Genomic DNA, 72,089 nt, shown 5'->3' on the forward strand with positions numbered 1-72,089 from the left:
TCTCTTAGATACATGGACTCCCGGTTCAGTTATAATATTAATAAATGGCCTTATAAAGGAGTTTTTGTGCTCATTGTGCTTTTAACAAATACACAGAGGAAAACTTACAGCAGACTACCCAGATGTCTCCCGACAAAATGATCATGTCTTGGCTGGTCTCAGGATGTGAAGACTTGATAGAAGGAGCTCAGTGGCATGAAGCCCAAATGTGTCCTCGATTACATGTCAGCTGCACTTAAAAAGCAGCCTTCAGAGCAGCCCTAAGCTAGGAGTCCTTCGTATTTGTCCCATTCTCCACCCAGCTTCCCCTGTATGTATGGCTCACCATGACTGCTCAGGCACAATCTGAGCTTCCCAGACACTGTGCTCTCCTCCGCTCGAGCTTACAGATTTGGCATACAGAGTCTAGTTTTAGGGCCGTATTACAAGGCAGTATAGACATATTCTTTGGCTTTAAGTCCCACAGAAGTATTTCCAGTGGGTTTCAGCAGGGTCTGGATGAGAATACTAATCCCTTCCGTAACAGGTTACATTGCAAGCAGCAAAGAAGAGCACATCTACATCTATATTTTATTATCTTTTGCCTTGCAGGGATGATAGGAAGTGTAGAATCTGCACTACTGGAAGGAAGAAGAAAGAAGGGGTTAGGCAACCATGCTAAGATTTAAAAATGGAGACAGCTTGCTTCCTGAAGTCTCCTAACTTGCAAAACATACACTACTCATGAAGCCATTGGTTTTCCAAGTGATAATTCAAATCTGCAGGTAAGTGCCAAGGCTTCTGATGAGGAATTGTATTCAATCCTTAGGGTGCTGACCACACAGTAAGTAACATTTTGTCAGAGTGGAGCTTCTATTTCTGTTGAAGGTCTAACTATACCTGACAATATATGGGCTCAATATCCATAACAAATTAAACTCTGTGCAAGCTAAAGGCTGAATAGAGAAGTCATGTTCTATTACGCTGGTTTTACATAGTCAAGTGTCAAATGTCAAGTAATGACTGATACTCCTGTGCAGAAAACAACAGTGTAATGGAGATGTTCTCAATTTTCCTGTGGGACCTTGCAATGTCTTCCCAAGGAGAGCAGCTAAAACCAAGAGACATCATTTTATGCGTTGAACAGAGAAAGGAAGCTGAGCTATCCAAGAGAAGAACCTAGGTTTCCTTTTAATAAAGATCTGCCTGCCACAGCAGTGAAGCTATGATAATCTTGTTTCATGTAGATGTGGTAAGGTAGTTAAGTTTCGCAGAAAAACCATCCTAGATAGATCTTCCACTTGCCTGCATTTCTGATGGAAGGAATAAGATTCCTTCAGAATCAGCATATGTGAATGCTTCCTGCAGCTATTTTGTTTGCTTACGTTATGACCAAGGCTTGGCCTGGCCATTATGAATAATAACTTAGGAAGAAAAAAGCACCAAAATATATTAAGGTGTATATCTTAAAGCTTGTTGCTCTTTACAGGATGAATATTGGATCAGCCCCATGGAAAAATGCCGAACTTTACATCATGTATCAGGATCTACACTCAAACCACTAACTTAGTCTTTTAAAAATATTAGCATTGTATGGATGTGAAGAAGACCTCATATACATACGTGAATGGCTTATGCTAATATGGAAAAAAATCATACCTTCCCAAATTCATACCACATGGATTTAGAACCATCCATTATTATAGCCAAAGGGACAATTTTCATGATCTAAACTGACCACTGTCCTAACAGCGGAGAAAAAAACAATCTCATAATCCTTTTTTGGAAGTTACTTATTATCTTTTGTTATTATTTTGTTATCACTGTTATTTGTGTTATGTGTTTGAAAGGCATGCAACTTAGACTTCAATATATCAAATACATTAAGACCTATCACAACCCTAAATAAATTATGTGAATAGTTAATTGGGCTGACACTTAGGCTTTTGGTGTCTCATTAGGAGAGTGACCTGATCCAGTTTCAGTTTCCAACAACTGGCTCCCAACATGCCATTCCAAAAGGCTGCCTGCCACTTCTCTGGGTAGACCTTTGTATACTGTGATCAAGCAAACTTTTAATTTCAGGTAGAGGTAAAGTGAATGTATCTTGGGTCTCTTGGAGGGATTAAGGATATTACATAGACAGATATTTCTAAGTTTTAAGTACTCCTGGAGATCTTTTCTGGCTCTTTTTCAATTTTTCAACTTATTTTGTAAAATGTGGAAAACAGGATGGACCTAAATATTCCAAAAAGGACCTCACAAGAGCCATTAGCAGAACTGAAGTTTTCTCTTTACTCTTCTATGAAATCCTATTGCTTGCCCATAGCACATCTGTATTTAAACTAATAGCCACAGCATTGCACTTGCAGTACCTCTAAGTGTCTAGCACTGCTCCTGAATTGGTGTGAGGCAATGTATATGTGCAGCATACATGACCTGCAGCCCACAGAGCAAGTGGAAGACTGGCAGAGGTATTGTGTTAGCTTGATGGTAGTAGATCCTATGTATTTTCACATTATCATTGGACAGCACGTTGGTTTTTTGTTTGTTTTATTTTATTTTATTGCACAAACATGTTTCACAGTTCTTTTCAACCCTTGGTAAGGGAAAGTTTCTCCTCCCTTAAGCTAAATCTTTGTGAGGATCATCATTCTCTCCACCATTGATTTGAGGTCTCTGTAATATGGAGACCATCACAGGGATTTTTTTGGATGCTCTGCTCTTCATCTGGACAAGACTGACATCCTTAGTGCTATATGCATTCTTTTCAGCCATTCTAATAACTAGGAAAGACAGGAAACTAAGCATTCATTATGATGTAATTTACGTGCTGACTTCTGTCATGGCAAATCTTTTTAGTTGTAAGCAAAGTAATAACTACTTTAAATAAAGAGTCTTTTGCCCCAAAGAAAAAGATTAATCTTTCACAGTTTGCTGTATGAGTAGCTAAGAGTGTTCCCCGCGCAAGTTCTCTGTCTATACACACACTATGGGATATTGCTATGCAAAGAATTCCTCGTTCAGCAAAATACTCCAACACACTCAGCTTTGACCATGCTTGAGGAAGATTTTGCTGTAGCAACAGAAAAAAATATTTGTTCATTGAAGCAACAGTTAGCAAAAGCAGGATAAAGGAAGATGAGCTGCGTGAAGAGTGACAAAGTGAAATCAAACAAAAATATTTATCGGCTGGAATGGGAGCAGACTTCTATGGACTGATGCGTAGATACTGGATTAAGCACCTGCTCCAGAGGAACCATGTGATGAGAGGCAGTAAGTAACAGATCTGATATCTCTTATCTGACAGCCCCCTAGATTTACATACAGAAAATCCTGTTAGTAGCAGCATATGGTCCCCTGAGGCTCTATTGCTCCTCACAGTTGCAGCTATTGCTAGTTGAACAGCACAGGGCAAAGAAAGGGAAAATGTTCCTTAGAAATGTTACTCCCAAGTGGCTGTTGCTTTTGAAAGGTGTTTCTGTTAATCAAACTGAAAGCATGCTTGGGAAAGCCTTTAGAAAGCATTTTTACAAAGCAAAGAATATCTGTGTAAACATGTAGTGCAAGTTTAAATCTCATCTAAAGATGGAAACAATGCAGAATTATACCAAATACATTTAAAATGCAGGGAAAATACATCTTTTGGTAACATTCTTCTCTAGTTTGCCTGTAGAAGGATGATCTTCCTTGTTTGTGATATGAGCAGCTGCTAGCATTTCATCTTAAGGCTTCTCAAATCTTCAAAGTCCTGGAACATACTTTGTCATACATCCATAATGACCCACAGCTTACACAGAAAATAACAGAGCTGCCTCTAGCCCATTGGCCATGAAATCATTCTCTAGTGATTCCAATCTCATATGGCCTTGTTAAATTGCCCAGGCTAAATCATTTGTCAGGCTTACCCAGGAATAAAATTATTTTATGCTCTTGTCAAGTGTCATCCAGCTCTGACAGCAGCATTCAGTGTTCTGTATTTCTCCAAACCCAAATTGGAAAACAAAGCCACCATCACCTTTAGAGACAGGAAATTACTGTAGTGAATTTTACAAGGGCTAAAATTCACATGTGCTGGCTCATTAGTTCTGTGCAGTGTTTCCTTCCAATGTCCTCTGGATCCAGATATCTAGATCAAGAATTTTTTATGTATTTTGAATAGGAGTCCGCTACAGAAGATGGACTTGAACTTTTCCTAATTACATCTGCATTTGACTATCAAAGATTTGTAGCTATGCCACTGCTGTTTCTCTTTATTTACTTTTTTTCAACTTGGAGTGTAAATAAATGGGAAAACAACCTAAACACCAGAACATATTTCTTCCGTAGTTAAAGCACTGAAAATCAGTATGTGCTGTATGGCATGACAGCAATTGGATTTGAGACAGCTAACCATTGCACTACATGGTGTCAAAATCTGTTGGGCAATAAAGATACTTTGCTGCCACTGCTCCTTCAGAAGCAGCTTCCAGTTTCTGGTACCAGAATCAGCCATCATAAGGAAACACTAGAGATGTCAAATGATTTCACATCAGATGTTGTCTAATACTTCACCTGGAAACCTGCTTCCCTCTTCTTTGTTAAGGGTCATAGAGACTTGTGCACATTCTTATTTTTAAACAAGGCTCATCTAATGAAAATGCCAAATGGATAGAGTGAAATGTACGTGTAAGCATTCCTGAGATGAAATTGTAGCCTGGCCCACAGTCAGTCTCCTACTGACTACTGGACTTAGAACAGCAGCTGAGTGTGTTAAGTCGCAGGTTTAAAAATATTTTAAATGCTTTCTCTAAAGTCCTTTTGCCTGGAAAAAAGAGTCAATGGTAGAAGTAAAACCCTAACCACACACATCTGCAGCAAATCTGTATTACCCAGCAGCCAGGGCAGGTGCATGGTGCTACACAGTGAGCTGTGCATAACAGTCTCTCTCCATATGCCACGTTCCACAGCCACCACAACTTACATAGACGCTTACTAGAAAAAGACCAAGAAACGCAAATGAGCACAAACAAGCTGAGTGCAAACTCTTCAGCTGCTGTGTCATGTATTCCCACCATCAAATAGTTCTTTCCTGTATTTAGGAAACATCTCCCAGCTCATGATCTCCAAGCAACAAAAAAGCACTCATGAATTCAAGATTACAAAACTCCCTTGGTGCAGTTAAGTATAATTATTCTGCTGCTGTCTTTTCCTCTTTCTTTTTCAACTAAAGAAACAAAGGAGACAAATTAATCACCAAGTTTTGCCACCTTTATTTTAGTTGAACAGCTCTTTTGTCCCTGAGTAGTCATCTGGATTCCTCCTGGCTGAATACTGTACTGCTTAATTGGGGAAAGAGGAATAGATGCAGGTGTGAGATGATTTGTATCAAGACTTGATAAAGGAAACAGAGACCAAATCTACTGGCCCTCAATTTGCTAGTCTGAAATTGTTGTTAGAGCAAGTAATCTATCCAATGGGACTTTTCCACTGGGCATTGGCAGCAGTGTGCTCTGCAGAATTTATCATCTTTCACAAATTCACCACGTGAACCCAATCCAGAGCAAATCTAGGCTTTTTTTGGTAGATCGGTATCTCTTTTCTAAACTTATGATGATGAAAATAAGTTTGTATGTATGACTTAAAGAAAGGAAAGAAATGGTACTCTTGAATTCTCTGTGGTTTATCACCATTTCCAAAATAGGAACTATCTTTCTCCTGGTGCCGTCTCCACCTTCCCAGTCAGTGCTGGAAGTGGTGCAAAGGAAAGCTAGGATTTTGCCTGTGATGAGTTGATAGCATTGACATGTAAGTTGATGACAGTTTTGGTGGTTTTGAGGGATTTTGTCCTCCTCAAATCTGTAAGACATTACTAATAATTTCCCATCAAATGTTTAACCCATAAGTAACATTTTTCTACTGAAAGTGTTCTCTGGAAGAGCTATGCCTTTTCACAGATTTTCATGGATTATGCATTCACCTTGATCAACTTCCCCATTCCTCCCTCAAAATGCATTACAAAACAGGAGAAAAAATGTTCCCAGATAATTTGCGGGAGCGCATTATACTTGCTCAGTGCAGCCTAACAATTAGTGTCACTTGGCATGTTACTGTCTTTTTCTTTCTAGAAGCAAATTCAATAGCTGTTTCAACAGAAAGGGGGTGGTTTTGGCAGCTATGTGACCCAGATACAAGCCTCAGTTTGAGTATATTTTCAGCATTGCTGTCTTGGTTTATCTCAGGGTTGGGAATCTGAAGCTCTCTGTAAGCATCCAGCTGCAGTGGAGTTCGGCAGCTGGAGTCCTGGCTGCTTGCTTAGGGCAAAACATTAAGGGCCAAGCTGCATAGAAAATGCCCTTGGCAACTGCTCAATGGAGGGAGGAGAGAAGGCAGTAAGAGTGGGTAAAACAGATCCTGGAAATAAGGAAGACAAGAAGGCTTTGCTGCACCTGAGCAGGGGACATACTTGTATTATGGGGGCAGGGTTATCGGAATACAAAGGTTTGGGTCTGGTTTCCAGCTTTCCTTTGAGATCCCCCTCAGGTCAAGAGTGCAGGGCAAACAGGGATAGTTTAAAGCTCCTTTCTGCTCTCAGTCCCAGACCAGGGAGCTCTGCAAAACCTAGCATGGATTAAGGGGGTTGTTAACAGGGGGATTCACACCATCCTGCTTTCATCACCTCCTAGCCTGGGGAACGGCAGTGTCCTGTCAGAAGGTGATTTAGAGCAGGACTGGGTGCTGCTCTGAATGTCTGTGCTCTGCTCTGCCCACAAAGGATTCCACAGGAATATGAGCCAGCAAGTCAAGTGCCTCTAATGGGACAGTGTGTTCATTTTCCTGCCTCCAACTGCTGCCTCTGCCAAGGATGTGCCAGCATGCTACACAGTCTGCCTTATCCTCTCCCTGGCTTGCTCATTGTACTGAATTTTGTAGGCTGGCAGTAAGGTGGCTGTGCCAGCTTGTTGTCACCTAAGAAAGCTTGTGTATCATGGGGAGTCTTTGACAGCTTCATTTGGGCAGCTTTGTTTGTTCTCTACGCCGTATTAGCAGCACAAATGGGTGGAAACTGGATGAGCTATCCAACCTCCAACATATGATCTGGGATAAGCCAGTTACAGTAATATTTCCCCTGCATTTTGTGACCACCGCAGGAGGTGGGGGTTGGCATGGCTCAGCATCACCTGCATGTTCCTTATTGTGCTGCAAATTGTGTCCAGCAAAGCTGGGGAGGAAACCTAGCAGGTGACAACAGTGCAAACAGATTGAGAGGATGACTGTGGAGCTGGAAAAGATGCCAGGTATTTCCAAATGTCTGCCCTTAAACACATCAGTCACAATGACTGGACCAAGAGGGCCTGTTGGTTGCTGGCTGGTGGTTCTCAAACACTGTTCTTACTGTCCCTCCGTGGGCCACTTTGGGCAACCTTTGCGATGAACACAGAGGCTCAGTATGAAGAATGCACACAGCTATCTAACACACACAACTGATGGCTAAGAATAACAAACTGCTCTAGGTGAAGCATTCATATGGTCACTACCATGTAGCACCCATAGAGAAAGGTGGTCTTGCACTGACCTTAGGTTCCCTGCTGGCCAGCATGCCAGTGGTTGGTTGAGGCCCCACAGGAGCACTCAGCACCTTGAGCCTGTTCTTAGGCGCTCTGGTATGTTTTGGTTTTGTCCTATCTGATGTGGATTGCTCCCTCCCCATACACGTTTCTGACAGTCTCTGGTAATGGACATGCTTGAGCAGGAGTGTGAACAGCCACCCCTTAGCCTGGACTGGAGACTTAAAACTGTAGGGCACAGCAGACTGATGACCTTGGGTTTTGTCTGCCTTTGTAGACACTTACTGGGCTACAGGGGCTCATGTCTTTTAGTTGCCTTGCAGGTCCCAGCCAGAACATTTCCTATATTTGTTTTCTGCCTTCTGGAGCAGTCTGCCACAGACAATATCCTAAAGAAGACTTCTGTGGACGTTTGACCTCACTAGTCTTTGAGGGACCCCAAATAACCCCAGTAAGTCACAGTGGACTCCATAGATTTCCTGCTGGCATTTCTACGCACTGTTTCTGGTAGGAGAGACAAACCTATATGTGTTCATGCTCTTTTCTGATAGAGTGATAGAAGGTGAGAGCAGTCTTGTGGCTAAGTCTCTGCCAGCCACTCTGCTAAGTGAGGCAATGTAGGATTTTTATTGACAGCAGGGTAAGCATACATCTTCGCTGGCCTGAAAGCTCCCTTCTAGCTCTGTGACTCAAGATCCCCAAGGATGATCACAAGGCTGGGCAGCTGGCATTTAATGCTGGAGTCAGAGGAGCTAGTGGTAAGGCACAGGGAATGAATGGATGGTTGCAAAGTATGTGTGAGATTTTAGGATCTGAGGGCTGTGCAGGGTAGTTGCACTGCTTCTTCCTCCCTCTTCTACCCATCTGCAATCACATCAGGCAAAGAGCAGCAACTGTTCTAAGACAAACGAGAGGTGTGTGGATAGAATGCATATGTAAGAATAAGGACTTGCAATAGTGCATCCTATCCAGCATGGACCTTAAACAGGAAAGCCCTACCTGAGGCATGGCTTAATTTATGTGTGTGTTGCCTCTGAATGGTGTATTGTCAGGTACACCTTTACAGGAAAGTGGAGTCTTGATCCATAGGTAACTAACAAGCTGCCTACAACCTGTTAAAATTTCACCACCTTGATTACTGGAGTTCACAGAAGGTGAGGAGTTAGCCAGTTAGGAAATGTGCATATCATGCAAGCCATAAATAATTATTTGTACTTATCCCTTAACTGATGCCTTGAAGCCATAGAATGAATGAATGGAGCTTCCAAAATCCTTAGGCAGAAACTTACTGTGTGTGCTTCTCTTCTTGCTTTTTCTTGTTTAAACAAATGGGGAGAAACAAGCCATAACCAGAAATGGAGGATATTTTAAAGAGAACATGGTCCTATCAGTTCAAAGAAAATATCAGTTACATATACGGTTGATACAGATGACACTTATGCATATATATGCACACTAGGCACTCTTTCCTAGCTGCAGGTTCTCACTAGATTTCCCCAACCCTGTGATACCAGCTTCCATGCTCTCCTTTTTACCTGTGTCAAGCACATTAGTAGGTTTATTCACTTAAGGTGAAGAATACTTAAGATGCTTAAAGTGAAGCATATCCTTCAGGGTTTTGCTGGACAAAGGCCAAAGATGTGTAGTGTTGCTCCTGTCTTAACACATACATGAGACATCCACTAATAAACAAATTAAACAAGTTCTGTCATGTGCTAATGGCATCCTCCCCCACCTCCCCCACCCATTTGGTAGCCTGTATGTTTTCCAGTGCAGATGTTTTTGAATGCAAACAAGGAGAAAACGGTACTGAAGTGGTCAACATTTTGGTTTTCCCTTCATTCCAAAATTACAATTTTAAGAATGATTTCCCCTCAACCCTCTCATTTGTGTGTGCCTTGGCATCTAAAATGGCACCATTTGTTGTGGAGCCCTGAAAGGAGCAGAAGTGCTGACATGTAGCTTCACTCCAGCTATGGGAAAGTGCCATTATAATTAACTACAGGGATTCTCTTCATTGCCAGTAAAATTATGATGTATTTCCCCCCTGTAACCTGAAAAACAGCTCCAGGGTTGAATTTTTGTCCCAACGCTTACTTTTAATCTTGCATGTATTAAAAAATAAATACATTTTTTTGAACTTTGATCCTCTGCCAAAACTTGTATAAGCAGCAGTTCATGAAATAATATGTTTCTCCTAATTTATGCAAAGAATGGAAAAGCATTTGCACTAACACTACAGATGGCTGTGCCCTGTCTGTAGAAGCCATGTAAACACATTAGTGGAGACATGAAACTTCTGTGCTCTTATAACACAGCTATAGCACCAAACAGCTCTATTGGTCTAAAACCAATGCCTCTGCCACTCTGAGAAAAACTGATGGACAAACTATTTCTTTTACACTACTGTTATGTTTTCCAAAGCACTTTAGAAGTCAGTGATGCATGAGCCTTGGCTAATGCTAAGAAAAGCTGCTGAAAATCTATATGGGTTGTATGTTGAATAACCCTGTTTTCTGAGCATGCCTCCCAGGCTGCCCGTGTCAGGCACATCCTGCACTACAAAAGATCACTAGTATTAGTTCCTGCACCTAGCTAAAAATGATCAGCTGTGAAGCTAGACAAGAGGCTCTGGCCATGTTGAGGTTGAGGGATGGCTGTGCAAGCAACAGCGATGTTTCCCCTGGGGTCAGCAAGCTTGGCATAAAGCCTTCAGCTATCAGGAGCTGCCTGTGGCCATTGATTACACCTCTGGAGCATGCAGGGCTCCCTCAAAGGCTGTCTCAATGGAGAGCACAGTGGACCATTCAAGTCCACAGACAACAGTGTTGCAATGTGACAGCCATAACACAACAGACATCCAAAATGCAGTAGGCTGAGCAGGTTAGCCAGCTCTTCTGTGAAATGGCTCTTCATGCTATTTATTCCTCAGCAGCAGCAGCTCTAACAGTATGCTTAAACAGATATGTAATAAAAAGATCAGTGGAAAATGACCACTGCAGCCCAATGAGTTGAAAAGGCTCCATTATCATGCAGTATTTGAACATCCCTCTTCCACACCTCTGAAACATCCGTGATTGCATTCAGTGTCACAGCATCTTGGGGTGTGTGCACGTGTCTTCAGTAGGCTCAGCATCTAAGCAGTGTCTTTCATGAGCAGATACCTGCTGCTTGCTTGAAAATATTTCACTGGGTGATAAAGCACAGTGTTGCACGAAGGCTTGCATAAAACATCTGCAGAGCAACTCTGGATAAGTTGCTGATAACCTGTGTTTCATCCCATTCCTCCTGCTGTTTGGAGCACATCTGCTGCATACGTTGTAAATAAGGAGCCTACTTATGCACAGAAAACAAGAGGTCTGATGAATGACAAAGAAATATAATTTGTGGGGAAGTAACCTGAGAAATTGCACTGGAATCTTTTCTCCCATAAATAGTGTGCCTTTTAAGCTGACATTCAACATCCAAGTCTTGTTACTGAACATGCTGAAGCATGTTACAGTGAAATCCTTGACTGTGATACCTTAGTGGACTTCACACAGCAGGGGCAGTCCAGGCTGTGTAATGGCTTTGGATGGAAATGCAGAGCTGAAGCACTGAAGAACCCTCCTTCGTTGAAAACCGCTGTTCAGGAAAGGGCCATAAAAGCTTGGGCTAAAGCAGAAACCCTGTGGGACTTTCTGCTCTGGGCCTGCTGTTTGTCAGAGTTCATGGCAACAGTCTGGGTGCATGAACTGCTCAGATCTCATGCCCTCCCAAGCCCTTTCCCCCACTGTTCATTAATCTTTTTTTGTAAGACTCCTTCCAGTTATAAGCTCCAGCTCTGGCTTCTCATTAATTGCCACTTAATAACTGGGCTGGTGGTTTGGACAATTAATAGCCTAATAATTGAAGAAGTCTTTTGCCTCTGGGTTGGAAATTCAGACGCAACATACAGCAGTAGTCTGGGGAAGTCATTAACATCAGATGGCTCACTGGCAGTCAGCTGAAATGTGGCAGGTACCCTCATTCCCCTCCTCTCTGCACAAGGGACCATGTCACCAGCTAGCACATCCACCGTGCTCCCACGGCCACAGGGGAACAGATGGATCCAGGCAATGAAATGGGTCCTCAGCCCTCATAGACTCCATGGCACCGTGCTGCCCAATGCTGGGAGAGACATCAGCTTGTTCCTGTCCTACACTTGAGACAAACCCCGTGAGTCCTATGGGCATCTGCAGGCCAGACAGACTGACCTGGGCTCATGCCCAGCACGGACTGAACTCGAGGTGGATGGATGAGGTCAAGGTTTCAGCTGCCCAGTTAAAAAACATTTGCCTGGCCCACTTATATTCAGACTGAAGCCTCATTTCTTATGCAGCTGAAGTTACATTCTAGCTTGTCATTACTTATTCTCTGTGACCCATATTAATGTCTCTGTTTTAATTATCTGTGTCAGACTGAGTGCACAGAGAATTCAGTGCTGGTGGATTCACAGCAGTGGAAATGGAGACCCCCTGCCCTGTACAACAGCTGCTTGAAGGTCCTCTTCAGAGCCATGCACCCCCCATCTGCCCCTAGCCAGGGCCATGGACCCTGCTCGTGCCACCCCACAAACCAATTCATGTGTGCACTGTCTACTGTCTATCTGCAGACAATTTTATTTATTCCTGCACCTACAATGCTAGACACGTGCAGATGCAATGAAAAATTCAATCATTGTCTCAAAGTCCAATTTGTATTTAAAATGCATTTCCACTCTGCCCTTTGCACAGCTTACTGCAGGTGGCTGGGGGAAACATGCACCTGTATCTCACAGGGAACCACTCCCCCTGGTACTCAAGTCTGCTGACTGCAGAGATCCAAAAAAAGGCCTAGAAAGGTCCTGGTAAACCCTACTTTTTCAGTGTGGGCAACTCTGTGCAGATGTGAGTCAAACTGGCAGATTCCCAAGTGCCCTCTGCACGTCTCTAATTTAGGGGCCTTGCAGCATTAAAATATGCAAGTCTGCCTCAATTCACAGAGCAGTTTTTTAGAGCAAACCTGCCATCATCAGTGTCCTAAGCTGGTACTGTGGACAGTGATGGGGATGTGGAGGTTAAGTTGAGGACATCAGTTTCATTCTGTTTCTGGTACAAGGACAGTAACTGCTGGTCAAAGGGGAGTGGCGGCAGTTCAGCATGGTGGCATCTCTAAACGCTGCAGCTAAATCCAACTGGGTTCATGAGTCAGATGTCTTTCTAGCATGGCATCAGACAAGTACCTGAAGACTACAAGGAGTTCGTTCTTTCTATTTTAAGAGCTGTGTGAACAGAACTAGAATACTGCAGCTATTTTCCATAACTACACACTTACAGTCCACCCAGATCATGCAACAAAATCCCAGGCTTGGAAAAATCGTCTTCTCATGATCAGTGATTTCTGGTGAGAAATCACAAAGCAAGGAAAAAGTGTGAAAAGAGAACAGAAGCTGGTGATGCAGGCAGAGAGAGAAAAAAAAAAAAAAGAGAGAGAGAAGGCAGGCACAGAAATCAGTGCAGGAGAAGTTATGCCCAAATTCATCATTGAAAGGAAAGAAGATATTAAGTGCAATTGTAGATGTGGAAAGAAAACAAGATTGCCTCTTTGAGCCATCTGAAAATATAGAAAATGTCATACAGCCCTATAAAAGAGGTTGGGAACAAATGACAATGTGACTTCAAAAAAGCTCATGGTGCTCTTTAGATCAGCTAGACCTGACATGGCACAGCCTCAATGACAGGGTACCTCTGGCCCCGAAGAAAAAGGAGCTCCAAGTTACACCCAAACGTCTGTCATGAAACCTTCCTCACAGGGCAGTGGCTCTGCTCCCTCAGTGTCAAATGTCTCCTCGCTCCACCAGAAATTCAACTAACCTGCAAGAAATTAGGTCTTCTCCACTGGCAGTCTGCCTGACTCCAGACCTTCTCCTCTGATTCCATTACAGAAACAAGCTTTTTCCTCAGGTCAGGCTGAAAACGGACAGGTCTTTTCCTAACCTCGGAATTTTATGAAGTCACTTAAGTTCAGTCTCTAACACTGTTTCCTGAGGCAGGGCATTTAATTCTGCAGTACAATAGTCTTTTGAAGAAGATACAGTTTGCTGAAAAATGACCCATTCAGCCTTAAAGGAAGGAAATAAAACTTCAGGTGTCAAATCACGGTACTTTGATTCACTGAAACCAGACAGCACATTTCAAAAGATTAACAATAAAGTCCAGCAAATAACTTCTTATCAGAATTTGCCCATAATTGACTGAATTCCAGCAGAGACAAGAGATAATGAGAGGCTGCTCATCTCTTGGCCCAGGCCAGCAGCAGTGCTGTAGGTTGTATCTAGTGAGCAAATCGCACCAGCCCTGTCCCTCTAGGGCTGGATTTTAAGTGTTAAATTCTTGCAGCTCTGCCACTGCTGGAACACGCCCATGGGGCCTTGTTCCAAATTTTTGCAGCATGTCATTTGGCCCTGAGAGGGTATTTCTTGTTTATGTTTCAGAGAAAAAGTTACGCTTTTTTCCCCTCCCAATCAATTCACTAACGTAAACGTCCTCAGTGCAGAATTTCTAACATCGACAATACTGTACATCTTTACCTCTCCAGAGTATTGCTCTCTTCTTTGCAGTAAAATAGGTCTGCCGCAGTGGGAAAATTCTCAACCTTAACTTATACACAGCTGCTCTCTTTTTTCTTGGGAAGTGATAGAGAAATACACTAGCAATTGTTCCCATTCTCTGTATTTATTTTATTATTCACACAAATGTGAATCACTAATCAGCATCTGTCTTAAATCACCTTAAACTTCCTGACTAGCTTGCTTTGTCTTTTCTCTAGGCAGCCAGCCCAGCTGGTTCCCATAGGTACTAGCAAAATAAAACCCTGAGAGAGAGGTCTAACGTTTGATTCTTGCAAGCAAAAGCTTCTAGTATTACAGCCCAATAAAGCATCAGTCAGCGCCTGGCAATGTTCCTTTCTTCTGCTGCATTAGCCCAGCCCCTCCCTGATTTGCATTCCCGTCAGTGGGCAGGAACCTCATTGAAGTATTGACCAAAACAAAACCCATTCCCATCAATATGTACTGTTACCATTAGCCATAATTTTGTTCATTCATTGTTATACACAGTGACAGCCTAAGCCCAGTGTGAGTAAAGGGCTGTAGTGGCAGTCTTCAAGGCTGGTCTGTCCCTTTACGTAGTTTCTGTACTCGGGCAGCATGTAAAGGGAGGGCCACATCAGCTGGAAGAGCTCTGCTGTCAGTAATGGCACTGCATCGATTTTGACTCATTCAGCTTCCAGTTCCTAATGCTCAAAGGGAGGTTGTTGACATCTGTATTGCATACCTGGGGCTTTCCCTCTTTAGGTCATACTTAGAGACAGTGTTTGTCCCCAAATCAGAAATGGTGCGCAAGCCTCCGAAATGCATTCACTGGCTTGTCCCAGAGGGTGAAGGATTGTTCTAAGGGGAGGAATCAGAATGTGACCAGTCTCACCAAGCCCATCACCATCCCACTTGTTTTGTATGTGAAAGAGAAAAAACGTGGCCTGGGATGGTACTTTCTAGTAGAATAAAGTATTTGAGGTATTAGTTGTTCATCTCAGGGACCAAACAAGCCTTTGAGATAAAAGATGGACCATGGGCCAAATTACATATGATCTGCTTCTGCTTCTCTCGGTTTGCCTCCTGAGACAGCCTCGACTCAGTGTCCGAAAAGTGATTGACACCAAGCCTAGATGAGAAACAGAAAATGGGATCCAGAATAGCTTGCTGCCACATCTGACATCTAGGGAGTGCTGTGCCACACTCTGCAGGCTGTGTCAGCTCCAGATGAGTAGCTATGCCTTAGTGAAACAGCAACCTTTAGCCTGCATCCCTTGACAAGAGATATGAATATCAATAAATGCAAGAAGGCGTAGCAGCCCCTCAGACTCCTGGTTGGAGCCTGACAAGCCGCTAAGTGCCAAGTTTGGTTTCCTTTTGGCCTTTGCCAGATGGGAGGAACTGAGCATGTTAAGACACCGAAGAAGAAGGGCATATCATGCTCACTGGGAGCGAGGTGGAGGTTTGACTGTGCCTGGACCCAGGAGAGGAGGTTGCAGTGAAGAGGAGAGTTACTTGAGAACTGCTGTGAGTTTTATTTATCTGGCCAGCAACATCAGGTAGCCACAGACTGAGTCAATCTGTGCATGGCAGAGCATATAAAAAGTTGGAGGTTACGGGAGTCTATGATATAAAAACATCAGAGGAAAGAAAGGAGGGCCAGAGCTACACGTTTTGTGCAGTGAGCACAGACTAGCAAAAGGAATGACCCAGAGTGGCCCTGCAAGCTGCTACACTTCAGCTCGAGCTCCACAGGACCAGGAAACCAGAACAATGCAGCTCAGGTGGCATGAAGAAGCATGTCAATGTCTTCTGGGAGAGACTTGTGGTGATGGCAGGGGGTGGTCTCCCAGCAGATGTAGCTCACAGCAGAGTATGCAGTGCAGGCTGCTGTACTATGGTTCCCTCCGACCTGTGTATAATTTCTACCTTCAACCATTTTAAAGCCAGGAACAAGTGAGAAGCCTAACCCATCTGGCTTCTGTCCTATTTTCTTATACTTCTGTTTCAACAGTGCTAATATTCTGAATGTTCTGGATGTTTCCCGCAGTCTTTGTTTGGCCAGAATGTGCCATTAGTTACTTTTGCTACTATCTTAATGAAATGGGGTTTTGCCATTCATTTTAAAGTGTGAAGGACAAATGCAGGAAGAAAGAAATACAAATGGAAGAATAAAAGGGCAATCATGTGCTTATGAATAGGAGCTCTGATATTTTACAAGTACTGTTAGAGACATGTATAATGCAATTTATGTCACTGAATACAAATAACTTTGCTTTTGAATGCCAAACAGGTGAAGTTAAAGTGAGACTGTAGATGCCACAGTTGGAGCACTGAACTGGGAGTCAGGAGACTTGCATACTCTGCAGGGCTGCCACTGACCTGCTGCATGAGTGCAGGGACATGCTGCGTGTGTCTTACAGCTCAGAGCTGCAATGGTGTCAGAGCATTGCTGTGCTGAGCCCTGCAATGCCAAAATTCCATAGTGCTCTCACAGATGAGTCCTGATGGTTTTAGCAGAGGCAGGTCCTTGACCTCAGCATCTGTACCCCACCTCTGCCAGTGGTCTTTGTCTCTGGCAGGGGTGGTGGAGATTGCACTGCTGATGAAAACCCAGAGGTAACTGAGATGTGGATGCACATCCCAACCTACCACCCCAGCTTTGCGACCAGCACAGTCAGCAGCCAGGGGAAGCAAGTGGCAAAAGCTAGTAACATCTTGATGGGCTGCAACTTCATTTGCAAGAGCTCATCTGTGAAAACCGTAAGTAGGGACATCAAAAGTGATAGAAAGAGCCAAGACTCCCTGACCTGCCTGCAGGACACAGGCCTCTGGGGACCAGTGTTTGAAAGGCATTTAAGATCCTAACAAAAAAATTCAGCTACTTCCAAAGTATCTTTCTCAAAAAGCTCCTGAAACTGGAAGAACCTGTAAATCATGTAAAATTTAAGCAGCATGAGGTATTACAAGGCCTAAGCACCTTCCAAAAGATGTAATCTGTTCATTCATATTTGTTGCAGGTCCTCTCAGAGTAAGCAGCACGATGCCACAAGCACAGCTCACACTGATGGTGCCCTGATCCTATCTGTGCACTGCTGTAATAGCAGGTTGTGCAGAATTATCATAAGAGCCCAGGTTTACCTTCTCCCATTCCCAAAATCTCATCAAGAACATTTTAAAAGGAGTATGCAGGTTTTTTTGGTGTGGGACACTGGGAAACACTGTCTTTCCAAGCCATATCATAAAAAAACATTTTTCTTCTCACAGTCATTGAGACATTTGGGAAAACACTTTGACATTCACCTTCTAGAATGCAGATGTCTGATCATCTATTTAATTTACAAGCCTGTTTATTATAAACTTATAAAAGATTTTTCAACAAGGAAAGGAGCAAAATTGTTAGATGTTTCAATAATCACTTCACTAGAGAAAAAACAAAAGTGCCATAAAGACTCTCTCTGTGACTGAAGAAGAAAGATGTAAAAAAAAAAAAAAAGGTTGGTAGTTCTTGAAGAGTTGAAGCAATCTCCAGGAATCTAATTAGCAGAAAAATATGCTCTTTCATTGACTTCTCAGTCAGAAGAAATGCAAAAAGTAGATCTGTCTATTCAAGCTCACAAATGGAACAGAAATAATGTTATGCATATATTCCTTGGAGCATTCTGGATTATGCATGGTTCTTCAAGACTTTACCAAATCTGCATATTTTTGGCCTTTAGCAAGATAAATTATGAGATGATGAAAACTGTACTTTCTATCCTGATGTAAAATATCTACTATGTCTCTTAAGAGTGACTTAATTTTACAACTAAAATGAAGACTGCAGGTTCAATCTGCACAGACAGATTTTGCAGCTGGAACCAATGCTGAAAGAATATTTACATTTTTCATCTGATTATGGAAAATACCTAGAAAACCTGCTGTTTGATAACAGCATCAGGTTTCAGCACAAACCATGACACAGCTATAAAAATTCCTCCTTACTTGTTTGGGGTTTTTTTTGCCACACAGCACACAAGGAGTACTTTATAACCCCAACAAGCTGTGCAGAATTAACATGATGCTAAAGCTTCATTTGTTCCAGGAACAGGCACAGGACTGAGGACCCAGAATTGGCAAATTTGACTTCCATGGTTAATTGTATTGTCACTTTATGTTATCACAGCAATTTGAAAGCACTGGCTAATTGGTTCCTACAATGCAACTGTTACAGAAGTAAATACAGCCTTCCTGATGAACTGCTTTTGCTACCCAGGTTGCACACCTGTGCGTGGCTGTTTTAACCTGCTCCAAGCACTGAATGCCCCTGAAAAGAGCAGCTCCCCATCTCCATCCCTGCTTGCTCATCCCCAGCTGCTCTCTCGGGTGGATGCAAAGGTCCGTGCAGCTGCATGGTGGGAGCAGAGCCAGACTCTCCCTGTCTGCGTTCTCTCTGGTACACCCTGCAGCTCCTGAGAGATGGGGCCAGTGGACCAAGCACAAGGGTCCCCTCATCCACCCCCTGCAGCACCTCCTTTTCTGCAGTGCTGGCTGGCACAGATGAGGAAGGCGCTGGACAGTAAATGCTTTAAGAAACACAGTTCGTCCCTGCTGGATTGGGGTACAGCCAGGGCTGTACCCAGGGATCCAGCAAGCCACCAAGTTGGTGTGGCCCTGCAGCTTGCAGTGGCTGCAGGCAGGGTTTGCTTTCAAGGTCAGTGGAGACCTCAGGCTCTGGATGCCACCCGGGAGCAGGCTCAGTCTGGGCACACATGCATTTGTGTGCTTGCTGTTCTTCCTGGTACCCTGCAGCCCATGGACTTTCACTAGCTCCTAGAAGCGGGCAATATCAACTCCAGCAGACTTGGAAATGAAACAGAAGTTGCTCTTGGATAAATTATTCAAATTTTGTTTCTATTTAAAGCAACTTCATGGACTTCCCAGTTAAATAAAATATGAAAGTGGCATGATAAAGCATGTAATCAACCTTACGCAAGCTGGGCAGGAGCCGGGGAACAGGGCTGAGTTTAACTTCCTCGCCTTGTTTACGGTTACAGGCCAGACACCAAACCCCATACTCTTGCCATAGGCAAAATGCTATGTTTTATCTTTTTTCCTGAGCAAAGGCAGCAGGATGGGAGTCTTTTGGGGAATATCAGCAGTTTTCTGCTAGATGTTGATTTGGGGCCTAGCCTGTTGTGAAATGTTTCAAATACTGATAAAGGTATCAGTGTGCACTAAGATGCTGGTGATGGAGCTCTTCAAACAACAGGTGCTCACCTCCTTCCTGGCACAGTCCAGCCTGCCCCAGGGAGCATCTCCCAGCACCTGCACAGCAACAGTTTGGGGCTCCAAACTGGGAAAAATCCCATGCTCAAACACTACCGGGCACTGCGTTTTGCAGAGAAAAGAAATTAAAAGCATCAGCTTGAGCTGTGCCATTTTCTCAAAGCCATGGAAGGGACTTCAGCCTGATTTATTTCCTGTTATAGAAATAGCCATCACCTCTTCACCCATCAAATTCTCACACGTAAAAGGGGAATAAAAGTGTTTCTTCTTTCCACATTCTGCTGTGAGTAGGAAGACCACCTTATCTGGTCTCTTACCAGTGAAGATCCAGCATCTTGTACACCTCCCAGTTTCTCTCACAGCTGGTAGATATTTCTGCAATTTTATCAGCAATGTATCTAATTCCACATGGCCCAGTTTTCACAAATGTGGCTGGCTTGGCTCTGGTTTATTCTTTGTACAAAAGCATTAGCTGAAATGCTGGTGGTTTTCTTTCAAATCCTATTTATTCTTCTCTCTCACTAACTCTCTAAGCAGAATGTGTTGGGTTGGTTTGTGTTTTTTTTGTGGTTTTTTTTTTTTTTTCAGAGGAATTTATATCAACACCCCACCTTCCCATAAATATTGTTATTATCGTGATTAAGAGCATATGTCTCTGTTTGGTACATCCAATGCTATTGCAGAGTTATGTCCTAATTGTTCTTTTGCAGTAGAGCAGAGAATTGGATTTTAAATATGAGCTTTGTTTTATAGGTCATGTGGTGAACTTGGTTAGCAAACCTGGGTAAACAAAAATAACGAAAAATATTATTGTTTTGAAGGAGACAGATTTATTCATTTATCTTACAGAACAAGTCTTTCATCTTCTGGAATGTGTGGCTACTTGGATCAATGCAATATATCAGCTCTTCTGCATAACTAAAGCTTGCTCCTTAGACACATTAATAAGTGCAGATATTCTTATGTGGCATCATGCTGGAGCTTTATGTTCCTCACCCTTTCCCCATTCAAACATTTTAAAAGCTGCAGGTTGGCTGTCCATATTACTGCTAAAAATCAGAACTGAAAAAATTCTAATAAAAATGCAATGTTCTCTCCCCTGTAGATGAAACTACAAAATCTCAGAGTCTTTGACACCAGGAATTCATATGGGAGAAGGATTTGCAAAGGTCTGAGAGCTATCGCTTCCATAGCTGAGATCCCAGGAAGAAGGAAGATAATGTTGCCTGTGGCCAGAGATCTGTCCCTGCCTATGAATGTGGCAATTTCTGTCCAATTTTGCATTCACGGCCACCCTCTGAGAGGCTTTTAAAAGACACACAAAATCCAAATCCCAAATTTCTGGCTATACCTTAATTAGTGTGCCCTTATCCATCAAATTCCTTACCCTGTAATTGGCTGTGCTACTCCTGGCTGATTAATTTGCCCTACAGCCAGTTTTATCCATTGTTACGGACATTTTTGTGTTGTTGCACCCATTGGCTTTGTGCAGAAGGGGCAAGGAACGAACCCTAAATGTGAAATTGCAGTGTTTGCTCCCCCTTTTTTGATGTTTCTCCTCTGCTATCGGCACAAAACTGAATTTTAATTCAGAGCACCTCAGCGTGGAGGACTAAATCCTTATATATAGTTAGGGAGATGGGCATTTTTTGCTGGAAGTTGAGTCAGGGCCTCAACAATTGCCCAAAGCTGTGTGTGTCTCCCATAAAACTGCTGCATATCTCAGCTCTCCAAATGGAGACAGCAGCCAGGAGCAGAGCTGTGTTCCTGAGCTACTAAAGGCTCTAAGATCATGGTAGCAAGTCTCATGTTTTCTGCAGCAAGAGGGTTAAAGGATGCCAGGGAAAGCACTTCTCAGGAGCCAGAGGGACTTGGCTGAGTGCAAGCCGGGAAGGAAGGATGCAGTGGGCAGAGAGAGAGATGAGGCTATAAATCCTCCTTATTTCTGCTCTGCTTTACTGAGTGTCTTTGTACTTTTTCTATTTCAGAAGCCAAGCATTTAATGTTCAGTAAAATGTGGCTTTCCTGAGCTGAAAAGCCTTATCTCATCTTGAGTCTCTATGTAAGGGAAGGTCTGGGTGTGTTCAGCGTGAGACTCTGGCCAGTTTGGGGTCCTGTCATGCATGCAGGCCCCAGCCACCCCAGCAATCTACTTTGCAGAGGGAAAGGCCTTGATTTTTATCCTGCATCAGGCTGAGCCAAACCTCCCTGCCCAGGGGTGAATCTCCATGCATGCAGGAGATCACAGCCATAGTGGGGGTTTTGCTTGAGGGAGGACTGCAGGAGCAAACCTTAACCGGATGACAAGCATGCAAATTCAATAGTAAGCACGGTGGTCCTGCGGTACAAATGTTTCAGCTGGAAAGCTCCTGGAGCCAGGCAGCCATGCTGGCAGTTTGCATGGGCCTTACAGGGAAAAACATGGGTATGCCTGGGAAATTGGTAGCCACCAGTGAGAAATGTATGAGGTTGGGAAAAAGACAAGCAGGAGCTTCATGCTTTCCAGCCAAGACACAGGAAAGAGCCACCTTCCCTCTCCTCACAGGTAGCTGAAATGAAATTGAAGATTTTTTTTTAAATTGGAAAAAAATTGGAGAGCTTTTACTGGCTCCTCTCTGAAGGCAGCAGTAGAGCTGCTTTCTGTCTTCACGTGGCGAAGGAGTGAGAGAGAATGCAGGGAAGGAACATCACCATCTCCTTGGTCATTTATCCCTCATGTACAGCTTAGGGGTTAGAATACATATCCAGGTGCCAAGGAAAAGGAACAAGATGTAAGAAGGGTGTCAGATTAAGCAAGGCAGGGACTGGGGAATGAAAGAAAGAAGGAGCATCAAAAATACACATCAGAAATCTGCATATAATGATGAGGAACTTATTACATGGCTGTTGAGAGTCTTGCAAGCTCATTAAACTCTTACCTCTCTGCTTCTTCCCAAAAGCCTTTTGAATCCCCTTCCCTGTGGTGGCAATCATCTTAGGCTCTCTAAGGAAACAGGTGAACTCCATCTGATTGCAGCCTGGTGCTTTTTTAGCCCACTTGGCCCCTGTCACACCTCATGGAAGGAGGTCATGTGAATTCAGAAAGGGAAAAACATGCCAAGGTGCTGCAAATTATTTTGGTGCCGTCTCTCAGCTCTGCTTTGATGTGCCTCTGTTTTCTCTTCTGTGCAAAACCGTTCTGGATTTTGCCAGACGTGCCACACAGTAGCAGTATTATACTGTTATTCAGGACCATGCACCCTATAAACAAACAGCATTGTATTAGGATCTTAAAAAAACCAGAAATCCCCCAGACTCTCAGATTAAAGCTTGCAGCATTTGGCCCTGGGAAGAAAACAACTGCACCCAAAATACTATCCATAACTGTTGTTGCTGTAAGGAGTAACGTATGTATGTGTCTTAATTTTTTTTCAGACACTCATAACTCAGCAGTGGGAGCTTATTTTTCATAGATCTTGCCCAAGTAGGGTGTCAAGCTTATTTTATTGTGTTTCTGAGGATGAGAATGTGTAAATAAAAGAAGGGGAAAAAGCTGCCACTATTGAGGCCATTTGGCCTTTTGGGTTTTAAATAACTGTTAGAGTGGTATCTGAAATTTTCTGCTGAGTATATGCAGCATTACTTTCACCAGAGCCCCCTAAGAGTTTGTGCTACATCCAATTTTTTGGGGCAGGGAGGCATGAGAAAAATTTCTGCTCTACCATATGTATTTTGGGAAACCGGAATGAGAAATGAGAGAGAAAAGAAGGGAAATTCATACGGATATTTTTTCTCTTTTTTTTCTCATCAGCAAATTATGGAATTTTGACCAGGTCATTTAATGCCTTAAAAAGGCCTTTTTAAACTTTAAAGTATCCAAGATACTGTAATAATACTAAAAACACTCATACAATAGTAGACAGAAAAATGGATAAGAGCTTTTAATATGTAATCATACAAAGCCAATGGACTGTGCATAAAAAGGCGTTTTAGCACGAAGGCACTCTGTCCATCACTGGGGCGATCAGCCCTCCAGCTATTTGTTCTGATGATGGCTCCAATGAAACAGGGGCTTTCTGGGAGTATGTGATTTTTGCCATTGACTCCAGCAGAGCCATGATTCAGGTACTGAAGTTTTCAGGCTCATAGGAATGAGAGGTGAGCAGCTGAAGTGGGAAGGTGTCAGTCTGCTGGGCAGATTAAAGCAGCCAGAAGAAGGAGTCAAAGCATCTCTCTGCCAGCACTGACGATTTGGAATGTCAGAAGCAGAGGACCTTCTGGGTGGTGCAGGGTGTAGGGCTGACCAGTGCCAAGGGGAGCCCAGCTGACGGTCAGCAGTACCTAAGAGACCAGCAGAGAGCTGTTCCTGGCCCTGACACAGCATCTGTCCTGCAGGAGCAAGGAACAGACTTCATGGCAGTGAGCGTTGCAACTAGATGATCTTTAAGGTCCTTTCCCATCCAAACCATTCTAGGATTCATTTCCTGCCCTACTAATTAATAGAGTTCAGCCCATTTTGGACAAGTCCCCAACCACTCTGCTGACACCGAGCATCAGCAGTGAACTTAAACTTGCATGCTGATTCCTCAGGTATGGCTGTTCTCACACACTTTGTTCTGCAATGACCTCTGCATCTCTAATGAGACTACACGCAAGCATAAATGCTTTGCTCAAAGAGCCATGGCTTTTTTAGCAGTGTGAGATACATGTGAAGGTTTGAAAAAGCCAGAAGTTCCCCTTGCAGAGTCAGGCTTGGCTCAGCTTCATCTCATGTTGTCCTTTATGTCACATGACCAGCTTGTTCTCTGAGCTCTGCAAACTCATCACAAATGTGCATGTGGACTTGCTCAGCTACAGCAGGAAAATAAGGGCTTTGGGTTGAGTGACAAAAATGGTGAGTTCACAGGAGGCTTCAGTGATCAGATTCACGTAGTCAGTCAAAAGTTGGACTTGGAAAGCCTTATGGGAAGGATGCATTGATAAAAATGGCGAAGGAGGCAGTGGGAGTGCAAGAGTGGAGGAAAGAATTGATTTATGATGAAGCCAAGGCAGCTGATCTGAAAGAGATAATTATTCTTCTATAACTGGCCAGGGAATGGGGGAGCCATTATGTGGATGAATGGAGACAGCAGAAGCAATTTGTCAGCCTGACTTGTTTGAGTGAGTAACTTCAATTCCTCCTTGTCTTCTTCTAAGTGATTTTTCTTTCACTGTCACATAGGAATGTGTTTTACATTTCAAACTCTCTTGATGCTTGCCTGAGTGAGGGAAGAGAAAAAGGACTTTTGCATGAATATCAGCCATGATTTTTTGCAATGTGTGCAATGTGTGCCCACTGGCACTGCTGAAACTACATGCACATTGTGGCAGTTGTTCCCAGTTTGGGGGATTTCATACTTGGCTAGAAAAGATTCCTTCCCAAGGAAAATTTGGAATTCAAAAGACACAGCTCAGGAGCAGAATATTTTATGACTTGTTTTCTGTGGGTATTATTTATTTGTAGTTTTGATTGAAGTGAACAAAAGTTGTTTCTAAAGCTTTCACTTTATAAACCTAAAGCTGCATGGCATGTGCTTGTTGTGCATTACTCTCATGCACTCAAAAATGGCTGGGTTTTTTTCTGAGGTTCATTTTGTGGGGACAGGTCATCCATGTTCTACACTGCTAAATTCTTCCACTTTCCTTTAGGAAGTGAATGCCATCTCCAGGACTGAGAATAAAAGCCAGACATGGGGCTGGATGGATATGAAGCATAGGGATGGAGGTGAAACATAGGAAGAAGTCCCATGGCTCTGCAACTGAACACATTTGTCCCTGTGCACTACACCTGATGGCAACCAATCCCAAAGGTGCCCCTTTTAAAAATTTTTAAATTGGCTGAATGTCATGAAGAAGATCCTTCAAGGAAAATGTTGGCAGAGCTCATCAGCATGGTGTCTTTTGTATGCCAAAGGCCCATGTGGATACAAACCCAGTTTCTTCCTTATACCCCTGCAGGGCTGGTGGACATTTGCTGGGCAGGCCTGGCATCGTGGACAGCTTGGGCTTCAGATGTTGGCTGCTCCCTTCATGACATAGGCTTGTGGTTAGACCACTCTCTAGGTGAGAGATCTCCACTTAATTCAGCCTTCTTCCCCAGTAGGTATGGACCAACATCCCTGACTTACAGAAGACTCCTTGGGAAGAAATATCAGAAAAAAATGATGCAAGAATTTGTCTCTCACCTTCTTTCTCTTAGGTACCGTACCCAGGAGGCAGGGCAAAGGAACAGCAAAGGAGTGTGTGTGATATACTTGCTTCCCTGGCTGTCATTTAGGTAAGTCACGTTTCTTGTATCTTTTGCCTGGATGAGCTCATAAGTGCAAATACTTGTAGTTTCAAATGTGTTCATTCATTATTGATCAGGAAAGGGTAGTGGAGCACTTCTGTCAGAGGCTGGAAATTATAGAAGAACCCATAAGTGACGCTCGTAAAAAAAAAAAAAAAAAAAAAAAAAAAAGCTGTTATCACAGAAAGACAGGGAGGGCCCGGGGAGGAAGGCAAACCCCCTGCATTTATGCATTTATTCCTCTGAGACACAATTAAAACCTTGAATGAAGATTTTTGGGAAGGACCATGTTATTCCCTCTGTTTCAGGTGCCACACTCAAAATGAATGATAAATTTGCAACAGAAGGAATTCTTTCTTCCCAGCTTTAGCTACTTGACTCAAAGTTTAAGCGTAATGAACCCATGGGCCCACATTCTGCTTGTGCACCTGTGCAGACCAGAGGCATCTTGGCTAGTGTTGGAATGGTGACTGTGGTGTGCAGCCTAGCATGAGGGGAGAGAGAGAGCATCACAACAGCATAGGGCATATATGTGCAGATTCAGAGTTGAGGTAGTTCAGAGTGAGAGCATCCATCTGGGGATTAGCTGGTAAGGTTCAGAGTTGTAAACTACACGCCCAGAGGGAATGCCCTTCTTTCAAAGACAGCTAGTTCATTTTTTATGATCATTTGGACTTGACTCTTGACTTCCCATGCACAAACATGCCCCAAAACTCTTGGACATGTTGCGGAACAAAGCTATCAGAGGTGACTCATGATTTATAAAGGATAAGCATCTCTCTCAGTTTGGGATATGAAATAAGATACTTGGAAATTAAAAGCCACATTTATATGGCAGATTCTTTTCATTCCTCTTCCTCAAATGTAAAATAAAAAAAATGTAGGCCCAAAGCTTCTAAAGATTCAGATAACCCATGAAAAACTGAAAGTGCCTTTCTTCAGCTGAAAGAGTTCCTCTTTGTCAACCTAAATGCACTTTTATTTAATGTATTTAACCAGATCAGCACCCAGGGCAGCCTACAAATTAAAACACCAACCACAGAGGTTATGCTTGGAAGCCCTAAAACATCTTTCTCTCTGTTTGGTAAGATTGACACATCCCATCCTTGGCTTAAAATAATCGTCATTATGTTTCTAGACAGTCAAGGGTTGAAGAATTTAAAATTCCCTGGGTGGAGATGAAGTTTTCTTTTCATTGCAGGAGTTATTTTTTTTTACTAGGGAAGTTAATGTGATATTGATTTTGTGCAGGGGAAAAATATGCTGCCATATTGCGATAGATGCAAAGGGTGAAAAGGGTTGTCAAAAGGAGATTAATATTTTTTATTCATTTTAATAACATTCCCAGAAAATCTGTAATTGCCCAACATGTGATTTTTTTTTTTCTGTGAGGTTAAACATTTTACACTGTTCTTCTTGCAGCTACAAGTCTCCTTCTTTCCTTTTCCAAACACATACGTAAGAGAAGAGTAATGTTATTCCTAGCTATGAAGTGTTACAGTTAGGTAGCAGCTGTGATGGTATCAGCCAATATGTTGCTTTTAATGATCTCACTCATACATTATGAATGAGGAATTTGCAAGGCAGGAAAACATAGCGAACATAATCTTTAACTGTTCAGCTACTAAAGAGCTTTCTACACAAAAATTACAGTCCCTCTGACTTCCCTGTTTGCAACAACAACTTGGCATTATGCTTGGCTTTAGATCAGTGTAAAACAGAGATGTGGTCAAAGCGCAAGCATGTCAATAGGTTTTCATGAGTGAAAAAAAATAATCCAGCCCTTAGATGCAGTTCACTTTGTTACACCCCAATAAAATTAACCCGTTAATTTCAAAGCAACATTTTTGCTTACCAGATCTCAGCTTGGCAGGAGATATGTCATGAGTGGTTCTTTGCATTGTGCTAGTTAAGTTTGCAACCCCTTTTTGAGATGGTGGCAGAAAAAGAGCATGCTCCATGGCTCCTCCATCAGTCAATAGCCCATTGTTATTCAGGGCTGGAGTAGCCATGCCAGGAACATTGAACACCCAGCCTGAACCAGCAATGCCAGGTGGACACTGGTGGATAGGGCCCCGCCCACACCATGAGGGGCCAACAGCCCCAGAGGGACTCCTTGGCCCCACATCTCTGCTCAGCTGGGTGACACTTTCCCTGGCAGACAGGTACTGTCCTTTCTCACTGCTGAGGGCTTTGCCTTCATTCCCCTTTTCCTCTCAATCAGTTATTTCTCTCCTTGCCCTGGAGAATCAGGAGCTGACTGTAAAGGCATCCCATAAGATGCTCCAGACAAGTGCATAATTTGTTCTTTCTTCTTAGACCAAAAAGGCTGATATTTTAGACCTGATCCCCCAGAGACAAGAATCAGCTGCAAACTTCTCTAATGCCGCAGGAAAGTGCTATGACTTACACCCTGCCCTTCCTGCCTTTTTGCTGCCAGACGTGAAGAAGAGATTATTGCTTTCCACCTTACAGCAGCCTTTTGGGTCCTTGAAAACTGTAACATTCTCACCCCCTCCAGCCAGGCTTCTGGTCCTTAGGCTCTTGGAGTGGTTATTGCTGGCTGACCTACACCATGTCCCACCGCAACTACCCATGTGCAGGAGCCCACCACGAGGACCGAGGACTGTCAGTAAATTACTAACTGACATCTTCTTGACTCCAGAGCAAGCTGGCACCTCTTGCCTACTACAACGTAAAGGACATTACCAATTTCTTTAATGGAAATAAGTCTCTTTCCATCCTTCCACTGTAAGAGTTCGCTGAATACACTGGGATATACCCCCTTCATACAGGTTTGCAACACTTTCTTTGCTCACTGAAGGATTTGGAAGATTTTTACTTGTTTGTGTTGACTAGATAACAGAGGCATTTCCCCATCCTCCAATTTGGGGGCTGCCGAGCTCAGAGAGCAGAGGACACAGAGCATGTTCACATGTTCCTCTCACACCGTTCAGCGAAGGGCAGCGGAGGTGGACACAGGCAGAGGAGGAAGAATGAAAAAATTACTCCACTGAGGAAAGGAGATACTTGCAAGACACTTCTGCAGCCTTTGAGTCTGATTTTTTTTTCTGTGACCTCACCTAAAATTAAAGCAGGAATCACAGGGAGAAATTGTGCAGCTAGTGTTTTGCAGGAAATGAAATTAGATCATTATTTCTCTTATTAATTTTAGGAAACCAAACTCTAGATGCATTTCTGGATTATATTTACATGCAAATATTTTAATATGGATGATATATTGGAAGACAAATATTCACTGCCCTACTAAAAGAAAAAATTATGAATATTTACATCTGCTTCAGGAGACGATTTGTGTATGGAGGGCAGCCAGAAGGAGAATCTCAGAAATGTTGATTTTATCCCTTGTAGGCAGGTACGCTGAGGCACTCCTGTCTTCACAGCATGGCACATGCTCAAGAAGAAAAAGAAAAAAAATAATGTAATCACCTCCCGCCAGGGATGCCTTGTTCTTGGCATAAGGATTCCTGAAGACAGGATAGGAAACACAATGTGCAAAGGCAGAAGAAGGGCAGAAAAGCAGCCCACTGTTCTTCCTGGCACTGCACACACCTGCAGAGCATTCTCACATACATCATGTGAGCACCTGGAATAATATACGGTATGGCTGGCTGCTTGCAAATGACTGAGAAGACTGCTTCATGGCAGATTTGTGCCAGCTGCATCTATGTCTGTATCCTTTCTGACCTTGTCCCTGTTGAGGACATGTTGTGTTAGACCACGTCCTCCCTCCCCACTGGCCATTCATACCAAGCCAGGCAGCAATCCTGCAGGGATGTCCTCACCGTGTCTCTACCCCTTTGGGCACCCCATCTGCTGCAGTCCATATCAGGTGGACCTGGCAGTTATGACGTTCTCTGCTGGTGGCCCTGATGCCAGGTGTGCTGAGACAGGGGCAACTGAGCTGGGTTTGCTTAGAGGGGTGGCTCCATGTCACGCTGGGGCCACAGCATGGGCAGGCTTTGGGAGGGTGAGGAGGTCCCTGCATCAAGTGGGTTCAGTCCCTTCCATTGAGGCTGAGGAGCACATAGAGGTTACTACAGGGGAGCATCTGCCATTCAAAGTTTCTGTTGAGGTCACCTCTGAAAGTCAGAGGATGCAAGTTTAGAGCCACGCCTTAAAGAAATCCCCTCTCGGCCACAATACCCGCTCTGTCCTCCAGACTCCTTGCAGACATGTCACCTTACAGCCAGTGGCAGCAATCCAAGGCTAGATGTGACAAACTGTTACTACCCTCCTTCCTATTCCTCTTCACTCTTCTTTCCTTTTTTTATTAAATCCTTCTGCTTCCCACTTGCCATTTTGAGTGAGAGAATATTAATTTGTTTATAAATTAATTTACTTCTATTTTTGTGGTGATGCAAGTCAGAGCGGACTTAAAAGAAACACTATGTCTGCATGGCTGGTTTTGGACAAAATGGCCTTTATTGTTTATACAAACTATTTATATATCTTAGACAGCACAGGTGTTAGACCCTGATAGGTTTTTGTGTCCTTCTTCTTGCTTGCTATTTGCTGTTGCTGTAGGTGCCCGTATGCTGTGGTTCTAAGTTCCAGTTCTTCACACACTGTTTACATACCTGACAATTTGTGGCCGTCTTAAAGGTACACGGCTAACCCTTTGAAGTCAACTAACTTGTCTGCAGACCCGCTGCAGACCCCAACATATTTTGCTTTCTCATTCTCTGCTTCTGTATATTTTGTCTCTACAACCTCCACTTCTTCTAATCCAAACTTTTGATGCCTGAATTTGCATGTTTTTCACCCTTCACTCTTATAGTTAGATGCCTTCAAGAAGAGGCAGTTGCCTACTTTTACACACTATGCTAATATTTACATATCAGGAAAATGGCAGTGTTTAATTCCTCTTGAGAAAAAATATCTTAAGATCTCTAAATGAAAGACACAGGACCTGTAAAGATGACTCTGTGTACCACTGCATACCATCCCACCTACTGTCTCCCATGAGGCTGTGCAGTGTGGACCTCTTGGCACTGTTGTGCAGACCTCTTATAGTGTGATGACCCAAAAACTCAATTAAAAAGAAAAAAGAAAAAAGAAAAAAAAAATCTACTGAAGTTTTCTCATTACCAATAGATGTCTTTGGACTCTTTGGAAGGCTGCAGCACATTGCAGTTCATCTAACTGCACTCTCTCTGCCATTTACTTATGGCATTATCTTACATTTGCTTCTCCTTCACAGGGAAAATAAAATATTTTCTCAGGCTGACAGACAAGGATTCATGTTCTGCTCTTCTAGTAATTTGGAAAATGAAAATATACTGCTCACAGGTTGTGGGTTTTTTTTAACAGATCTATATTTCATCCTTTCATGTCAGAAGTGAGACAGATTAATGGCTTCTGGAATTTATTTCCAATGCTGATTTTGTTTCCAAAGTTTCGGGAGTGATGAGATGGATCTGTAGTCCTCTCTCCACTGGGAAAAGGAAGTGGCATCTGTTCCTGCTTTGTCTTCAGAGCTGCCAGCAAGGGTGTCTGGATCAACCATCCATCCTCTGCCAGTGCATGTATTCAGCCGGCAACACAGGCCAGAGAGCCTTTTTCTGCTGATGTAAATGAGAGTTGCCCTGGTAGTGCTCTAATAAATGGTAAGGAGCCAGTAGTCCCTCAGTTTGCTGAGGGAACAAAAGAGTTTTAAATCATCTTTACTTTGCTTGTCCTTGGGACTCGTGCTAAGCAAAGCTTAACTGGACTTAAAGACCTTGGCTTACTGCTCTGGCTGTTACTCTGTTGAGCTGACTGTCCCCGTGCAGACATACACAGCAGGTATGCACAGCTTGTGATTTTCTGTTCTAAACGGTATTGATATGCTAAACTTGTGGCCGTACTTCCTTACAAGTGAGCTACTACTTCTGCCTGGTCCTGCTGCGAATGGGAAGATCCGTACCGCTATTGCTCAGTCCTTCTACCAACGTTTTGATCAGACCCAGGATTCTGGATGGCATTGTACAAAGCTTTCTGGAGATTGCTAATCCAGAATGGTAATCTTCCAGTTACAGACAGCACAAACTGGTCATAAGCCAAACAGAGCCAGAGGTATTGAGGGTACAGCCAGGGCAGCTCTCCCAGAGTCCTCAACCAGGGACAAACCAGAACAGGAGGCTGCATGGAGGGATGAGGGCAGGAACAAAGGCTGCTGCTGGCTGCATTGGAGATGTTTCACCCACGTCTCCCTGCTAATTGCAATATGTCACTGAAGCCAAATCAGATCAGTGTGGTGTTTACTCTAATGTGGCTTTCTGTGTGAACTGGAGCAGGAAGAATAGAACACCTGAGCTCCAGAAGAAATGGTTTGCACTGACTTTCTGACATAACAGATGCCAAAGCCTCCCTTGCTCCCACAGCACTTTCTGCATTTCCAAAGTTTGTAGCTGAGCAGGAGCATGTTTTATAATCCAGGCTTGATTTAAGCTCTTCAGGTGATGGTGAATTCACAATGCCCTGAACTAAACTGTTCTAATTAACTCCATGGTTCTGCCTTATCCTTTATCTGAATTCATCTGTCTTCAGCATCCAGCTGCAAAACATTATTATGCTATTGTCAGTGAGATTAAGTTTTCCCTCCACACAGGTACACAGGGTAGCATTAATCTGCCCAGTTTCAGACATCTGCAGAGCACATCTATACCTGCATTAATCATTAGTGATCCTTGTATGGGTCAAAGGAGAGAAATGGAGTCTAGCATGATGCAAATTACCTCCCTTAAAATAGATATCTAGTACAGATCAGATGAACTACTCTGCAGAAGTCCCTCTTCCTTTCAGACTGAATGGCCAGCTCAATCAAAACTTAAGCGAGGTGAATCTTCACAAACTAGAAGTTGTCACCACTTAATCTAGCAAAGCTATTTGGACTGAGTTATCGTTTAACATACAGAAGAAAAAAACCACTATGAAACTGATAGAAATACTAGGCATCAAAAGTACTTCTCGGGAAGATTCAGCCCTATTCTTCATTCTCTATCTGCAAATGGTAGCTGGTGGCTGGAAATTACTTTCATCTCACTGCAGAGAGTCAGTGCCATGTCTATTTGTCACTTTGGTCCCATATCATCTTTCAGGTTTATGCATGTGCAAGTTATACCTGTTTTCAGTTTTCGGTGTTCCAGGGTTACCTGGAATTTATCTTGCTTTGCCTCAAGTAGATTACATGGCAGAAAGAGTGTTGATTTTTAAAACTGAGGAAACTAATATGCTAATATTACCTTTCTTTTATCTGATCTGATTTAGAAATTACTTCTGCCTCAGCCATGGAAGACAATAGACTATTGGGGTTACATCCAAAGAGAATTCAAAGCCTTTTTTTTTTACTGTTTGGAGAAATGGGTTAAAATCAATAACATTCAACTTTAATTATTTCCTATAGGGAAGTTTGTCTTACAATATCTGAAAGTCATAAGTCAATGTCTCTTTGAAATATTAAATTTATTATGAAAACCCTGAAGATATTATATTTTAAATACATGGAGGCTTATGTTTTTACTGGATTATAACTGTTTATTAAATATAACACTTTCCATCTAATGGATCACAGCAACATTTTCACACTATTATCATTATCCTGAATCTTGACTTGCTCCTGCACAGTCACAAAAAAGGTACCTATAAAATGTCTATCTGGCATTATGCCCACTTAATTATCATCTCAAGGATTATTACAGTGGGAACATGGGGATCTCCTTTGAGAGTACAAGGCCTATATAATAGTATCTCTTTATCCTTTAATATTTAGGACCTTCCTTTGGATGCTCCAGGTGTCTGGCAAAGGGTTTTGAGTTTGGGATGTTGTGGTAGGTGGGTTTGCGCTTGTCTGTGTTTGTTCTAGCCATGGGATTTTCCATCCCTGTGTTATGCTTGTGTTTCTATTTACTGTGCCTCACACAACAAACCTTTTGGTAGCTCTTCTTGGGCATGTAGTTAGTTTCTAAGGAGAGAAATGGTGTCACCACGCCCCGACTTTTTAGGTCCAGCAGTGCTTGGACTTTGTCATGCCCAGCTCCACACTGAAGCTGCTACAACCTGCAAGGAAGACAAAAGCATGACTCAGTGAATGCCCCTCACCTATGTTTTGCTGTAGCACAAAGCAAATAGCATCCCAGTTTGCGCCTGCAGGCTACACCTACTGATTAAACTCACTGGTGTAAGTAGTCCTGACAGCTCTATCAGTGGGATGTTTTATTGGGGCTTCAGCCAACCTAGCACAGAAGATAACTGCTGGGATTTCTGCCTGATGCTTATGCACCACTCCAGGCAGGGGATCATAGTCAGCACGTGCAAAGGCATGGTCAGGTGGCAGTGTGGAGGCTGATGGACAGGGCGGGGAGGAGCTGATGCTGAAATTGTACCTTATGAGTGGGAAGGCAGAAGGCAACAAGTTAATGGGACCTGAGCCTGCAGGGCAGGAAAGGAAAAGGGATCAAGACATCTTCTCAAGCACAATGGTACTAGTTGTCAAAAATGGCATTGGCACCATGGGACCTGGGACACAGTTGTGGTCCCTGGCTGTGCACCCTGGCCACATACTGGCTGTACTGGGTGGGAGATATTCTCCGTTGCTCTTTGACAGAAAACCTGGGACAAATGATCCAGTAAAAACAAGGCTCAGATATTACCTTATTTCATCACATCTTCAGTCGGGATTTCTCCTGAAAGTAGAGGAGAAACTTTGGTAGTAAATAAAACCACTGCATTTCAAAAGCTCCTACAGGGTAAATCTGCAAATATTTGTTTTACTGCTGATGAAATATGCCCAGGTCCATTAACAGAGAAAACAATTTACTCCCAAGAAATAAAACTACTGAATGATGAAATATTAATTTAGATCATGGGCTTTGTGTCAAACAGATTGCCTTTCTGCTTATAAACTAGAAACAATGGGGTTTTCTCTTTATCCTTTTAAAACTTCTTTAGCAATGTTATGAATTGTTAGAGATGGAGCTTTGACAGTTCTAATTCATAAGCTGGGGACTTAGTTTTGAATTCCTTTTCTTGCCTCAATATCTTTAACAAATCAAAGATTTGTCTCCTATTTTTTTTTTTTTTTGGAGGGGAGGTGAATGAAGTTATAGGGAGTGTTCATAGCTATGCAAGAGTCTCAACATGGAATGAGCAGGGCATGCTCAGGCACACATCCAAGAAACAAATTTGCTCTAATTTCCTTCCAATTTTTGCCCTGTGGATCATTTGAGCTGGAAGAAGTTTCTGTCAAAGTTTTAGAAATAGGGCATTTCCCAGGTGAGTGTAAACTCCTGAGCACAATTTGCTTCTCACCTCTGTGAGAGTGGAGCTTGCTCAGCACCATGGGGAACTGAGCCTGCCTGTGCATGCACAGCAGCATTGTATAGTACTGGAGCTGTAAAGAACATGATGCTCTCCAACAGGACACAGTTTGGGCTACTAAATCCAAAGCTATTATCTCTGAAGATGCAAACCCTGAAAATTTCTCACCTCTAGTCTTGCACCTCCTTTTCCGGGGCATTTTCTACCAATGTTTTTAAACTACGGTGGAACTGAAGATATGCTGATGCTACTCCAGTGCCTGGAAAGGCAATGTGGCTGTATTAAGAGCATGAAGCTGCAGAGTGGCATTAGCAGAGGATGAAGCTGAAGACTTGTATCCTCAGTCAGATACAGAAGAAGAAATCCCAGTGAAGGGATGCACCGCTTCATTTGTGCCATGGAGAACCAAGCTGCTTGATCTGGAAAAAAATGTTTGCGGCTATTTCTCCCATGCCCAAAGCCTCTTCAAATTGGTTTTGCTCATGTACCTCATATTTATTCTTAATGAACATAGAGCAGAAATGGTTGTTCTTCAGGAATAAAATCTGTTCCACAGAGAGCCCAGAAACCTTGCACACTTCTGTATGGACCACTCCATCCATTTCTGAGCTCACAACTGCCACCTAAGGGGAGTATGGCTCTGAGGGAAGCTCAGGGGAGGGATGCGAAGGAATTTCACCAAACAGGATAGGTTTGCTGTTCGTTACTCACTCTCATTTAAAAGATTGCAGTTGTCCAATCAGGACTGAAGCAGCAGCACCCTTGAGAAATCTCTGTAGCAATCACATCTTGGTGAAAAGTACTTAGAAAATCATAAAATGAAGAAAAATTTGAACAAGTTCTAAAGCCTGGAGGTCTCATTCCTCCTCTTGGTTTGCTGTTTGAAGGAAGTTTGGAAATCTTTTCAGAACAAAGTGATAATTTTCATTTTGGGAGTAATTCTTTTGAAATAAAATTCAGGCATATATTGGACTGAACTAATACTTCAAAATGTAAAAGTCAACTTGTTTCATTTTAAACACATTGAAACAAACCTCTACGTTTATTTTCCTCTTTTGTTTGGGTCAAAGGGGCTCATTCTTGTATGTAAAATTATTTTTCATATTCCAAACATACACAAGCTATTCTTAGTGATACAGTGTTTGACTGCAAAAAATTCTCTGGTGCTTAAATAAAAGCTTTTAAATAGTGAGTAGAAGATAGGACAATTCCCTACAGCCTAAATAATTTTACATACGGATATAGGCAGTGGCTGACTAAGGCAAACAACTAATTTTAATTTGCTTTGTAATTGCTTAGGAAAGAGCAACTATCTTAGACTTTTGAAGTAAGTCACATGATGAAATTAACAGGTTTCATCCTATTATATAGAGTGCTTTAAAAATTGGTTTGCTGACTTAGCAAATGTTTCTCCTTCTTTGCAAACTGAACCAGAGTATTTCCAAAAACCATTCAGACTATGTAAAGGTTTCCTAAACACTATTAAAGGTTTCTGACCTTACCATTTGTGAAGGCTTTGGTGGGAATGGAAAAGTCTGGAAATGATAACATCTGGTGCTCATAACAAAACAGAGGAATAGAGAAGAAGTGCTTAGTGGTACTCAGCAAATGAGAGACTTGTTGCTGGGTATGTGTTTCTGACTCAAAAATACAGAATTGCAAAAATGTAGATGCCTGTCCAAAAAGAAGAGACTTGATGTGGCAGGGAACTGAAAATCTCTTCCACGGGAAAAATCGACTTTCTCCATGCTTGGATGCTGTGGCAAGAGGGCATATATAAATATAATGCAAGAAAATAATGTATTGATTTTACCACTAAATGTTATAATACATGCTCTGTTGTTCCAGGAAAGGTTAATTGTGTTGCCCAAAAAAGGAACATACTATTATGTTCTGAAAGTAATAAAAGTACATTTTAAAGTTATTACCCTAGGCTGTAACAGAGCATAGGAGAAGCTAACTATTAACTTAACATACAACATGATGAGAAACAGGCGACAGTGCTTATTGGAGGGCCAGACTTTGCCAAATAGGGTTCAAAAGAATGTTTATTTGTTAATGTGCCAAAGGCACCACCAACTTGTCACCCACCTCTGGTTTCTAGAATACCAGTGAGCTTCCTTCATTTCTCCCCCTACTTGGAGTGGTAATAGCAGTTAATATGGAATAAAGCAGAGACTTCCAAGTAAACGAGGAATTTTGCAGTTCATCTTGCCATGGTGTGTGGCATATGAAGGCATGGACCCCAGGTGAGATCCTCCATTGTATACATAAATACTGGTTACATACAATCTCTAATCCACCCAAGTTCTGCCCTGGAATATGCCTACGTACAACTAAGCACCTTTGCAGCCAGGTCACACTCCACCAAGCTGTTTACTTCCTCCATGCTTACCTGAGGAGATCTTTTCTTCCCCAGTACTTAAGCTGTGGGAGGCTTTTGGCATGTCCCTCATTGTAGAGAGGTGTGCAGACAATTAATTTGCAGGTGAGTTCAGAGAGCCAGATTTAGTGTTAGTTGTTTCCTCACTACATTTTAAGACATAATCACTCTGCAACCTGGCACCCAGACAATGAACAATCTTACAGTGGTGAATCACTGTTGCATGTCCCTCTGTGCACTTGATAAACCTCCACTGCATCCTGTGTTTGGCTGGTGCCACCACTCTATGGTCATCCATTAGGCAAGACATCTAGTCAAATAAATCCACTATTTGTACCTCACGAAGAGAGACAGGTACTTGTAGAAGGGAATTCATCTCAGCTTAGGTGCCTGGTTTAGGATCGGATGAATGACTCTCTAGCAAAATCTCCTCTTGACTACAGTCTCAGCAGCAAGTTTAGAACAATTAGCTTATTTTCAGATAGCTAAAAGTTTATGGCTTAGCTTAAGACTAAGATACCTAAATATAGGTGTTTGTGTACACACTATCTGCCTAAACTGCTTTTATGGTCAGGGCAGCTGGGGTCAATGCCATCAGTAGAGCCAAGGGAGGTGAACATGCTCTGCCTCTACTGTGGGGTGGGTTGAATCCTTCTCCAGGTTTCTCTTATTGTAAAGATAAGGATTGGAAGGAAGAACTGATCAGTTCATGCATTTTAAACCAAAATTGAGATCACAGTGGTTTATTGGTTTGCTAAAAACATATAATCAGCAATCAATGAACTATACATTCAGGGTCAATATTAGCAATGTTACAAATAAACCATAACACCACAATAGGAGACACTTACACAAATTTAATATACCACTACAGACTTCTAAACACCCCTGTATAACCAGTCCCCCAAATTCCAGTTTTTCAGCCCCATCCCCACTGAATCTTATGCAATCCTCAGGCCACGAGGGCCACAAACACAAACCTCATGGAAAGATGGGTTCCCCTGCTTCATAGCACTTCTGATGGAGGTGTAGGTGCTCCAACTTCATGTGTACCTGTGCTGCAAGCCCACAATCCACTAACAGACACAAAAGATGAGAAAGCCCCCATGAGTTCCCCTTTACATGCACCCCAGGTGAAGGTCCCTTACCCTTAGGGCTCGCTTCCGAGGTGTCTAAAAGACATACATACATCCTGGGGTACCTGAAACATACTGGGAAGGCTAGTGGATATGACATGGGACCTATGTGACGTTCACACCATTCTGGGATAGCAGCTGGATGTCAGATAAGGTATCTCAAAATATCTCAGGTGACACTGGATGCAGATATCGAGACAGCTGAAACCAAGCTACATGTTCTTCTGTTCACTTCATACATGCATCAGCATCTGCTTTCCAATGGACTGTGATCAGTCTTAGAGGCTGAGTCTTGTGATCCCATGGAAATGTTCAGATTTCATGCTCTGCAGTCTGTGTCTACAGGCTTTCTGCTCTTGGAGATGTTTAATAGCTTTTTTTCCCTTCAGCTAGAGTTCCTTCTTCAATGAAGTAAAAAGGTAGCTTTGTAGGATCCATGCTCCAGTCCCTCCATCACCTTTGCCATTAAGTACAACTTTCCTAAGAGCTGAGGAGGGAGTGATGGAGAGGCTGGAGATATATCCAAGAGTGCAGGAAGCCTCTGAGTGCTGAGGCATGCTCTATTTTTGAGAAATTGTCAGGATGTTAATTGATTTGTATTTCAAGGAGATCAAAGCTGGCCAGCAATTAACCATTTCCAGGAATTACTGGCTGACCCCTGCAGTGTAATGCATAGGGAAGACATTTTCACTGCCAAGCCTGCTGTTTCATTCAGCATTTTGGGTAAGGAGTGCTGATTAACTAGACAGGGTCATATCCTGGCATCGGTACAACCGGTCTAACCATCACCTGCCTCTTCCTCTTGGGGTTCCCGTGTTAAGGAAAGCAGCATATGGGAAAGGGCATGTCACTATCACAAGGCTCTGCCAGGGTGGGATGGCGCAGTGCTGCAAGAAAGCAGCATGCCCTGTCCTCCCTAAAGCAAAACCCGGTATGTCCTTCCAGTCACTGAGATGGATATTTTGTAAGAGCATCCACGTTGTGTGCTCATTCTTCACTTCCCCTCTTGCCTCCATCCCTTTGGCTTTCATTCCTCCCCTGCCTCAGAGCCACCCATTTCTTCTGCATCTTTTCATCCATACTTCTTCAGGAACATTTACAGTTGCTTGGGGATTAGTGGTTGTCACTCAAGTGGGTACATGCTTATTGCAGATCCCTGCTGATATGGCTGGCAGAGGAACACTGCGGGTTTCTCAGGAGAAGAAGGGAGGAAGAAAGTCTCCTGCTTAAATAGATATGACCCCAAAGCGGGAATCTGGCTGTGTTTTACATTGATACTGAATGCTGTGGAATGGCTAAAACAGCCTCTTTTTTCCTGTTCCTTTCCAGATGGGTTTGTTTCTGTAATGATCCTAGTAAAAAATACCATTTAAATCTTTTTCAACTAAAAAAAGACTTTTTAATGACATGGGAGTTTTGATGGAACTGTTTCCATTTTCATTCTGTCTAAAAAAAGAGCTAAAGCAAACTTCTAAAATTTGTGAACAGAAATTTAAACATATGACAAAAGCACAATATTTTCAATGACATTTTTCTTTCTTGTCATGTAAAAAATTTTTATATATGTATATGTATATACATATTTATATCTTCCCAAAGCTGCTCTCACAAAGAAATACAGAAGAAGCTTTCAGAAACACTGCCACTGATTTTTCTTTTTTCAAAACCGGAATGAGATAGTGCTCATGGGGACAGCTGATGCTGATCCTTCTGTCTCTGGGTCCCCAACAGGAGAGGAAGGATGGTTGCAAAATTTACTGCATTAACCTATGAGGTCCGTGTGGAACATGTCCTGTCACTTAGTGCTGGAGTTTCCTAGGAACTCATGTGTTCTGGCATGCACTGGTAGTGAATGGAAGAGGTAAACTAAGAAGAGGTCTTTTAGGAAGACAAGCAGTTCAAGGGCTGGTAGAATGCAGTGCTCAGCATTGGTACTTACAACATCTGCAACTAGTCTGCTGGTGGCATTGGAGCAAAAGTAAGGATTCGTCATGAACTGGCCTGTCTGGTACTTCTTTCATGTCCTGAACAACCCTGTCTCCATCCTTCTTCCTTCTCTTCTGCTCTCCCCATCTCTCCTCCAGAGCATCTCCCATGTACAGCCTTGCCTTTCCAGCTACAGAGTTCAGCCTCTTGGCTGAGTCCCCATAATCACAACTCAGAAATTGCAGTGTCCTTTTTTGTGCTCTTTACAAATTTCTTTCTTGATTAGTTACTCTTAAAGTTGCTGCAAATTGTGATTTCCCTGGCCCTTCACTTTGAGATGGATCTCTCTCCACCTTCCCTGGTTCCATCTTCTCCACTGTTTTAAAATCTTGCCTTTTTTTTTTTTTTTTTTTTTTTTTTTTTTTTTTTCTGGTGACACTTCATGCTTTTCCTTGGTTTCATCAGCCATTTTTCTGATTGATCAGTCTCCTTTGCTGCTGTGTTATGTCCTCACCTGAATGCTTTTGGAGGTTTTCTGGAACTACTTCTTCCCATTATAAGGAATTGTGGGTTGCCATCTGCATAGCTATCATATTGTCCTCCTCCAAATGCCATCTTTTCTGACTGCCCACAGATGCTACAAACTCAAACATTAAGCCCATGCGCAACCACCAAATCCTATTGTCTTACTTCCCACTAATACCTCAGGGCATTCCATTTCATCTGTTCATCTGTTTAACCCACTTCTCTAGTGACCTGTGTTTTCTCTCCAGTAGCATATTTACATACTGCAATCAAGACCGCTCTCATGCTTCTCTCTAACAATTTAAATTGATCCAGCTCTTCAGAACATGGAGACAAAGGCGTTTTCAGGAGTCATCCCATCTCTTCATATGTAACTTCTACAGTCTCCTCAAATTCTAAGCAGCTGTAACACCAAAAAAGTGCATGTTACACTCCAGCACTGCAGTTTGCATCACATCCTGGATTTCAGTGTCCTGCATGAAGAAGAAACATCTTCCCCACTTCTTCTCACCACTCTTCTGGTTTGGCAGCTAAAGATTGAATTAGCAAGCTTACAGTCATGGCATCATTTGGAGTACAGGGTGTGATTCCACTTGTACTTGAGCAGTTTCTTCATTATGAACGTGACAATCTTGCCAGAATTAGTGCTTTACAGCGTATAGTTTCTGCATGTTCCATAGAAGTCTAATCTGCTTTCTGTGTTCCCAGATTTTGCACCTTTCTGTGTTAAGACTCAATTATTTTTTTGTAAGCCCAGGTTAAAAAGTAAACCAGATTCCTTTGATGACTGACTGGTACTTTAATTTACGACTTTAACACTTTTTGCGCAATTTAAATACTTGGTAGTTTTGTGGTATTTTAATAATTCATTTGATAATTTAATTGACTGACTGAATACTGCTTGGCCCAGAACAGAAGGAAATTTGTGAAACATGTGTGATAAAGCTGCATCTTCCTGTTCCCTCCGATAACACAACAAAATTACTTAGGAGACGTTTATGTCTGTTCCGGACCATTATTGCCCATCTCCCAACCTCCTTCTGAAAACTGGCCTATCTTGGTTCTTGCTTTTCTCTTCTTCCTGACAGTCCTTCTTTAAAACCTCTTCATACAGTTCTTAGGGATGGATTTTTCTCTGGTGCCTTTATATACATATATAATTTTTCTGTACCTCATTAACTTCTCATTTATATTGATTGCTATGTACTTTTCTTTTCCCCCCTCCATTTATTATGTAGGGCTATTTTATTTCCAGTTGCTGCCTTCCTTCCACTGCTGAACTAGGATGGCCTTGTGCCAAAGTTCTTAGCTTGACATCAGTCAGTCTGCCTAGATGCTGAGACTATTAGCCGCCATCCTGACCAATATTGCCTCCTTGTTTCTTGCTTTCTCCCTTTCCTCCCAGTCAGTCTGTCTGCCTCCAGCTGTCTCTTGTTTCCTACTTAGATGAAAAGCTCTTTAGTTGGAGATTTCTGTCTTTCTGTCTTTGTATAGTATCTACCAGGGCTTCATCCATTGCAAGAACTCAATAACCCTCAGCTATAGGTGGATGTTCACCAGTGGAAAAGCTGTAACTGCGTCAGAAAGTACCACGCTTCAGCTCCAACACACGAAGTGACCGTGCAACCATGCCTAGATCATTTCAGCTGAGAGGAGAGCAGAGTAGCTGAAACCCCTGCTAAGGTGCTTTCAGTAACCCTGTTTCACTTTGCACTGAAATAGATCAGGACTGCTCACCTGGCCAGCTGACTTGCATCAGTCAAGCAGTGTGGTGAAGAACATTTTTATGGGCAATAATTTCACAAAATTTCTTTAAATATTGTATGAGCAAATGATTGGCTGCACACAATATTGGTCCAACAAAGGAAATTAGTTAAACCTGGATACAGGATACTGCTCCCTTTGGCCCAGGCTTTCTTTTATTGTTTTTCCTATGGAGAAAATGGGAGAAAGGAGGGTAAAAACACCTTCACACTCTGGTTGCTTTAGAAGCCACTCTGGTGACATGAATACCTGTTTCCCTTTCTCTAAGTAACATACTCCCACATGTCATGATCAGTGTCTTTGACTAATGTAATTATTAAATACTCAAAAGTTGTACTTGTTTTTGTCAAAACAGATCAAAGTTAAGCTTTTATTAGTCTCCATGCAATCAGTGTGGCTTTGATAATACACCAGTTACTACTTATTATTCAATTGGTGTGAAGGGAATGAAACAAGAAGAAGGTTTGTGTGTGTGTAATGCTATTTTTCAATTAGGTTGCTTGTGTTTTCAGCATTAAATTGGATAAGTGAAAGATGGTGGATAGGACCCATCTGCCACGAAACTGCTAACATGTGGCCTTCTGTTGCTATACTGCACTTGATCAGTGGTACAGAGTGTGTGCTGATTAATTCATTCAGGTCCCTCTGAGGTACACAGCCTGCCTAAGAACATATACCCTAACAAATAAAAACTCAATTGGTGAAAAGCACTTTGTGAAAATATTGAGTAATGTCACTAATTGCATAGAACAAACAAGAGTGGGATTCTTCCCCTCTCTCTTTCTGCTCCCCCCACTAGCATGGCTAGGATCCCATCTGAAAGAAAACCAACTCGCGTGCTCAGGCAGAGCCCTTCCCACACGTATCACTGAGGCTGAATGTGTAGACGTCGTGGAGACAACAGACCAAATGTTTGGCAGTTTTAAGCTAAGTACTTGTGACCAAGACCCAGTTCAGCTCATCTGAGGTGACCTGCAGCTGCCCTTTCTTTGGGGGCCTTCAGGCTCAACTCTACTCTTAGGGCACCTGCTGAATGAAAGCAAATCCCAGCATACCCTCATATCAGAGGCACAGCCGAGGCTGGCCAAGAAAAGCAGTTTCAACCTGGAGACCCTATAGTCACCTGCATGGGGAGCCAAGCCTGAATGTGTGTATGCTGCCCCCAGCTCATGAAAAGGATCTGCACTTGTTAAATGTCCTGTCTCTGAGCTTTCCAAAGGAAAAAAAACTTTTTTTTAAAAAAAAATTATTTATTTTAGAGGAAAATTTTGTCTCCTTTTGAAATGGAAAATGATAAAATGTTCCAGGTGACCAAAGTCCATTTCTCTCTAGTTTAAGATAAATAACTTAGATCTTTTCTTCTTTTTCAGGATGGTTATATTTTCAAAGGCTCATACACTGTTTCCCTTCCAGCCCTAATCTGCAACATCTTCTTATGCCTCCTCTGTTTCAGTCCCAGTCTCACCTCACAGAGCCTCTCCAGCTCATGCAGGCTTTTCCATGTCTAGCAGAAGGGGATAGTCAGGGCATCCTAATACCAGTCCACAGACCATCTAGAGAGTCAGAGAGTTTGGGATTGCAACAAAGTAGATGCAGGTGAGCTCCAAGATTCCTCCAAGTTGTCAAATGCAGGTAGAAGGCTAATAGTGGAGATGGATGCATTTAAAACAGCTAGTAGGCTCACTGGAAGTTGTAGCAACTATTCTGAACTACTTGTCCTTCAGACATCAGACAAAAATATTAGCAGGTATTCAAATTTCTGCGATGTTCCCATTCTCCAGTATTTTATCAAGGCACAACATCCACTTGCAAGGTGATGAAGACCAGGCTTCTAAATCCTACAGGACTGAGTATATCACAGTATTTACTCTCTAGAGTGCAGAGAACAAATATTTCCACTTGCCAAAGTACTGTTCTAAATCATCTTTCTCATTTTGTGGCTGTTTGGGTAGCACATCACAGCTTGTTTCTCTAGACTCATCATTGCTTTCATAGCCTTGATGAGACTTATGATTGTTTAATACACCAGATCTTTGGGTAAACCCAGTAGTACTATCTGAGGCTTTCATTAGGGATGTTACAACTAAAAATAGCAGACATGCTCAGAAGGAGTGGTGATCAACTGTATCCCTTGCTACACTGAATAATCCTTTTGTTTTACGGTTTTCTCAAAACGTGTTTTAAATGTGGTGGTTTGTTACAGCATTTTACTCTAATGGAACATTCATAGCATTTGTCTCTCCTTTTGTCATGCTTAAATTTAAAGGAGCAACAGAAGCATTGAGCAGCAGCAAGACCTGAGTTAAGAATGCCATCCTCTACAAAGAAAAATCACAGATTAAGTTGCTTCCAGGGAGAACTATTTACTATTCAGCCTTCAAATAAAAAAAGGCAATGGATAGTATCCCTTAGCAACCCTGAGAAAAACCTTGATTTATACCAAGAAATAAGCAGTTAAGTTTTATTAGATACAATCACATAAGTCCTCAAATCAGAGGTAATTCAAAGCTGCTAAGGCCCAGAATAGTGTATTTGAGCCCTCCTTAAAGCTCTGTGGTTCTATTTAGGCATCTTTGCAAAATGAGCTGTGTCAAAACTTGTAAAATGTGAAATTTACCCAAGGTGACAGCAGTCCTCTGCAGCAATCTGGCTCTTGGGAATCTGCTGGGCCCTTTCCCTTTCTCCTCTTCTCCCCAGGCACTTGCAGGAGTTACTCTGCTGCAGAGGTGAGCAAACCCAGAGTTTGGGCCATTTAAGAGTAGGACTGCACATGCCTGAAAGAGACAGGGACTTTGAGGTCTCATCCACTCCTCAGTTGCTGTATCACAGCCTTGTTCTCTACCCTGAGAATATTAGAGGTTTAGGGACCAGTACCACTGTTTCCTCCCAAACCAGCTCACCTTTCAGCACAGCCGGACTGAAAATTTATGCACAGAAAATCACCAGGTCTGACCCTTTCTCCTGCAAACTTATTTCTGCTCTCAGGATATTCTTCATAGTAGAAAGAAATGGCATTATTATTATCCTTATACATTTGTTTTGGCTTTCTCTTGACATTTCAAAGTTGGGTAATTGGGTCTGCAGAAGGTACCATGGGAGCTAGTGGAATAGCCCTGTGAATGTATTTTGGTTATCTGTGATCATTGTGAAATTGCTTTCTATCAGCACCTGCAATACAACACGTAGGATGGATAGAATGGAACAAATTAATTGGAGTTTATTTTTATATTAAACAGGAAATGCTTGTGAGTGGAATCGCAGAGAAAAATGTCAAAGTTTAATTGCTTTCTGCATTTTTGCACACACACATCCCCCTACACAGAAACAGCTGGCACAGATTTCCTTCGTATCTTCAGGGTTCCAGTGCTCTTCCTATGCTCTTCCCATTTCTGGAAACCTTGGCTGGTGGCCTGCAGTCTTCCAACCCCTCCCAGCACAGCAAGCTCTCACACCAGCATTGCAGGCAGATGAATAAATGCCCTGTTACCTTCTGGACACCCAAGAGCAAGGCTTTACATGACTAAGCCAGAAGTTTATTTATAGGTGTAACTAAACCGAGAGGAATGGTTTCCTTGTGTGTGTGGCAGTCACCATAATATTTCTCTTTATCAAAATATAGATATATGTAAAAGCAAATGTAGTTTTTAAAAAAACAAAGTAGATTGCATTTTTATACACTCTTTAAAACCAGAAATGAAGAGAGTTTGAACAGTTCCCATCCTTGCTCTTACCTTGCTCACATAAGCCAACAAGCTTCCAGACCAAGGAGCTCTATATAGCCCTGACTGTGTCTGGAAAAACTGCTTTTCATATTGACCCTGTCCTCAATTAACATATGAAATCATCTTGGGTAGCGAAAGACTTTCCATACCAATGACCCAAGTGGTTTTATGAGTGTTTAGCAGGCACCAGCCTTCCAATTCTAATGTAGGACTGTTTGCTTCCAGTACTGACTTACGCTGTTCCCTGAATGCCTGTTTATTAGAGGATGTGAGAATGATGGGACATACAGACATCTGTGTTAACCTCACTGTGTTCCTATCTGAGGCTGCCTTAATTAAATTTGGGAGCCTGATAATTTCTCCATGGACCAGTTTGCAGCACAGACAGCAAGTTCTCTGCTGAGATAATGAAACTGTTATAATCTGTAGGATACATTTTCCTGGGCAGTAGATTTTATACTCAGGGTTATAAAAAAAGCAGAAAAGGCTTGAGTTTTTACCATTTTTCAGTCTAGATGGTAACCAGAATTTTTTCAGCTCCCTGGGAATTCCCTCCATGCCATTGACAACATGGTGAATCATGGTGCTCTGCCACATCTCCGATGCTCGAACATGTTGAAGTTCACAGTAATTTGTAACAGATTGCACTGTAGAGCCCTCTAAAAGTCAACATGATATATTTGTTATCAGTAGCCGGTGCTTTTGTTTTTCTCAGTGAGAACAATGAGCAGCCAGCAATCCTGCTGCGCTGAGATGGGGCTGGAGAATAACATGCCTCAGCCTCCATCCTCATAGCCCAGTTTGAAGAGCAGGCTAATGCTGTTCGCAGCATTCATCTGATATTTGCTGGGAGGTGCTAAGGGACGTATTATCTTTATTTATTGAGGCCCTCATCATGACTTGGATCACTCCTTAACAAGGTCACCATAATCACATTGCAATCAGGCTGCCCTTTCCCTTCTCAGTCCTGTAATTAGTGTTTGCCCTTGTAACTGGAAGATTAACCACATGACCTATTATTAACTTCTCTTCACCTATTATGGTCTTAGGTGTTTCTTTTTAATGCAGACACTGTTGAAACAGGGGCTGTTTTAATTACATTCTATTAACAGGGGAGAGATTTTCAAACGTGTGAGGAAAGTGCTGATTATAGATGTAATGATAACTACAAGTATCAGAAAGTGTAACTGTTGCATAATTAGAGAGTAACTCCAGTGCACAACACACGGTTCTCACTTGGTACTCACTAAAATCGAAGTGGCTCCACAGTACAAATTGGTATACATAGGCAAATACATTCTCTGCCCCATGGAGTCCCATTCCAGGGCAGTCCAGTCCTGATGCTTATAGTCAAGTGCCAGATTTGAGACCCCTGTATACTCATCCTGGGTGGTTGTGTGCCCCTCTGTTGGGACACCTTCACACATTGCCCCAGTGCTTGTTCTGCACCTTCACCCAGGCCTGGAGTTGTTCAGAGACCACCTGGTCTGTCCAAGGGCAAGATGCAAAGGTAACAAAATGCAAGAAGGATACTGGTATCTGCAACTGTATTAGAGTTGTGAAAATTATTACAGTTATTACAATCTATTAATGGCTCTGAATTCACAGCCTCCTGAGATTACTTATCCTGTGAATCGAATTGAACAAAGGCTGAGTAACTATTTCAAACAGAGCACTAGTGACCAATGGACTGCATCATTATTTTGGGACTAAGGGTTCTGAGCCAGCAGGACTTCCGTACGGCTGTGGGTAGTCCCTTGATTTCAGGGTTAAAGAGATTAAAAGAGAAGTGACTTTATAAATGCTTTTGAGGCTACAGTCCTCCTCAAAACAATACTTGATGTTTACTCACAGTTAAAACAAGCAAAGTGAGTTGTATAAATGTTATTCTGAATTATTAAGCCAGTTTGGATGGTTCTTTGGGAATGTGTTCTCATACCTTTCTGGAAGCTGCTGAAATGTCAGTTAACCTCTCCAGTGTTACGGCCATGCCCTGCAACACCGCAGGGATGTGCATACGTAAATACACACCTTTCCTGGTGCCTATACTGTTCATCAGATCTCCTAATGCCCGGTCATCAGGTCAGAACAGTGCTTCTCCTCAGAAGCATCCCATACTCCTAGTTTTACTGAAGTGGATAGAAAAGAAGCGTGTGGATATGGAGTATACCTGGTTGAATATGGAGTCCACACTAACTGCTGGGGAGTGTAGGAAGAAGCTGGTAGCAGCACCTAATAGCTTGTTACCAGCTTCTGTTGGTTGACACACAGTATTGTACCAAATATTTCCTCCTCTTGGATTAACAGCCATCTGATGCTTTATTTTTCCTTTTCATTCATGGTGCCGCAATTAGACTGTACATAGGACACAAGATGTCTCGCCAATGATTATGTCCAAACAGACTGACTGAAAACTTCTGGCTGGTGAGGATGCCCTGTCTGCATCTGTGCCTGCTCCCCCCAGGGCCTCACCTGGACACCCATTTGCCTCGCAGTTTGGATGCAGACTGTGAAAAATCTGGGAGCAAACACTCCTGACCACTACTCTGCACTAGTCCTGGAAGTCAAGAAGGATGCACAATTTCACTCTGTAAAATCAATCAGGCACAGCGGAGCTACTGGAGTTTCTTACTGTGCCTCTAGTTCAGTGGCGAAGTGACTCATATATGTGTATCGGGTTCCATTTGCTGTTTTTGTGTTTACCCTGTGCCTATCTACTGATCCATCCTAAGCCAGCCAAGGACTCGATTTAACATCTACCCAACTCAGAGAGAGTCTTTCCCTTTGAACTGGGGCCCAAGAGCACAGATGTTCAGGCTCATCCTCCATGAACTCCCTGCAAGCCACAAAGGATGAGATGGCAAAGTCTCTCTCCACGTGACAGGACTGTTCACTGAAGTCATGGCCCCAGTACAGCCAACAGACATGGGGAACATGTGCAGAGGTAGAGGTGTCACAGAGCTGCAGGCACCACCACTCTGTACTCAAATCTTGCTGCCATGAAGGGAAGCCCTGGATCTCCAGAGCTGTAATTTAACAACCACCAACACCCAAGGGCTCCCAGTGCTGCCAGTGGTCTTGGACTTTGACACACAGGATATAATTATGGGGGTAGCTGCAGCAGACATATCAATGGAGGCTGAATTTGAGGATATCCTCCCCCAAAAAAGCAAAATGAAAAATGACACTGACCAGCTTGGTGGGATGCCATCTTTTCACCTCTGTTAACACAAAGCAACAAAATAAAGAGGTATTTTAATCTAACAGCTTCATAGGAACTAAAAATCCCTAAATGACTTTGCATTTGTTGTCAAAATTATCCCTATAAACTGATCTCATAAATCCAGGACTCTAAGAAAATACCTATAACACTTTATGTTTCACCTCTATTACAATTTTCTATAATCACAAGAGAAAAAATATAAAGATGTCTAAAACTCACCAACAAGTGGAAATGAGGATTTTTATGATTTATAGTGTAATCTCCCTTCCTCAGCTTTTTGGGATATCAGAAGTGATAGTTTAATCACACATCTATCTATGTCAAGAAATAAAGGAAAGACACATGTTATACAAAGGGGAATTAAATGCAAGCAGCAACTCTGTGTGGTCTGGTGATTGGAAGAAAATCATCCATGTTTGCAGATAATTGAAATTTACTTACCATAGGATGCTTCTAAAAATATTTCATTTTCTACTTAATTTGGCTGCAGTGAGTCTGAAATGTACTAATTGAGTCTCATTTTTCATCTGCATGCAAGTCTGTGAATGTTGTCACTTTCCAATCTACAAGGCCAAGGAAATACCTTCCAAGGGGATCTGACAGTGTAGCTGAGACATCTTTATGGTTATAAATTTGCTGCTTCTGTTTCAGGCCAGTTAAGTGTTGTGTCAGGATGCAGGCATTCTTTTAGGCTGTTGTGAAATACAGATCATAAACTGAGAAATTACTAGTTTCTCCAGTCCTCTATTTCCCAGTTTGTTGCTACAAAAGGGGTATTGCTGGAGAAAATATCTTGAGTTCCCATGGTCCGACCAAACCCAGAAAGGTCATTATAACCACTGAGGCTTAAGAGTAATTTTTTGGGCTGGGGCTGTTTTACTTTAGGAAAGGATATTATCACTGCAAAGGTTGCCTTATGTTTACCCTTTGCAGCTGCTACACCCAGGGTCTGGGAGATCATTTCATTTTCCAGTTAGAAAGCAAAGAAGAAGTCAAATGTGGTAAATCTAACTCATTGCACACTGTGAGCTGCCATCAGTGTGTCGTAATGAATGTGAGCATATTGAGGCCGCTGGTCCCTAGCAAGAAATTCCTGGCCATCCAAAATACTCTAAATACAGGGTTCTTTTAATCTAGCTGTTGTCTCATTGATGTATTTTTTTTCACTCCTTGCTCCTAAATATTTCCTGTATTACAATATCATAGGCACTAGCCTATAGGTGATTTTAACACATTGCTTGCAAAGAAAAGACAACATCCTTAGTAACAGTAAAGCTGGGCTGTAATAAGTTGTGATTAGCACCATTTGATTCTAACCATTTTTTTTTCCTTGAGCTGTCAAATAAAGACAATAATTCTTTGATGTATGGCGATACTAGGATTCTGTGTCAATCTGCAGCACCAATAACTACTCATGTCCTGTGACATCCAAGTTAAGCTGCCATTCACCTAGACTGGCATTGTTTCAGGTATAAGTCACCCAATAGCATACCTTTTCACTGTAAAGTGATGTGGTGACCAACCCTCCCATATAGCTGCTTACTATCAAGCAGCCTAAAGCATTTGACAAGAGCTGTATGTGACAAAAAGACAATACGGAGATGCCTGTATGCTTCTTGTCAGTGCACTTCCTAATGCCTTGCTTGATGTCAAGGAGAAAAGATATATATTACTTTGTTTGCAACCTCAAAAGCATGCAGGAATGACACTTCCACCAACAAAAGCAAACTTACTGGGTTTTCTTTGGCAATATTCCGGTTTAAGTCTGGTGGGCATGGGGTGGGGAGGGAAGACATCCCTTGACTTTTTTCTCCATATGAAGATTTATTCTCAGAACACAGTCTACCTTGGGACTATCAACTCACTCACAAGCCATTTCTTGATTCAGATATACTAAACCATTTCCTAGACGTACATGGAAATGTTTGGCTCAAATTTAAGCCAAGCAGATTTTGCTCAAAGTGTCCTTTTTCCCCCATATAGGCACAGTTCTTGGCTTTGACATGTTTGGTTAACACCTCCAGGACTGTCATGTGCAGATGTAGAGCTCCCAGACAGCTTCACTGCCTGCAGCGCGTTTCACCCATCACCAATGATCCTGTTCTTTCTGGGAAAATTTGGACCTGCTGGGCATTTGATGTGCAATCGGTTTGGGTATGGAGAGAGTGATCCATCCTAGGAGTGCTACATTCACTGTTATACATACATTTGGGCTTAGGAAATCCATGACAAATATGGCCCCATTAGGAAATGTGGTGTATGCATTCAGGCCTCAAAGTGCGGAGATTGGTAACTTTTGATATGTGAAGTGTAACTAATGGTTCCAAAATTATGAAGGGAAGGCAATGTATTTTATTCCACTTAGTCCTCCTCCACACCTGAATTTATAAGGAATCTGAGACACAGCATTTAAGACTTTGTAGAAGTGGGATCAGTCTTAAGGAGCAGAGACTGCAAAGGTCTTAACAGATATTAAAGCTACTTTAGTAATAAGAAAAACCAAATGAAAAAAACAAGTTCTAGGAAAAGGGGAAGACAAATAGAATATGAAGAGGATGCAAGAGAAACTGGAGGGAGAAAGAGTAAAACCTGAAAAAATAATTGCTAACAACCTTCCTCCCTCTCAACACACTCTCCCAGGATATATGAAATATACACAAAGCTCACAGAGGCCAATGTAACATCTGTATTGCTCTCAGTCGTTCTGTTGTGTCCTCTGATGTAAGGGACCTGTTCATCACTAGTGAGGAAACCATTTAACCATCTGATAATCTCCCATCTTGTGTCCAGTCCCACTGACTTCAGAAAATTTGAAAGCATTGGCCAGAAGTCCATGGAACTGCACGCTTACTCAACCATGGCTTTGGCTCAGAGTGCTTTGGCGAAAGAGTTATGGACATTCTAGGAAGGTGAAAGTCATCATCAAATCCAGACTCTCCCAGAGGCAGGAATTATGAAGCAGATGTTCAGACCAGAAGGATCTTCATAACAACAAGGAGAAGCAGAGGGAGGAGAGAGAGAGCCCCAGATGTAGGAGAAGCCCTGGGAAAAGAAGAGGGCCCGGATTAAGGAGAGGATGGCTGGAAGAGAAGCAACAACACAGAGAGAATCCAGACACAGCAGAGGCAAGAAGCAGGGTGGACTGGCCTGAAGAGGCTGAAGAAACAGCACAGACAGTAGATGAACTCTCAAACCATGTGGGGGATTGTTGGCCGCGCCGGGGCAAGGCACGGGACCCACTTATTGAAGTTAACCTGGTATGGGATGGTAAAAGCCTTGTTGCAGCTGGCTAGTTTTGATAGTGCAGCGACAGCCAACCAGCTGTAAAAATACTGTTTAAGTCTCTCTGAAATACTTGATACCTTTATTTGCTTGTGGAGAACCTAAGAAACCTTTGGATTCACCCATACAGAAACATGTACCCAGGTCTGATCCCTGCCCAGCAGGAATACAAGTAGGTACCAACCCTGAATCCTGGAGTAGAGAGAGGGGAGGGGAGGCGAGGGGAAAGGGAGGCAGCAAGGGGAGACAGAGGGAGAAGGGGAGGGAGAGGTGAAGGGGGAGGGAGCGGATGCCCATGGGGAAGACCTTGCCTATCACCTGCTTGTGCACCTGAAACAGAAAGGAAGGGCAGAGGCGAGAGCACCCCTGTGATGTGCTCTGGCGCACATGCTGCTGCGCTCTGGCACATGTGACATAACAGGTGAGTCACAATGGGCTGTGGTGGAGGGTGTGAGGCGGGGCAGCAGGCAGTGCTGCCCCAGTACGGCCTGGGCCAGCGGGGAGTGCACATGCAGCGAGGAGACTGGGCTGGATAAGGGCCGGGGCGGATATGTGGGCCCTCGGGGAAAGGGTCTGACCCTGTGCAGAGGGCCTGGTGCTCAGAGGAATGCTGAGCAGGGCAGGGCAGGCCATAGCTCTGCCAGCACCAGGGCTGGGCACTGGTCTTGCCGCCTCCCAGCGCCCTCGCCCCCTCTCCTGCCTGCCCCCAGATCCCTGTTGCTCCTGACCCCACTGCCCCCGCCCAGCCCCACCGAGCCCCCTTCTCTACCCTCTCCTGCACGCTCCATAGCTCTGGCTGCAGTGTTGTCCTTGATTGTGCTGGGCGTCATCCAGATGCCACTTGCACAGGGCAGCTGCTCCAGGACATGCCTCAGATGATGGAGCACTGGACCCAGCAGCTGAGCGAGGTGGTCAGGGGAGCCATGCTCTCCACTGACTTCCAGCAGTGCCTGTCCTGGGCCTTTGCTGAAGGCCTGGTCCTGCTCTTTTGTCTCTGCTGGCTGTGCTGGAAAAGGAGCCGTGAGACGGGAAGCAGCAGCAAGCATGGCATCTCCAGAAGCCTGGAGGAGGAGGAGGAGGAGGAGCCATTAGATACGGGCAGATTTCTGTATAAGAACCCGACGAGCAGGCAAATCCCCTTTTTGGTGAAAGAGCTGGTGGACAACCTTCTCTGTGTTTGCCAAATGCTCTCTGGCAATGGCTTCGTGCCGCGGCTGCAGTCAGCTCTCGAGGACGGCACCTTCCTAGAAGGCGACGATGCCCATCTTGTCTATCGCTTCTTTGTGCCCCTCAAGCCGCCCCCTGGGCACTCCTTCCACCTCGAGCTGGGCACCAAAAGGCACATGCCGGTGAGGAACTCCTGCCTGCGTGTGGAACTGGAGTGCATGTGCACACAGGAGTATGAGATGCAGGGCATGCTCTGCTTCCTCCACCAGCCTGAGGACCTGCTGATGAACAGGCAGGAAGCCAGCCTCCTAGAAACCTTCTGCACTGGCTCGTACCTCGACGTGCAGAAGACTGCCTTCTGGCTCCAGCAGTTGATGATGATAGCCGGCGTTGTTGTGCCTCGGTTGGACAAATCCAGGCTCACGGTGCTGCCCTCATCACGTTTCTGCAAGATGAAGCTGACCAACCTCCTCGAGAGATCCCTCAGCATTGAGCTGGTCTTGGCAGTGCAGCTGGGCAACTCAGACGCTTTTGTGAGCCTGGAGTAGGCAGAGGCCCGTGTCAGCAGCAGTGCCGCGAATGGGCATCTAGTGCCCTTTCTGTTGGCTTGGGCATACGTATTCCACCTGCTCAATAAAATCCTTAGGGAATTGAGCACTCTTGTGCAATTTCTGTAGGATTCTAACATTTAACTTTTAGATGTCTCTCTGAAAAGGCTAGATTCCAGCCGTGGTGAGCATCTGGCTGAAGCCTGCTCTGGTCTGACAGCGCCCTTCAGCCCTCTGCACCAGTGCTCCTGCACCTGCCGTGACAGAGATGCAGGCCCCACTACTACTGGAAAAAGTGCTCCTGGGAAGCCGGCAGTGGGGAATACCAGCCTGCGACAAAACATCAGACGTCTGAAACACAATTATTCATGCTTTGACCACCTTTGGTATTTCCCTGCATGTTTGTAAAGGACAGCTGCCCAAAGACTAGAAATGCAACACGGCCTTAGTGCAACATCCTGGCCTCAAGGGACCGATGGAAAACCCACGGGAACTTCTGCACTGCTGCCTTGCTGGATTTTGGCTCAGGAAGCAAGGCTTTCCCCCACCGCCACTCTCCCAGGCAGTAGCTGCTGCGACTTCCAGTCCGCACCGGCGGGGAGAAGCTGGGTGCGCTCCGTGGAAGGCCATTCTGCGAGCTGACCATAGCAGAGCTCCTTCACAGCCCTGCCGGGCTCGCTGTAAGGCTGCCCATCCATTTAACCGAGCCCGGGAGCTGTGGGCCAGACAAGGAGCAAACAGCCACGCGGAAGCAGGCATCGGCGGGGGTCCAGAAGTGGGTGCCTCCTTTGGAGGTCATCTCCAGACACGACCCTGCCCCTGCCTGCCCCTGCCCCAGCCCGCTTCAGCCTCAGCGCGCCAACGCGGCTGCCGCGTGCCCCCTCAGAACCGCAAGTGCCGCTGTCAGGGAAACGCGCTCCAGGACGCTCTATAAAAGACTGCGGCCCCGGGCACTGAGGCGATCCGGGGACTCCACCACCAACGGGCTACGGAACTAGGGACTGGCGGGCCGCCGCCGCTGGGTCCGTGCTGGTGACTGTCTCTTGCAGCTCTATCCCTGTTGCTCACTAGGTTTCCTCCTTTCCTAGACTTCCAAGTACTGGCCTGAAGAGGCTGAAGAAACAGCACAGACAGTAGATGAACTCTCAAGCCATGTGGGGGATTGTTGGCCGCGCCGGGGCAAGGCACGGGACCCACTTATTGAAGTTAACCTGGTATGGGATGGTAAAAGCCTTGTTGCAGCTGGCTAGTTTTGATAGTGCAGCGACAGCCAACCAGCTGTAAAAATACTGTTTAAGTCTCTCTGAAATACTTGATACCTTTATTTGCTTGTGGAGAACCTAAGAAACCTTTGGATTCACCCATACAGAAACATGTACCCAGGTCTGATCCCTGCCCAGCAGGAATACAAGTAGGTACCAACCCTGAATCCTGGAGTAGAGAGAGGGGAGGGGAGGCGAGGGGAAAGGGAGGCAGCAAGGGGAGACAGAGGGAGAAGGGGAGGGAGAGGTGAAGGGGCAGGGAGCGGATGCCCATGGGGAAGACCTTGCCTATCACCTGCTTGTGCACCTGAAACAGAAAGGAAGGGCAGAGGCGAGAGCACCCCTGTGATGTGCTCTGGCGCACATGCTGCTGCGCTCTGGCACATGTGACATACAGGTGAGTCACAATGGGGTGTGGTGGAGGGTGTGAGGCGGGGCAGCAGGCAGTGCTGCCCCAGTACGGCCTGGGCCAGCGGGGAGTGCACATGCAGCGAGGAGACTGGGCTGGATAAGGGCCGGGCGGATATGCGGGCCCTCGGGGAAAGGGTCTGACCCTGTGCAGAGGGCCTGGTGCTCAGAGGAATGCTGAGCAGGGCAGGGCAGGCCATAGCTCTGCCAGCACCAGGGCTGGGCACTGGTCTTGCCGCCTCCCAGCGCCCTCGCCCCCTCTCCTGCCTGCCCCCAGATCCCTGTTGCTCCTGACCCCACTGCCCCCGCCCAGCCCCACCGAGCCCCCTTCTCTACCCTCTCCTGCACGCTCCATAGCTCTGGCTGCAGTGTTGTCCTTGATTGTGCTGGGCGTCATCCAGATGCCACTTGCACAGGGCAGCTGCTCCAGGACATGCCTCAGATGATGGAGCACTGGACCCAGCAGCTGAGCGAGGTGGTCAGGGGAGCCATGCTCTCCGCTGACTTCCAGCAGTGCCTGTCCTGGGCCTTTGCTGAAGGCCTGGTCCTGCTCTTTGTCTCTGCTGGCTGTGCTGGAAAAGGAGCCGTGAGACGGGAAGCAGCAGCAAGCATGGCATCTCCAGAAGCCTGGAGGAGGAGGAGGAGGAGGAGCCATTAGATACGGGCAGATTTCTGTATAAGAACCCGACGAGCAGGCAAATCCCCTTTTGGTGAAAGAGCTGGTGGACAACCTTCTCTGTGTTTGCCAAATGCTCTCTGGCAATGGCTTCGTGCCGCGGCTGCAGTCAGCTCTCGAGGACGGCACCTTCCTAGAAGGCGACGATGCCCATCTTGTCTATCGCTTCTTTGTGCCCCTCAAGCCGCCCCCTGGGCACTCCTTCCACCTCGAGCTGGGCACCAAAAGGCACATGCCGGTGAGGAACTCCTGCCTGCGTGTGGAACTGGAGTGCATGTGCACACAGGAGTATGAGATGCAGGGCATGCTCTGCTTCCTCCACCAGCCTGAGGACCTGCTGATGAACAGGCAGGAAGCCAGCCTCCTAGAAACCTTCTGCACTGGCTCGTACCTCGACGTGCAGAAGACTGCCTTCTGGCTCCAGCAGTTGATGATGATAGCCGGCGTTCTTGTGCCTCGGTTGGACAAATCCAGGCTCACGGTGCTGCCCTCATCACGCTTCTGCAAGATGAAGCTGACCAACCTCCTCGAGAGATCCCTCAGCATTGAGCTGGTCTTGGCAGTGCAGCTGGGCAACTCAGACGCTTTTGTGAGCCTGGAGTAGGCAGAGGCCCGTGTCAGCAGCAGTGCCGCGAATGGGCATCTAGTGCCCTTTCTGTTGGCTTGGGCATACGTATTCCACCTGCTCAATAAAATCCTTAGGGAATTGAGCACTCTTGTGCAATTTCTGTAGGATTCTAACATTGAACTTTTAGATGTCTCTCTGAAAAGGCTAGATTCCAGCCGTGGTGAGCATCTGGCTGAAGCCTGCTCTGGTCTGACAGCGCCCTTCAGCCCTCTGCACCAGTGCTCCTGGCACCTGCCGTGACAGAGATGCAGGCCCCACTACTACTGGAAAAAGTGCTCCTGGGAAGCCGGCAGTGGGGAATACCAGCCTGCGACAAAACATCAGACGTCTGAAAAACAATTATTCATGCTTTGACCACCTCTGGTATTTCCCTGCATGTTTGTAAAGGACAGCTGCCCAAAGACTAGAAATGCAACACGGCCTTAGTGCAATATCCTGGCCTCAAGGGACCGATGGAAAACCCACGGGAACTTCTGCACTGCTGCCTTGCTGGATTTTGGCTCAGGAAGCAAGGCTTTCCCCCACCGCCACTCTCCCAGGCAGTAGCTGCTGCGACTTCCAGTCCGCACCGGTGGGGAGAAGCTGGGTGCGCTCCGTGGAAGGCCATTCTGCGAGCTGACCGTCTCAGAGCTCCTTCACAGCCCTGCCGGGCTCGCTGTAAGGCTGCCCATCCATTTAACCGAGCCCGGGAGCTGTGGGCCAGACAAGGAGCAAACAGCCACGCGGAAGCAGGCATCGGCGGGGGTCCAGAAGTGGGTGCCTCCTTTTGGAGGTCATCTCCAGACACGACCCTGCCCCTGCCTGCCCCTGCCCCAGCCCGCTTCAGCCTCAGCGCGCCAACGCGGCTGCCGCGTGCCCCCTCAGAACCGCAAGTGCCGCTGTCAGGGAAACGCGCTCCAGGACGCTCTATAAAAGACTGCGGCCCCGGGCACTGAGGCGATCCGGGGACTCCACCACCGACGGGCTACGGAACTAGGGACTGGCGGGCCGCCGCCGCTGGGTCCGTGCTGGTGACTGTCTCTTGCAGCTCTATCCCTGTTGCTCACTAGGTTTCCTCCTTTCCTAGACTTCCAAGTACTGGCCTGAAGAGGCTGAAGAAACAGCACAGACAGTAGATGAACTCTCAAACCATGTGGGGGATTGTTGGCCGCGCCGGGGCAAGGCACGGGACCCACTTATTGAAGTTAACCTGGTATGGGATGGTAAAAGCCTTGTTGCAGCTGGCTAGTTTTGATAGTGCAGCGACAGCCAACCAGCTGTAAAAATACTGTTTAAGTCTCTCTGAAATACTTGATACCTTTATTTGCTTGTGGAGAACCTAAGAAACCTTTGGATTCACCCATACAGAAACATGTACCCAGGTCTGATCCCTGCCCAGCAGGAATACAAGTAGGTACCAACCCTGAATCCTGGAGTAGAGAGAGGGGAGGGGAGGCGAGGGGAAAGGGAGGCAGCAAGGGGAGACAGAGGGAGAAGGGGAGGGAGAGGTGAAGGGGGAGGGAGCGGATGCCCATGGGGAAGACCTTGCCTATCACCTGCTTGTGCACCTGAAACAGAAAGGAAGGGCAGAGGCGAGAGCACCCCTGTGATGTGCTCTGGCGCACATGCTGCTGCGCTCTGGCACATGTGACATAACAGGTGAGTCACAATGGGCTGTGGTGGAGGGTGTGAGGCGGGGCAGCAGGCAGTGCTGCCCCAGTACGGCCTGGGCCAGCGGGGAGTGCACATGCAGCGAGGAGACTGGGCTGGATAAGGGCCGGGGCGGATATGCGGGCCCTCGGGGAAAGGGTCTGACCCTGTGCAGAGGGCCTGGTGCTCAGAGGAATGCTGAGCAGGGCAGGGCAGGCCATAGCTCTGCCAGCACCAGGGCTGGGCACTGGTCTTGCCGCCTCCCAGCGCCCTCGCCCCCTCTCCTGCCTGCCCCCAGGTCCCTGTTGCTCCTGACCCCACTGCCCCCGCCCAGCCCCACTGAGCCCCCTTCTCTACCCTCTCCTGCACGCTCCATAGCTCTGGCTGCAGTGTTGTCCTTGATTGTGCTGGGCGTCATCCAGATGCCACTTGCACAGGGCAGCTGCTCCAGGACATGCCTCAGATGATGGAGCACTGGACCCAGCAGCTGAGCGAGGTGGTCAGGGGAGCCATGCTCTCCACTGACTTCCAGCAGTGCCTGTCCTGGGCCTTTGCTGAAGGCCTGGTCCTGCTCTTTTGTCTCTGCTGGCTGTGCTGGAAAAGGAGCCGTGAGACGGGAAGCAGCAGCAAGCATGGCATCTCCAGAAGCCTGGAGGAGGAGGAGGAGGAGGAGCCATTAGATACGGGCAGATTTCTGTATAAGAACCCGACGAGCAGGCAAATCCCCTTTTGGTGAAAGAGCTGGTGGACAACCTTCTCTGTGTTTGCCAAATGCTCTCTGGCAATGGCTTCGTGCCGCGGCTGCAGTCAGCTCTCGAGGACGGCACCTTCCTAGAAGGCGACGATGCCCATCTTGTCTATCGCTTCTTTGTGCCCCTCAAGCCGCCCCCGGGCACTCCTTCCACCTCGAGCTGGGCACCAAAAGGGACATGCCGGTGAGGAACTCCTGCCTGCGTGTGGAACTGGAGTGCATGTGCACACAGGAGTATGAGATGCAGGGCATGCTCTGCTTCCTCCACCAGCCTGAGGACCTGCTGATGAACAGGCAGGAAGCCAGCCTCCTAGAAACCTTCTGCACTGGCTCGTACCTCGACGTAGCAGAAGACTGCCTTCTGGCTCCAGCAGTTGATGATGATAGCCGGCGTTGTTGTGCCTCGGTTGGACAAATCCAGGCTCACGGTGCTGCCCTCATCACGCTTCTGCAAGATGAAGCTGACCAACCTCCTCGAGAGATCCCTCAGCATTGAGCTGGTCTTGGCAGTGCAGCTGGGCAACTCAGACGCTTTTGTGAGCCTGGAGTAGGCAGAGGCCCGTGTCAGCAGCAGTGCCGCGAATGGGCATCTAGTGCCCTTTCTGTTGGCTTGGGCATACGTATTCCACCTGCTCAATAAAATCCTTAGGGAATTGAGCACTCTTGTGCAATTTCTGTAGGATTCTAACATTGAACTTTTAGATGTCTCTCTGAAAAGGCTAGATTCCAGCCGTGGTGAGCATCTGGCTGAAGCCTGCTCTGGTCTGACAGCGCCCTTCAGCCCTCTGCACCAGTGCTCCTGGCACCTGCCGTGACAGAGATGCAGGCCCCACTACTACTGGAAAAAGTGCTCCTGGGAAGCCGGCAGTGGGGAATACCAGCCTGCGACAAAACATCAGACGTCTGAAAAACAATTATTCATGCTTTGACCACCTTTGGTATTTCCCTGCATGTTTGTAAAGGACAGCTGCCCAAAGACTAGAAATGCAACACGGCCTTAGTGCAACATCCTGGCCTCAAGGGACCGATGGAAAACCCACGGGAACTTCTGCACTGCTGCCTTGCTGGATTTTGGCTCAGGAAGCAAGGCTTTCCCCCACCGCCACTCTCCCAGGCAGTAGCTGCTGCGACTTCCAGTCCGCACCGGCGGGGAGAAGCTGGGTGCGCTCCGTGGAAGGCCATTCTGCGAGCTGACCGTCTCAGAGCTCCTTCACAGCCCTGCCGGGCTCGCTGTAAGGCTGCCCATCCATTTAACCGAGCCCGGGAGCTGTGGGCCAGACAAGGAGCAAACAGCCACGCGGAAGCAGGCATCGGCGGGGGTCCAGAAGTGGGTGCCTCCTTTTGGAGGTCATCTCCAGACACGACCCTGCCCCTGCCTGCCCCTGCCCCAGCCCGCTTCAGCCTCAGCGCGCCAACGCGGCTGCCGCGTGCCCCCTCAGAACCGCAAGTGCCGCTGTCAGGGAAACGCGCTCCAGGACGCTCTATAAAGACTGCGGCCCTGGGCACTGAGGCGATCCGGGGACTCCACCACCGACGGGCTACGGAACTAGGGACTGGCGGGCCGCCGCCGCTGGGTCCGTGCTGGTGACTGTCTCTTGCAGCTCTATCCCTGTTGCTCACTAGGTTTCCTCCTTTCCTAGACTTCCAAGTACTGGCCTGAAGAGGCTGAAGAAACAGCACAGACAGTAGATGAACTCTCAAGCCATGTGGGGGATTGTTGGCCGCGCCGGGGCAAGGCACGGGACCCACTTATTGAAGTTAACCTGGTATGGGATGGTAAAAGCCTTGTTGCAGCTGGCTAGTTTTGATAGTGCAGCGACAGCCAACCAGCTGTAAAAATACTGTTTAAGTCTCTCTGAAATACTTGATACCTTTATTTGCTTGTGGAGAACCTAAGAAACCTTTGGATTCACCCATACAGAAACATGTACCCAGGTCTGATCCCTGCCCAGCAGGAATACAAGTAGGTACCAACCCTGAATCCTGGAGTAGAGAGAGGGGAGGGGAGGCGAGGGGAAAGGGAGGCAGCAAGGGGAGACAGAGGGAGAAGGGGAGGGAGAGGTGAAGGGGCAGGGAGCGGATGCCCATGGGGAAGACCTTGCCTATCACCTGCTTGTGCACCTGAAACAGAAAGGAAGGGCAGAGGCGAGAGCACCCCTGTGATGTGCTCTGGCGCACATGCTGCTGCGCTCTGGCACATGTGACATAACAGGTGAGTCACAATGGGGTGTGGTGGAGGTGTGAGGCGGGGCAGCAGGCAGTGCTGCCCCAGTACGGCCTGGGCCAGCGGGGAGTGCACATGCAGCGAGGAGACTGGGCTGGATAAGGGCCGGGGCGGATATGCGGGCCCTCGGGGAAAGGGTCTGACCCTGTGCAGAGGGCCTGGTGCTCAGAGGAATGCTGAGCAGGGCAGGGCAGGCCATAGCTCTGCCAGCACCAGGGCTGGGCACTGGTCTTGCCGCCTCCCAGCGCCCTCGCCCCCTCTCCTGCCTGCCCCCAGATCCCTGTTGCTCCTGACCCCACTGCCCCCGCCCAGCCCCACCGAGCCCCCTTCTCTACCCTCTCCTGCACGCTCCATAGCTCTGGCTGCAGTGTTGTCCTTGATTGTGCTGGGCGTCATCCAGATGCCACTTGCACAGGGCAGCTGCTCCAGGACATGCCTCAGATGATGGAGCACTGGACCCAGCAGCTGAGCGAGGTGGTCAGGGGAGCCATGCTCTCCACTGACTTCCAGCAGTGCCTGTCCTGGGCCTTTGCTGAAGGCCTGGTCCTGCTCTTTTGTCTCTGCTGGCTGTGCTGGAAAAGGAGCCGTGAGACGGGAAGCAGCAGCAAGCATGGCATCTCCAGAAGCCTGGAGGAGGAGGAGGAGGAGGAGCCATTAGATACGGGCAGATTTCTGTATAAGAACCCGACGAGCAGGCAAATCCCCTTTTTGGTGAAAGAGCTGGTGGACAACCTTCTCTGTGTTTGCCAAATGCTCTCTGGCAATGGCTTCGTGCCGCGGCTGCAGTCAGCTCTCGAGGACGGCACCTTCCTAGAAGGCGACGATGCCCATCTTGTCTATCGCTTCTTTGTGCCCCTCAAGCCGCCCCCTGGGCACTCCTTCCACCTCGAGCTGGGCACCAAAAGGCACATGCCGGTGAGGAACTCCTGCCTGCGTGTGGAACTGGAGTGCATGTGCACACAGGAGTATGAGATGCAGGGCATGCTCTGCTTCCTCCACCAGCCTGAGGACCTGCTGATGAACAGGCAGGAAGCCAGCCTCCTAGAAACCTTCTGCACTGGCTCGTACCTCGACGTGCAGAAGACTGCCTTCTGGCTCCAGCAGTTGATGATGATAGCCGGCGTTGTTGTGCCTCGGTTGGACAAATCCAGGCTCACGGTGCTGCCCTCATCACGCTTCTGCAAGATCAAGCTGACCAACCTCCTCGAGAGATCCCTCAGCATTGAGCTGGTCTTGGCAGTGCAGCTGGGCAACTCAGACGCTTTTGTGAGCCTGGAGTAGGCAGAGGCCCGTGTCAGCAGCAGTGCCGCGAATGGGCATCTAGTGCCCTTTCTGTTGGCTTGGGCATACGTATTCCACCTGCTCAATAAAATCCTTAGGGAATTGAGCACTCTTGTGCAATTTCTGTAGGATTCTAACATTGAACTTTTAGATGTCTCTCTGAAAAGGCTAGATTCCAGCCGTGGTGAGCATCTGGCTGAAGCCTGCTCTGGTCTGACAGCGCCCTTCAGCCCTCTGCTCCAGTGCTCCTGGCACCTGCCGTGACAGAGATGCAGGCCCCACTACTACTGGAAAAAGTGCTCCTGGGAAGCCGGCAGTGGGGAATACCAGCCTGCGACAAAACATCAGACGTCTGAAAAAACAATTATTCATGCTTTGACCACCTTTGGTATTTCCCTGCATGTTTGTAAAGGACAGCTGCCCAAAGACTAGAAATGCAACACGGCCTTAGTGCAACATCCTGGCCTCAAGGGACCGATGGAAAACCCACGGGAACTTCTGCACTGCTGCCTTGCTGGATTTTGGCTCAGGAAGCAAGGCTTTCCCCCACCGCCACTCTCCCAGGCAGTAGCTGCTGCGACTTCCAGTCCGCACCGGCGGGGAGAAGCTGGGTGCGCTCCGTGGAAGGCCATTCTGCGAGCTGACCGTCTCAGAGCTCCTTCACAGCCCTGCCGGGCTCGCTGTAAGGCTGCCCTACCATTTAACCGAGCCCGGGAGCTGTGGGCCAGACAAGGAGCAAACAGCCACGCGGAAGCAGGCATCGGCGGGGGTCCAGAAGTGGGTGCCTCCTTTTGGAGGTCATCTCCAGACACGACCCTGCCCCTGCCTGCCCCTGCCCCAGCCCGCTTCAGCCTCAGCGCGCCAACGCGGCTGCCGCGTGCCCCCTCAGAACCGCAAGTGCCGCTGTCAGGGAAACGCGCTCCAGGACGCTCTATAAAAGACTGCGGCCCTGGGCACTGAGGCGATCCGGGGACTCCACCACCGACGGGCTACGGAACTAGGGACTGGCGGGCCGCCGCCGCTGGGTCCGTGCTGGTGACTGTCTCTTGCAGCTCTATCCCTGTTGCTCACTAGGTTTCCTCCTTTCCTAGACTTCCAAGTACTGGCCTGAAGAGGCTGAAGAAACAGCACAGACAGTAGATGAACTCTCAAACCATGTGGGGGATTGTTGGCCGCGCCGGGGCAAGGCACGGGACCCACTTATTGAAGTTAACCTGGTATGGGATGGTAAAAGCCTTGTTGCAGCTGGCTAGTTTTGATAGTGCTGCGACAGCCAACCAGCTGTAAAAATACTGTTTAAGTCTCTCTGAAATACTTGATACCTTTATTTGCTTGTGGAGAACCTAAGAAACCTTTGGATTCACCCATACAGAAACATGTACCCAGGTCTGATCCCTGCCCAGCAGGAATACAAGTAGGTACCAACCCTGAATCCTGGAGTAGAGAGAGGGGAGGGGAGGCGAGGGGAAAGGGAGGCAGCAAGGGGAGACAGAGGGAGAAGGGGAGGGAGAGGTGAAGGGGGAGGGAGCGGATGCCCATGGGGAAGACCTTGCCTATCACCTGCTTGTGCACCTGAAACAGAAAGGAAGGGCAGAGGCGAGAGCACCCCTGTGATGTGCTCTGGCGCACATGCTGCTGCGCTCTGGCACATGTGACATAACAGGTGAGTCACAATGGGGTGTGGTGGAGGGTGTGAGGCGGGGCAGCAGGCAGTGCTGCCCCAGTACGGCCTGGGCCAGCGGGGAGTGCACATGCAGCGAGGAGACTGGGCTGGATAAGGGCCGGGGCGGATATGCGGGCCCTCGGGGAAAGGGTCTGACCCTGTGCAGAGGGCCTGGTGCTCAGAGGAATGCTGAGCAGGGCAGGGCAGGCCATAGCTCTGCCAGCACCAGGGCTGGGCACTGGTCTTGCCGCCTCCCAGCGCCCTCGCCCCCTCTCCTGCCTGCCCCCAGATCCCTGTTGCTCCTGACCCCACTGCCCCCGCCCAGCCCCACCGAGCCCCCTTCTCTACCCTCTCCTGCACGCTCCATAGCTCTGGCTGCAGTGTTGTCCTTGATTGTGCTGGGCGTCATCCAGATGCCACTTGCACAGGGCAGCTGCTCCAGGACATGCCTCAGATGATGGAGCACTGGACCCAGCAGCTGAGCGAGGTGGTCAGGGGAGCCATGCTCTCCACTGACTTCCAGCAGTGCCTGTCCTGGGCCTTTGCTGAAGGCCTGGTCCTGCTCTTTTGTCTCTGCTGGCTGTGCTGGAAAAGGAGCCGTGAGACGGGAAGCAGCAGCAAGCATGGCATCTCCAGAAGCCTGGAGGAGGAGGAGGAGGAGGAGCCATTAGATACGGGCAGATTTCTGTATAAGAACCCGACGAGCAGGCAAATCCCCTTTTTGGTGAAAGAGCTGGTGGACAACCTTCTCTGTGTTTGCCAAATGCTCTCTGGCAATGGCTTCGTGCCGCGGCTGCAGTCAGCTCTCGAGGACGGCACCTTCCTAGAAGGCGACGATGCCCATCTTGTCTATCGCTTCTTTGTGCCCCTCAAGCCGCCCCCTGGGCACTCCTTCCACCTCGAGCTGGGCACCAAAAGGCACATGCCGGTGAGGAACTCCTGCCTGCGTGTGGAACTGGAGTGCATGTGCACACAGGAGTATGAGATGCAGGGCATGCTCTGCTTCCTCCACCAGCCTGAGGACCTGCTGATGAACAGGCAGGAAGCCAGCCTCCTAGAAACCTTCTGCACTGGCTCGTACCTCGACGTGCAGAAGACTGCCTTCTGGCTCCAGCAGTTGATGATGATAGCCGGCGTTGTTGTGCCTCGGTTGGACAAATCCAGGCTCACGGTGCTGCCCTCATCACGCTTCTGCAAGATGAAGCTGACCAACCTCCTCGAGAGATCCCTCAGCATTGAGCTGGTCTTGGCAGTGCAGCTGGGCAACTCAGACGCTTTTGTGAGCCTGGAGTAGGCAGAGGCCCGTGTCAGCAGCAGTGCCGCGAATGGGCATCTAGTGCCCTTTCTGTTGGCTTGGGCATACGTATTCCACCTGCTCAATAAAATCCTTAGGGAATTGAGCACTCTTGTGCAATTTCTGTAGGATTCTAACATTGAACTTTTAGATGTCTCTCTGAAAAGGCTAGATTCCAGCCGTGGTGAGCATCTGGCTGAAGCCTGCTCTGGTCTGACAGCGCCCTTCAGCCCTCTGCACCAGTGCTCCTGGCACCTGCCGTGACAGAGATGCAGGCCCCACTACTACTGGAAAAAGTGCTCCTGGAAGCCGGCAGTGGGGAATACCAGCCTGCGACAAAACATCAGACGTCTGAAACACAATTATTCATGCTTTGACCACCTTTGGTATTTCCCTGCATGTTTGTAAAGGACAGCTGCCCAAAGACTAGAAATGCAACACGGCCTTAGTGCAACATCCTGGCCTCAAGGGACCGATGGAAAACCCACGGGAACTTCTGCACTGCTGCCTTGCTGGATTTTGGCTCAGGAAGCAAGGCTTTCCCCCACCGCCACTCTCCCAGGCAGTAGCTGCTGCGACTTCCAGTCCGCACCGGCGGGGAGAAGCTGGGTGCGCTCCGTGGAAGGCCATTCTGCGAGCTGACCATACTCAGAGCTCCTTCACAGCCCTGCCGGGCTCGCTGTAAGGCTGCCCATCCATTTAACCGAGCCCGGGAGCTGTGGGCCAGACAAGGAGCAAACAGCCACGCGGAAGCAGGCATCGGCGGGGTCCAGAAGTGGGTGCCTCCTTTTGGAGGTCATCTCCAGACACGACCCTGCCCCTGCCTGCCCCTGCCCCAGCCCGCTTCAGCCTCAGCGCGCCAACGCGGCTGCCGCGTGCCCCCTCAGAACCGCGAGTGCCGCTGTCAGGGAAACGCGCTCCAGGACGCTCTATAAAAGACTGCGGCCCCGGGCACTGAGGCGATCCGGGGACTCCACCACCAACGGGCTACGGAACTAGGGACTGGCGGGCCGCCGCCGCTGGGTCCGTGCTGGTGACTGTCTCTTGCAGCTCTATCCCTGTTGCTCACTAGGTTTCCTCCTTTCCTAGACTTCCAAGTACTGGCCTGAAGAGGCTGAAGAAACAGCACAGACAGTAGATGAACTCTCAAACCATGTGGGGGATTGTTGGCCGCGCCGGGGCAAGGCACGGGACCCACTTATTGAAGTTAACCTGGTATGGGATGGTAAAAGCCTTGTTGCAGCTGGCTAGTTTTGATAGTGCAGCGACAGCCAACCAGCTGTAAAAATACTGTTTAAGTCTCTCTGAAATACTTGATACCTTTATTTGCTTGTGGAGAACCTAAGAAACCTTGGATTCACCCATACAGAAACATGTACCCAGGTCTGATCCCTGCCCAGCAGGAATACAAGTAGGTACCAACCCTGAATCCTGGAGTAGAGAGAGGGGAGGGGAGGCGAGGGGAAAGGGAGGCAGCAAGGGGAGACAGAGGGAGAAGGGGAGGGAGAGGTGAAGGGGGAGGGAGCGAATGCCCATGGGGAAGACCTTGCCTATCACCTGCTTGTGCACCTGAAACAGAAAGGAAGGGCAGAGGCGAGAGCACCCCTGTGATGTGCTCTGGCGCACATGCTGCTGCGCTCTGGCACATGTGACATAACAGGTGAGTCACAATGGGGTGTGGTGGAGGGTGTGAGGCGGGGCAGCAGGCAGTGCTGCCCCAGTACGGCCTGGGCCAGCGGGGAGTGCACATGCAGCGAGGAGACTGGGCTGGATAAGGGCCGGGGCGATATGCGGGCCCTCGGGGAAAGGGTCTGACCCTGTGCAGAGGGCCTGGTGCTCAGAGGAATGCTGAGCAGGGCAGGGCAGGCCATAGCTCTGCCAGCACCAGGGCTGGGCACTGGTCTTGCCGCCTCCCAGCGCCCTCGCCCCCTCTCCTGCCTGCCCCCAGATCCCTGTTGCTCCTGACCCCACTGCCCCCGCCCAGCCCCACCTGAGCCCCCTTCTCTACCCTCTCCTGCACGCTCCATAGCTCTGGCTGCAGTGTTGTCCTTGATTGTGCTGGGCGTCATCCAGATGCCACTTGCACAGGGCAGCTGCTCCAGGACATGCCTCAGATGATGGAGCACTGGACCCAGCAGCTGAGCGAGGTGGTCAGGGGAGCCATGCTCTCCACTGACTTCCAGCAGTGCCTGTCCTGGGCCTTTGCTGAAGGCCTGGTCCTGCTCTTTTGTCTCTGCTGGCTGTGCTGGAAAAGGAGCCGTGAGACGGGAAGCAGCAGCAAGCATGGCATCTCCAGAAGCCTGGAGGAGGAGGAGGAGGAGGAGCCATTAGATACGGGCAGATTTCTGTATAAGAACCCGACGAGCAGGCAAATCCCCTTTTTGGTGAAAGAGCTGGTGGACAACCTTCTCTGTGTTTGCCAAATGCTCTCTGGCAATGGCTTCGTGCCGCGGCTGCAGTCAGCTCTCGAGGACGGCACCTTCCTAGAAGGCGACGATGCCCATCTTGTCTATCGCTTCTTTGTGCCCCTCAAGCCGCCCCCTGGGCACTCCTTCCACCTCGAGCTGGGCACCAAAAGGGACATGCCGGTGAGGAACTCCTGCCTGCGTGTGGAACTGGAGTGCATGTGCACACAGGAGTATGAGATGCAGGGCATGCTCTGCTTCCTCCACCAGCCTGAGGACCTGCTGATGAACAGGCAGGAAGCCAGCCTCCTAGAAACCTTCTGCACTGGCTCGTACCTCGACGTGCAGAAGACTGCCTTCTGGCTCCAGCAGTTGATGATGATAGCCGGCGTTGTTGTGCCTCGGTTGGACAAATCCAGGCTCACGGTGCTGCCCTCATCACGCTTCTGCAAGATCAAGCTGACCAACCTCCTCGAGAGATCCCTCAGCATTGAGCTGGTCTTGGCAGTGCAGCTGGGCAACTCAGACGCTTTTGTGAGCCTGGAGTAGGCAGAGGCCCGTGTCAGCAGCAGTGCCGCGAATGGGCATCTAGTGCCCTTTCTGTTGGGCTTGGGCATACGTATTCCACCTGCTCAATAAAATCCTTAGGGAATTGAGCACTCTTGTGCAATTTCTGTAGGATTCTAACATTGAACTTTTAGATGTCTCTCTGAAAAGGCTAGATTCCAGCCGTGGTGAGCATCTGGCTGAAGCCTGCTCTGGTCTGACAGCGCCCTTCAGCCCTCTGCACCAGTGCTCCTGGCACCTGCCGTGACAGAGATGCAGGCCCCACTACTACTGGAAAAAAGTGCTCCTGGGAAGCCGGCAGTGGGGAATACCAGCCTGCGACAAAACATCAGACGTCTGAAAAACAATTATTCATGCTTTGACCACCTTGGTATTTCCCTGCATGTTTGTAAAGGACAGCTGCCCAAAGACTAGAAATGCAACACGGCCTTAGTGCAACATCCTGGCCTCAAGGGACCGATGGAAACCCACGGGAACTTCTGCACTGCTGCCTTGCTGGATTTTGGCTCAGGAAGCAAGGCTTTCCCCCACCGCCACTCTCCCAGGCAGTAGCTGCTGCGACTTCCAGTCCGCACCGGCGGGGAGAAGCTGGGTGCGCTCCGTGGAAGGCCATTCTGCGAGCTGACCGTCTCAGAGCTCCTTCACAGCCCTGCCGGGCTCGCTGTAAGGCTGCCCATCCATTTAACCGAGCCCGGGAGCTGTGGGCCAGACAAGGAGCAAACAGCCACGCGGAAGCAGGCATCGGCGGGGGTCCAGAAGTGGGTGCCTCCTTTTGGAGGTCATCTCCAGACACGACCCTGCCCCTGCCTGCCCCTGCCCCAGCCCGCTTCAGCCTCAGCGCGCCAACGCGGCTGCCGCGTGCCCCCTCAGAACCGCAAGTGCCGCTGTCAGGGAAACGCGCTCCAGGACGCTCTATAAAAGACTGCGGCCCTGGGCACTGAGGCGATCCGGGGACTCCACCACCAACGGGCTACGGAACTAGGGACTGGCGGGCCGCCGCCGCTGGGTCCGTGCTGGTGACTGTCTCTTGCAGCTCTATCCCTGTTGCTCACTAGGTTTCCTCCTTTCCTAGACTTCCAAGTACTGGCCTGAAGAGGCTGAAGAAACAGCACAGACAGTAGATGAACTCTCAAACCATGTGGGGGATTGTTGGCCGCGCCGGGGCAAGGCACGGGACCCACTTATTGAAGTTAACCTGGTATGGGATGGTAAAAGCCTTGTTGCAGCTGGCTAGTTTTGATAGTGCATGCGACAGCCAACCAGCTGTAAAAATACTGTTTAAGTCTCTCTGAAATACTTGATACCTTTATTTGCTTGTGGAGAACCTAAGAAACCTTTGGATTCACCCATACAGAAACATGTACCCAGGTCTGATCCCTGCCCAGCAGGAATACAAGTAGGTACCAACCCTGAATCCTGGAGTAGAGAGAGGGGAGGGGAGGCGAGGGGAAAGGGAGGCAGCAAGGGGAGACAGAGGGAGAAGGGGAGGGAGAGGTGAAGGGGGAGGGAGCGGATGCCCATGGGGAAGACCTTGCCTATCACCTGCTTGTGCACCTGAAACAGAAAGGAAGGGCAGAGGCGAGAGCACCCCTGTGATGTGCTCTGGCGCACATGATGCTGCGCTCTGGCACATGTGACATAACAGGTGAGTCACAATGGGCTGTGGTGGAGGGTGTGAGGTGGGGCAGCAGGCAGTGCTGCCCCAGTACGGCCTGGGCCAGCGGGGAGTGCACATGCAGCGAGGAGACTGGGCTGGATAAGGGCCGGGGCAGATATGCGGGCCCTCGGGGAAAGGGTCTGACCCTGTGCAGAGGGCCTGGTGCTCAGAGGAATGCTGAGCAGGGCAGGGCAGGCCATAGCTCTGCCAGCACCAGGGCTGGGCACTGGTCTTGCCGCCTCCCAGCGCCCTCGCCCCCTCTCCTGCCTGCCCCCAGATCCCTGTTGCTCCTGACCCCACTGCCCCTGCCCAGCCCCACTGAGCCCCCTTCTCTACCCTCTCCTGCACGCTCCATAGCTCTGGCTGCAGTGTTGTCCTTGATTGTGCTGGGCGTCATCCAGATGCCACTTGCACAGGGCAGCTGCTCCAGGACATGCCTCAGATGATGGAGCACTGGACCCAGCAGCTGAGCGAGGTGGTCAGGGGAGCCATGCTCTCCACTGACTTCCAGCAGTGCCTGTCCTGGGCCTTTGCTGAAGGCCTGGTCCTGCTCTTTTGTCTCTGCTGGCTGTGCTGGAAAAGGAGCCGTGAGACGGGAAGCAGCAGCAAGCATGGCATCTCCAGAAGCCTGGAGGAGGAGGAGGAGGAGGAGCCATTAGATACGGGCAGATTTCTGTATAAGAACCCGACGAGCAGGCAAATCCCCTTTTTGGTGAAAGAGCTGGTGGACAACCTTCTCTGTGTTTGCCAAATGCTCTCTGGCAATGGCTTCGTGCCGCGGCTGCAGTCAGCTCTCGAGGACGGCACCTTCCTAGAAGGCGACGATGCCCATCTTGTCTATCGCTTCTTTGTGCCCCTCAAGCCGCCCCCGGGCACTCCTTCCACCTCGAGCTGGGCACCAAAAGGGACATGCCGGTGAGGAACTCCTGCCTGCGTGTGGAACTGGAGTGCATG

General features: G+C 46.8%; 1 long non-coding RNA gene across 1 annotated transcript; it reads left to right on the forward strand.

Annotated features, from left to right (window-relative positions):
• The first annotated feature begins 3,040 nt into the window (after positions 1 to 3,040).
• LOC119151443 lies at positions 3,041 to 50,999 on the forward strand. Its single transcript, XR_005105421.1, has 3 exons — positions 3,041 to 3,255; positions 25,604 to 25,681; positions 48,825 to 50,999. It is a non-coding gene; the product is annotated as an uncharacterized LOC119151443 (long non-coding RNA).
• Positions 51,000 to 72,089: the final 21,090 nt, after the last annotated feature.

Source organism: Falco rusticolus, chromosome 7 (assembly GCF_015220075.1).
Source record: "Falco rusticolus isolate bFalRus1 chromosome 7, bFalRus1.pri, whole genome shotgun sequence".
NCBI classification, from domain to species: Eukaryota; Metazoa; Chordata; class Aves; order Falconiformes; family Falconidae; genus Falco; species Falco rusticolus.